This window comes from Peromyscus maniculatus, chromosome 1, assembly GCF_049852395.1.
Source record: "Peromyscus maniculatus bairdii isolate BWxNUB_F1_BW_parent chromosome 1, HU_Pman_BW_mat_3.1, whole genome shotgun sequence".
NCBI classification, from domain to species: Eukaryota; Metazoa; Chordata; class Mammalia; order Rodentia; family Cricetidae; genus Peromyscus; species Peromyscus maniculatus.
Window position 1 is genome coordinate 192,341,257 of NC_134852.1, and position 52,861 is coordinate 192,394,117.

A 52,861-nucleotide genomic window follows, 5' to 3' on the forward strand; every position below is an offset into this window, starting at 1 on the left:
CTGCTTAAGCAAACTTTCCCCCACTGGGCCTCACACAAGCTGGTAGTCTCTGTGTTACCCCAGTGTACCTGGCTTTTCCTTTTAGGGACACCAACCAGCCCCCAAATCATGACACAGAGACTTACTAGTTTTGAATGCTTGGCCTAGCTTAAGTTTTTTCTGCATAGCTCTTTTAACTTAACCTATTTCTCTTTAATCTAATGTAATCTACATTTTACCTCCTCATTCTTTTTACTTTCTTTTCATCTCTATGTCTGGCAGACTAATGGCTGCCTGGCTTCTGGCCCCAGGTGTGTTCCTCATTCTCTCCTCTCTTCTCCTTCTCCTCTTCTCTTCTCAAGCCTACATTCTCCTCCTATTTATTCTCTCTCACTCACAGCCCTGCCTATCCCTCTCCTGACTAGCTATTGACTGTATAGCTTTTTATTAGACCAGTTGGATTACTTTAGCATTCAAAACAAATTCAACACATCTTTACATAATGAAACACATATCCTCACATCATTAAACAAATGAAGCATAAACAAAAGTAAGACACCTTTACACAGTTAAAGTAATATTCTGCAGCATACACAAATGTAACACACCTTTGCCTAGAATATCCTGCAACACCCCAGTGTGTGAATATTGACAGTGTTCCTAGGTGAGAATATTCAATGCCCACAAACCAATCAGACCTTCCCTGTGATAAGAAGCAATAATTAAAAGATGTGATCATTTTCCCCTTTTCTGATCCTTTTCATTTCTCAAACCAAGTACTCACATACTATGTACTTGAGACTATCTTGATCAGCTGTCTACAGGGACACAACATCAGGTACAGAAGCTACAATTGCTGCAACTTCTTGAGGCAGCTTTCAGGAGTTCACTGTCATTTTCCAGGACCTGTCATGTTTTCATGTGGATCAAAATAATGAATTAAATGAAGACGTTGACTGGGAGTAGAGATTAGTGGTAGAGCACTTGCCTAACAAGCACAAATTCCTGTGCTTGACCCAAACACTGCAAAATAAATAAACACATAATTAAAGAATATTAACTCCAGACCCTTGAAGTTTCTAAGAGTGACAATAATTATGCCATTTCAATCCCACCCCCTTCCCTGAGATGCAAGGCTCTATTAACTTATGTATTTGTTTGAGAGCTGTGGTCCTTAAGGGTTTTGAAAAACATTGCCTTATTTGAGGGACTGAGCTTTGGAGGGAGGTAATTTATTATGCATGGGAAGATGAGAAGTTTCAAACTTCCGTGCTAACAATCATGGTACTTGTCTCATTGGTCAAGGAACTAGGTAGATTCTGTGTCAGTCAACAAGTTTGCTAATGCCAATTATATTCAGAGGTCAGAAAAATAACCACTAGCCCCTGTATTCCCTCAATCTAACACAGAGATCATGTCGATGTTTTGCATCATGAGTATCGACAGATCTCAACCTGTATCCAACCAACAGTCTTCAGAAATATCTTTCTGCTTCCCCCTGCCTCCACTATGCTGTTATCTGAGAAAATAGCTAAGAATCCTATGCCATCTAGTTCTATTCTTGTCAACATGACACAAGCCATAATTATACAAAAGAGGGAACCACAATTGAGACTATGCCTCCATAAAACTGGCCTGATGGCAAATCTTTACTGCATTTTCTTAATTAATTGTTGATTAATGTAGGACTCAGCCTGTATGGGTGGAGCCAACCCTGACTACCAGTCCTGGTAACTATAAGAAAGCAGGCTGAGCCAGCCACATCAAGCAAGCCTGTAAGCAGCACTCCTCCATGACCTCTATATCAGCTCCTGCCTCCAGGTCCCTGCCTTGGTGAAGTTCCTGCCCTGACTGCCTTCCAGGATGAACTGTGATGTGGAAGTAAAATAAACTCTTTCTTCTCCAAGCTGCTTCTTGGCCATGGTTTTAGCACAGCAATAGAACCCCTAGTTAAGACACATCTCTTTGGAGAAAGGCAAGGGACTCATTAATTTAAACACTTACCTTGGGCCTGTAGAGATGGCTCGCCACTTAAAAGCACTTGCTGTTCTTACAGAGGACCTGGGTTCAGTTCTCAGAATCCACTTGGTAATTCACAACATTCTGCAACTGCAGTTCAAGGAGATCTGATGCCCTCTTCTAACCTCTACAGTCATTGCATGGACCTTGGTGCACATACATGCAGGTGAAACACTCACACACACATGGTAAAGGAAACAAAACAAAACCACTTACTCTGATATTGGAGCAAAATGGTAAAAATAGCAAATAAATAAATAATCTGGGCTGTCCTTCAGTGCTAGATTTCAGTTCTAATAACTGAGATATGGAAACTGGACAATGGACAGAGAACAATTTTTTTTGTTGGGAGAGGCCTTGCTTCCCTAATGATTCCATCTTGATTTCATTGGCTATTCATTTTGCACGGTACCCTTATTGGTTTCACCCATCTGCTGTTAGCTTTGCTTGTCTTATTTGCCATCTACATAATCTCACCACCATAGGTGCTTCCAGCACTCAATCTAACCTTGACATCCCTTCTGTCTACTGAACCAACCTTCTGGTGCTCAAAGCATCCCCAGCTCATTTTTATTCCAAGCATCAACATCCCCAATGCCATTACACAGCCTACTTCTGTATTTGCCACATAAAACATCAGCCCAAGCTGCAGAGGAAGGTCAACCCTGAACAGATTGCTCATCTTTCTTGCCAACATGCAGTAAGCCATATTCCTCATTGGCCAAGGAACTATGTAGATGCTGTGTCAATGACCAATAATGCTTATGCCAATTGTATTCAGAGGTCAGGAAAACAAGCAAAACAAAACCAATAAAAACACTTGCCCTGATATTGCACAGAGTGTGACACTTTGGGAATGATTCTTCATTCCCTCCCACAGAGCAGTCATTGGGAAGTATCTCTTACCTAGCAGATCCATTTCAGCACAGCTAATCTGCCAAACATGTAATCCCTGCTTCTACCTCTGCCATGTAAAATATGGCTTCTGTCTGTTTTATATGGTCTGGGCCATTTCCCTTTCCACCATCCTAAGATCCATGCTGTATCTCTTGGGGACACAACATTTTTGTTTTGTTCTCTTTAATTCAGCACTTTGGATTTAGACCCATGTTTCCCTGGTTACCAGTGTATGTTGCTTGGTCCTATAATGACTTATGGGTATAAGCTGTTTCTCTGATCAAGTCTAATGTGTCCCTGGCTGGATTATTATATTAATTTATCCTTACATATTGTCCCAATAGTCAGGATAGATGGCCAACCCAAGAGGACATGCATTATCTTCAAGTAAAAGGTCTCAGGGTTGTCAAGAGGCAACAATATCCCTAAAGGAGTAGGGCCCTTGAACAGACTCTAATTACTCAGGGAAAAAGGAATTCAAGATTTTGTGGTACTCAACCAACATGATTCCACACTAAGCCCTGCTTTAGGCATGGTAGAACTGTCAAGGTTGAAAGTTTAATGACCTCCCTCTTCTAATAATTAACCCAAGTGACATGTTCCCATGTTTGTTAATGAACCAAATTCAGTATTACTTATGTTGATTTCCAAGAAGTGCAACATTTAAATCAATTTGCCTTTTACAAACTTTAAAGCAGATCAGATATAAAGGTTTAAACATCTGTGGTAGAAATCCATCTAAATACTATTAGAGTAAGCACTGAATTAGCCCAATTTTTGGATTTATCATCATAATTCCGTGGCCTAAAGCCTGGCTCTCTGCCTTTTTTAATCTTCTACAAAGATGGCTCTCTGACTTTCTGCTTGATTCTTTTAATTGATGATTGACCTTTAGTAGGATTTTCTCTAAAGTCACTGAAAAGAAAAGCCCTGTTTGTAAGATTGGCTTCTGAGGAAAAGCACCTGTCAAGCATGCCCATGAGCAATGTGGGGAACCTCTGAGTTGAATCAGGACACCCCAAGACCAAGTTCTCAGCACAAAGGAGATTTATTTGCCCCAGAGGAGGAGAGGCCAGGGATAAGGGACAAAGACAGAAGATGAATGAAGAGGGTCAAGGGTAAGAAAACAAGGGAGTGGGGATAGAAACAGAAAGGGAGAAGAGGAGGGGTATTTGTCCTGGGATGATGACAAAAGACTGCCTCTGGATAGAGAGGACACAGACATGGCTCATAGGTCAATGGTGGTTTATAAAGGTAAAGGGGGAAACCCTGTGTTAGGATGAGGTGTTTAATTTCTATTGGGCATGTTAATTAGGTGATCCAAAGGGGGCTTTTGATTGATGGACTTCAATACTTTGATAGCTGTACTTTGGTAGTCAGCCTCAGGAGGAAGAATTGGCCAAATAAGGAAATGGACCTTGCAGGCTAGCTTCAGGAATGTAATCCAACAGTTTTTGGCAGTCAGAGAAAATGGGAAGAAGGACAGGCCTACCAGAGCCATATTTACTAGAGTCCCTTTTAGAAACAGATACCTATTAATATGGCCCAACAAAATATCATAAACTTACTTAAAACATTGTGAGGTGTTTGTTTGTATGTTTTTGTTATAATGGGACTGCATTATTCTCCAGCCAGAAGCAACGTAGTATCACAATATCAAATGGCTGGATACACAAGCTTGTAGCCAAACAAGATAAACGGTGATTGGCACACTGAGGAGAAAACCTGAAGAACAGTCTAATCACCTGTTCCTCATCTCTAGGCTCTCTGCTGCTAGTGGTCACTTGATTTATTGCACCTTCACACAGGTTGGAAATGGATTATTGAGGCATACTTTAAGACCAACTGGTGAAGCTAGCCACCTGCTATTTGGGAAGTGTGGTGATTTGGATGAGATTGGCCCCATAGGCTCCTATGTTTGACTATGTGATTCCCAGATGGTGGTACTGTTTGAGGAAGGATTAGGAGATGTGGTCTTGTTGGAAGAAGTGTGTCACTGGGGTCAGGCCTAGAGTTCCAAAGGCCTCACACCATCATTGGTGTGTCAGTCTTTCTTCCTCATGCATGTGGACTAAGATGTGAGCTCTGGCTTGTTCCTTTGCTCTGCCATCGTGGACTCTAACCCCCTGACACTGTAAACTAAATTAAATGATTTCTTCTATAAGTTGCCTTGGCTGTGGAGTTTTATCACAGCAATAGAAGAGAGTTACTAAGACAGAAAGTTCTATTCCCTCAAACTCTAGGACAACATCACTAAGACAGAACTGAACACTTATATTAGTGGGTTTGTTTGAATGAGAATGAATAGGAACGGAATACTTGGTCTCCAGTTGGTAGTGCTGTCTGGGGAGATTTAGGAAGAATGGCATTGGAGAAAGTGCATCACTGGAGGTGGGCTTTGAGAGTTTAGTGACTCCACACCAATTCTAGTTCACTCTCTGCTTGTAGTTAAGGATATGTGCTCTCAGCTTTCTGTTCCAGCTGCCTTGCCACTTAGTGCCATGCCTCCCTACCAATGTCATAACCCAAATAAAATTGCTCCTCTAAAAGTTACCTTCATCATGCTTTACCACAACAACAGAAAAGTAATGAATATAATTGGGATTAATCCATAAAACTTAGAGCAAGCCTCAAAGATGTAATGAACATGGCATATTCATGGTAGTCTTCTCATGTACATGGACAAGGCCTGCAGATCTCACAACTAAGAAACCAACAAGGCAAGGCTGTCCGCTATCCCCATACTTATTCAATATAGTACTTGAAGTTCTAGCCAGAGCAATACCACAACATAAGGAGATCAAGGGGATACAGATTGGAAAGGAAGACGTCAAGTTTTCACTATTTGCAGATGGCATGATACTGTACATGAGTGACCCCAAAAATTTGACCAAGGAACTCATACAGCTTATAAACACCTTCAGCAATGTAGCAGGATACAAGATTAACTTAAAAAAATCAGTAGCCCTCCTATATACAGTTGACATACAGGCTGAGATGACAATCAGAGATACATTACCTTTTATAATAGTCACAAATGGCTATTACCTTGGGATAAAATACCTTGGGGTAACTCTAACTAAGCAAGTGAAAGACCTATATGATAAGAACTTTAAGTCCCTGAATAAAGAAATTGAAGAAGATGTCAGAAAATGGAAAGATCTCCCATGCTTATGGATAGGCAGGATTGACATAGTAAAAAATGGCAATCTTACCAAAAGCAATCTACAGGTTCAATGCAATCCCAATCAAAATACCAACACAATTATTCACAGACCTTGAAAGAACAATACTCAACTTCATATGGAAAAGCAAAAAACCCAGGATAGCCAAAAGAATTCTATACAATAAAACAACCTCTGGAGGCATCACGATCCCTGACCTCAAGCTCTACTATAGAGCTACAGTAATAAAAACAGCTTGGTACTGGCATAAAAACAGACATGTGGACCAATGGAAACAAATTAAAGACCCTGACATCAATCTGTACACCTATGAACATATGATTTTTGACAAAGAAGCCAAAACTATACAATGGAAAAAAGAAAGCATATTCAACAAATGGTGCTGGCATGACTGGATGTCAACATGTAGAAGGCTGCAAATAGATCCATATCTGTCACCGTGCACAAAACTTAAGTCCAAGTGGATCAAAGACCTCAACATAAATCAGTTACTCTGAACCTGATAGAAGAGAAAGTAGGAAGTAGTCTTGAATACATTGGTACAGGAGATCATTTCCTAAATATAACACCAGTAGCACAGACACTGAGAGAAACAATCAATCAATGGGACCTCTTGAAACTGAGAAGCTTTTGTAGAGCAAAGGATATGGTCAACAAGGCAAGGCGACAGCCTACAGAATGGGAAAAGATCTTCACCAACCCCACATCTGACAGAGGGTTGATATACAAAATATATAAAGAACTTAAGAAATTAGACATCAAAATTCCCAACAGTCCAATTAAGAAATGGGCTATAGAGCTAAACAGAGAATTTTCAACAGCAGAAGCTCAAATGGCTGAAAGACATTTAAGGAATTGCTCAACATCCCTAATCATCAGGGAAATGCAAGTCAAAACAACTCTGAGATACTATGTTACACCTGTCAGAATGGCTAAGATCAAAAACACTGAAGATAGCTTGTGCTGGAAAGGATATGGAGCTAGGGGAACTCTCCTCCACCTTTGGTGGGAATGTAAGCTTGTACAGCCCACTTTGGAAATCAATATGGCGCTTTCTAGAAAATTGGGAATCAATCTTCCCCCAAGACCCAGCTATACCACTCTTGGGCATAAACCCAAGGAATGCTCAATCATACCACAAGGACACATGCTCAGCTATGTTCATAGCAGCATTATCTGTAATAGCCAGAACCTGGAAACAACCTAGATGCCCTTCAGCTGAAGAATGGATAAAGAATATGTGGTACATATACACAATGGAGTACTACTCAGAAGAGAAAAGCAATGACATCATGAGGTTTGCAGGCAAATGAATGGATCTAGAAAAAAAACATCCTGAGTGAGGTAACCCAGACTCAGAAAGACAAACATGGTATGTACTCACTCACAGGTGGATACTAGATGTAAAACAAAGGATGACTAGACTGCTGCTACTCACTGCTCTAGGGAGGCTACGTAGAAAACAGGACCCTAAGAAAGACACAGGGATAGTCCAACAACAGAGAAATGGATGAGTTCTATATGAGCTAACTAGATGTGAGGGGGCTGGCGGGGGGCTGGTGATGAAGGGCAAGGGACAGGGGAAAGAGAGCTTAGGGGAGCAGGAGATCCAAGCTGGATCAAGAACAGAGAGGGAGAACAAGGAAAAAGAGACCATGATGAATGAAGACTCCATGGGAATAGGAAGAAGCAAAGTGCTAGAAATCCACAAAGATACCTCCACAATAGATTACTGGCAATGGTTGAGAGAAAGCCTGAACAGACCTACTCTGGTGATCGGATAGCCAAACACCCCAACTGTTGTGATAGAACTCTCATCCAATGACTGATGGAAGCAGATACAGAGATCCATAGCCAGGCCCCAGGTGGAGCTCAAGAAGTCCAATTGGCGAGAAAGAGGAGGGATTGTATGAGTGAGAATTTTTGAGATCATGATTGGAAAAAGCACAAGGACAAATAGCCAAATGAATGGAAACACATGAACTATGAACCAATAGCTGAGGAGCCCCCAACTGGATCAGGCCCTCTGGATAAGTGAGACAGTTGATTAGTATGAACTGTTTGGGAGGCCCCCAGGCAATGGGACCAGGACCTGTCCTTAGTGCATGAACTGGCTGTTTGGAGCCTGGGGCCTATGCAGGGACACTTTGCTCAGCCTTGGTGAAGGGAGGAGGGGACTGGACCTGCCTCAACTGAGTCAACCAGGCTGAGCTGAATCCCCAGGGGAGTCCTTGCCCTGGAGAAGATGGGAATTCAGGGTGGGCTGGGGGGAGTTCGGGGAGGGGGGCGTGAGGAAGGAGGACAGGGGAATCCGTGACTGATATGTAAAATTAAATTAAATTATAAAATAAAAAAAATGTGAGGAGTCAGGCAAGAGAGGAGCTAAGAAAGAGAACTGACTTAGAAGAATAAAGTGAATGGACTGAAGAAATAAAAAAACAAAAAGAAACCAAAACCAGAGGGAGACTCAGGATTTCATGAGGCAGCATACAGACTACAGGCAGGGTCAACTAAGAAGCCACACAGTGCTTTAGAGTCTAAATTTATTAAGTAAAACAAAACCAGTGTGAGAGATACTAACTACATTTGGCTTCGTTCCATTGTGGCCAATGTCCTTTTGCAGCACAGAAGACCCCAAGTGAAGAAGGTGCATGGTGGTGTTGGTGAGGGGACAGGGACAAAACCATTCCCAGTAATGAAAAGGCAGGCATCACACAGCTCGTGGGAGTCAGCACAGGTGAGCTCCATGTTCACTGAGCAGGACTAACACTAGCAGAGCACAGGACTGTCGGGGAGGAGAGGCCAGAACATTCAGAGAACCAGGGACAGCAGGCTGGCTGGGCGGCAGCGGACAGGGCAGGTCCTGGTGATCACTTGGGGAACATGGTGACCACATCATAGCCCTCAGGTGGTGTGACCCGCTCCCGGGCATGCTTTTCACAGTAAATCTGATCCTCCACGAAGAAATGGCCCTTCTGTTTCAAGTTGGTGCCACAGTCAGTGCACACGTAACATTCAGGGTGGCGGTGATGGTCCCTCAGCTTCGCAAACACTCCTCTGCAGGAGGGAGGGAAAACAGGGATGCATTAGTGACAGGAGAGTCCTATGTCATCCTTCCTGAGCTGAGGCCTGGGGCTTCTCCAGAAGCCCCACAACAACCCTCTGGTTGTGAATGGGAAGGGCTTGTCATTCTTGAAGCCTCTCTCATGTCAACACAAGAGTTCTGCATGTTCTGGTTCATCTGTTGACTTTACCACCAAGCTATGAAATGCCCATAATCTCCTACATTTGCATGGTTTGTCCAACCTCTAAGACCAGGGGAAGTCAATACTCACACAATGCCACTTCCACATTTGTCACACATAGGCAGCTTCTGAGCATTCCCAACTGACACAGCCACTTAGGTGACTGGAGGTTTAACACCTCTGAATCATGAAGGATTGTTGGGATCCCCTGAAGGGAGGAAAATACCCACATGGGCCAGCAAGTGAAAACTCAGTATCACTGAGCTCTCTCAGAATCTCTATGTTTAAGCAAAGCCACATCCTCTGGGATCAGTCAGTGACTCTGTGCATTACTGGGCAAGTTGCTTAACCTTTTGTGGTCTCTCAGTTTCCATTTTGTAAAAATAAGAGATCATTTCCCCCTTCCTTGTTATAAAGAAATCATATTTTGAAAAACCCAATACAGAAAGCCCTCCTACATTGCCTAGTGTATGATCAGCCCTTACAAACAGAAGTCACATAACACTCAACTCACACTTGTGCAAACACTAACATGGGCCAGGAATGTCACCAACTCCAGGGCTGGGAAGACCTCAGCCAATGGACATGAGCAAATGTGAGCCAGAAATCTATGTGTGTGTCTTGGTCATGTCCCCACAGAGTTCCATGCCATGCCATGAGAAGAGCAAGCCCCATTGGGTGTCTCTACCTTGTCCAAGCACCTTGAATGAGAAGATTCAAGGTGCCACACCAAGCTGAGCCAGCACTGACCAATTGCCCCCTACAGCATGAGTTACCTCATGCTCACACAATGGAGGGCGAGTTTAGAGTTTAGGGTGCTTTGCTGGTTTGTGGAGAACAAGAGTATATTGTCTTTTACTAAAAGTATTTTAAAGCATTCTGTGCTTTCAGCAGTCCTTCATGGCTACACATGGCCTGTTGTTCAAATCTTAAATGGTCTTTTAATAAAAAACCCAGAGCCAGATATTAGGGTGAAAGCTGAAAAATCAGAGAAGCAGAACAGCCATCCACTAGTTCTTTACCTCTATGAAATCCTCAGCCTAAAGAGAGTGAGCTCCTGTTTCCTCACGCCTTATATACCTTTCTCTGCCCTGCTATATTACTTCCTGGGATTACTTCCTTGGGAAGCATGTGTGCTTCCCAAGCAAAGGCATGAGATCCCAAGTGATAGGATTAAAGATGTGTGCCACCACTGCCTGACGTCTATGTCTAATCTGGTGGCTGGCTCGGTTCTCTGATCCTCAGGCAAGTTTATTAGGGTCCACAATATATCACCGCAGTCTCCCGGATTTCTCCTCATTCTCTCACATTGGAACAAGATAGCCATCTGACAACCCGTGAGATGAAACAATGTTTAGAGATCATCTGTAGATGAGCTCAGGGAAGGCTCAGCATGTCCTCACATCCATGGTCCCATATCCCAAAGCACAAAGGACATTATTCCTTTCCTTTGGAAGAAGTCTACATTCCAAACTTCTGTAATTACATTTATATTTGTTTGCTTGCCAGAGGCCATGGGAGTATAAAGCAGGTGACAAATAGTATCCAACAGGCCAACCTACCAGATGAATAACTCTCTGATGGGAAGCCCCACTTCATGAAGACCATGGGGTCACTGACTGTAAATAACCGGTTGCTTCTGTCTGTAATTTCTCTCATGTGCCACTATATTTCTTCCCTAAAAATTGATATGGGTGTTTTCCCTCAGCTTATGTGTTTATCTCATGTATATATTCCACCTACTGGGCATACTTATAGCTGTGGATGGTCAGGAAGATGATCTCTGTTAAGCTGTGTACTGATGAATAGAAATAATACTAGGATATTTTTCATAACTAATGTAAGAAAGTAACAGTATTCTCAGTCACAAAAATGGCTAATTTTAGACTTCAGAAAAAAATTCAAAACAGACTAGCTGCCCCTGCAGAGAATACACAAGGACAAGTTCCCAGGTGTTTATTGCTGACTCGAGATCAGGCATGAAGCAACTCTGATAGACATAACCCCCTGCAGCAACTGACTTTCTGCGTGTACTTCTAACCTCAATTCTATGTAATAAAATTCAAGATTCAGCCAATTGACTGTTTATGAAGGATAGAAGAATATATCTTAATATATGGGATGCTTTCTAAGTCACTGTCTCTTGCTATGTGTCTTTCTGCAAGCTTTGCAGGGAACCTGGATGAGAGCCAAGCGTTACCAATGGTTACAGTCAGTGTGACTTTTTCAAGCCTGAGAGAAACACTGTGTGATTTCTTATGTGTTATTAGAATAGCTCTGTCTCCATTGTTTATTCAAGAAATGTAATATGACCTTCAGTATGCACCTCATATATTGGCTAGAGTTTTTATGTTGAAGGAAGAATTTTTAAAGATGCAGTAATAAACAAAGTTACCTTCAGAACATGTGAGTTTTTTCCTAAAGATCTTTAGATAGATAATTTTTTTCTAAGCCCTGCTACTCTGCTGGCATTTAATCTTGCTACCCTGGAGCAGTTCTAGGAGTTGTCTCTTGGGTTGTATTATTTTATTATATGTGAAAATGTTAAATTAAAATGTTTTTATGCTTAAAAATTTTGTTCATGGTTCAATGTCGAGAGCACTGATTGCTCTTCCAAATGACCCAAGTTTAATTCCTAGCATCCTGTCTGTGACTCCAATTCTAAGGGATCTGATGCCTTCTAGTCTCCTTGGGCCCTGGGCACACATATAGCCATAGAAATAATTTATTTTAATTTTAAAAGTTACATGTATTTAGTGTGTATGTGTGTATACCCACATATGTACAGGTATGTGCATGCCATGCTATGTTAAAGGAAGGTAGTTCAAAGAACAACTTGTAGGATGTGGTTTTCTTCTTCCACCATGTGGGTTGTGGGGTTCAATCTCAGGTTTGGCAGCAAGCTCCTTTGCCTGATGAGCCATCTCACCAGCCCTAAAATGTCTGGAATTGAACTCAAGACCTCATGCATGCTAGGAAAGTGCTCCACAGCTGAGCTAATTCCCAGCCCATAGCTGAGTGTTTCAATGATCCCTATAGTTTGGTTTTGGATTGGTTTTGGTTTGAGGTTGTTTGATTGATTGATTGATTGACTGACTGACTGACTGACTGACTGATTGATTATTGAGAGAAGCTCTCTCTTTGTAGCCCTGATTGTCCTTGAATTCACTATGTAGAATGCACTCCACCTGCCTCTGCCTCCAAAGTGCTGGGATTAAAGGTGTGCATCACCACACTGGCCCCTTTGGCTTTCATTCAAAGGCAAACTCTTTACCTCACTCAACCTCAGCCCTACATGAAGGCATCTCAGAGGGGCCAGAGCAAGCAGCTGCTCCAGGCATCCTGCGTCCAGCACAGTAAACAGGCTCCCGAGCTCTCTGACTGAAGGGCTTGGCTGCCTGTCCTGTCTGACAGGTAGGAAAGAACAGCACCTCTGCACACTCAGACAGTGTAGAGAGGCTGACTGACTACAGAAGGACCAACTCAGCAAGGGCTGGGGTCTCCGATATAAGCCATCCTCTTCCCATAGCTCACTCAGTCAGCAGGAAAAGCACCCGGAAACAAGAGAAACTGCAGATTTGTAGAAGGAGACAAGTTAGGGAGAGATGTGAAATCCCTACTTGGTAGGAAAATCCACATCCATTTCTGGAACTAAGAGACTAGATTTGGGAGCAATGGAGGAGCTGTGTGCTGAAGCTGTTCTCATTCTCAGCCCTACAGCGCCACCTGCTGGCTCCAAGTTGTTTTTCTCTCACTTAAAAAGTCAACTCTGAAAATTATAATTCTTTCCTTTGCAACTAGCTTACTACTGGATTCCCTACAACTACAAATATTCCCAAGTGTCTTTTCTTCCAGGAAACCCTTCATCCAAGTTTTGTTTGTTTGTTTGTTTGTTTGTTTGTTTGTTTGTTTGTTTGTTTGTTTGTTTGTTTGTTTGTTTAGAGGAAGAGAAATCAGCTAAATAAAGTACAGCTGGTTCTCTACCCATTTCACTGCTCCATTATCTTCCATGGTTCCACCGTGACTACAGAATAAAGCCCATGATCCCGACAATGGCAATTCTCTAGAACCTGACTCCAGGTCATCTGAGGGCCCCGGAAGCCCTGACAGCAGCTGGCTCCATCTCCAGCTTCTTCATCTGAGGGAGCCCCTAGTCACCACTGTTTCCTTCATGTATGTTGTCTCATTCCACACCTCCACTCCTTCAAGATCTCCTTCTCCTGACAGATGAGTGAACAAGCAAAATGAGGAATATACAGGCGATGGGATATGATTCTACTGTAAAAGGACCGGAAGGGGCCGACATGATGGTCCAGAGGGTAAGCCTGAGGAGAACGGTCTCCAGGACCCACAAGGTCAAAGGGGAGAACCAACTCCCAGAAGTTGTCCATATGCCCACTGTTGCACATGGGCACACCACACACACACACACACACACACACACACACACACACACACACACACACTAAATAAATGTGTAAAAAAAACAAATAAATGTGATAAAAGGTTTTAAGGAAATGAATTCTTATGTGTGTTGCAACATGGATAGATGTGCAAGTAAGTCCATCATAAAAACGAAAAACTATTCTTTCTTTGTAGTGTGTTTGTAGTGTTTTGATTATTATATGATGGGGAAAATTACTTTTCTGGTCCAATCAATATGCTATTCTTTATGCTTCTTGTACCTTTATAGGCATCACCTCCTTTAGGTTAGGAAACTTTTCTTCTATGATCATGCTGAGAATATTTTCTGGGCAGGAGAGGTGGAAGACAGAGAGATATCAGCCATAGGCCTGGCCCGATGTTGGACACCAGTATGATGAGCAAGTATGTGGTGGAGAGACGAGAGAGAGAGAGAGAGAGAGAGAGAGAGAGAGAGAGAGAGAGAGAGAGAGAGAGAGCAGTGGAGCCGTTCAGGTGCTGTGGGAGGTGGCAGAACTGGAGACATGAAGGCAGTGAAGAACAGGCTGATGTGAGTAGCCTGTGCTGCCAGGTCCATGGCCTGACCACAGCCGGGGTGTGTTGATGTCCATAGCCTGTGTTGCCACTGAAGGCCATGTGGAAGCACCTGGTTTGGACTGTCACTGAGGCCATGTGATGTCTAGGCCTTTGTTGCTGCCAAGGGCCATGTCTAGGTCTGTGGCTCTACTGCAGCTGGGGTTTGTGTTGATGTCCACAACCTGTGTTAACAGTTAAGGCCATAAGGATGTCCATGATCTGGGCCACCAACCTGGACCATGTTGATGTCCAAGGGCCATGCTGCCACCAGGCCCATACTAATATGAGTGGTCTGTGCTATCATCTGATGCCATGGTGACATCTGGGCTCATACTGCAGCAAAGGGCCATGTCTGAGTCCATAGTCCTACCACAGCTGGGGTTGTGGTGATATCTGTGACCAGCATTACCACCAAAGGCCATCTGGATACCTATGGTCTGGACTGTGCCACCTGAAGCATGTGATGTCCTGGCCTGAGCTGCCACTGAGGACCATACCTTGCTGTGGAATAATCCTCTACTACACTGTAAAGAATCATCACTCAAATTGGTATAATAAAATGCTGATTGCCAGGTAGCTGGGCAGGAAGTTAAGTGGGAAAGTCAAACTAAGAATGATGGAAAGAAAGAGGACAGAATCAGAGGGTCACCAGCCACACATACTAGAAGCAAGATAAAAATGCTATACTGGAAAAAGGTACCAAGCCATGTGGCTAAACATGGATAAGAATTATGGGTTAATTTAAGTGTAAGAGCTAATTAGTAATAAGCCTGAGCTACTGGCTGAGCATTTATAAGTAATATTAATTCTCTGAGTGGTTATTCAGGAACTGTCAGGTGGGAGAGAACTATTTGGTTACATATGGTACCCAATGTGGGGCCCATACATCCATATAAACCCTGAGAAAGCTTTTTTTAAAAAAAGGTTCTTGAACACATAAACAGAGCCAAAAACAGCTTCCTAGCTTTACTGTGTATCTTTAACTTGTATCTTTTTATCTTTGTCTGTGTAAGCAAAAGCTAAATCTGCCACACAGCATACCGCATGGCTTGGAGAGACCTCTGTGTACTGTGGCAAGAATCTGCCATGCTGTAGCTCAAGCTCACACACCAAGGCAGTATCTCTGTACCATGGCTTGCATGAAAGGCACAGCAGCCACTAAGTTGTAACTATAACTGCTAGTCTTCAATCCCATCAAAGACCTGAAAAGGAATGTAATGGTACCTGAGAAATGGAAGATGGATGTGCAACTTTCAGGAATCTTGCAAGAGTAGACCAAGACAGCTGGCAGCCTGGACAGTCACCTAACGTTTCTCAGCATTGTTGGTGCAATCAAAGTGGCTACAGGCCTAGAGTATATGACAGACCATTTTCAGAAGCAGGAATTCTGAAAGACCATTTTACCCTGTCTTGGCAGAGGACAGTGGTTGCTTTCCTTGTGTCCTGTTTGTCCAGAAAGGACAGCATTGAATTCGTACTGTCAGCAGTCAAGGCAAGGGCAGTTCTTTGCCCAGTAGGCCATTTTGTGCCAAGAAGACAAACTTCTAAATGGAAATGTCTTAGAAGCCCAACATTCTCTCAGGATCAAATTGGTGCAGCCAGGAGCGATTGTGTCTCACGTCAACAGAATTCTAAGTTATTTAAATGCCATGTTCTCTAGGTCTATGAAGTGTTTGAAGATTACCTGTCCATCTGACCTATGTATCTGCAAATCTGGATAACCTAACTAATGTGACTATAGAGATGACAAGCTTAGGTGGCTATAAAGGTGTTCCCTGGTTATATGGAAATTTGCAGGCGGGTTTAGGTACCTGCCAGCTGGGGAGGAGGCTGAGGGTGGGAGCCACCCAGGCCTTTGGAATTTGCCCCACGTGAGCACCAGATATTGGTGAAATTATTAAGGCCACTCCACGTAGTTAAAAGGAAGATTTGTTTAGTGGGTAACTTACAAATGAAGGGATAGGTAGGTGGCGGGGTCTGGGGAAGGGGTGTCGCAGTCCAGCGGTGTTCTCTGGAGCTCTGCTCGGTCAACCTCCACCGTTCAGGGTCCCGGAACAGAGAGAGCGCTGGCCCATCCAGACGCCAGGGTCTCCAGGCGTCTCCCTTAGCCCCACCTTGTAGGCATGACAGTTGCTGAAGCCTCAATAGGGGTTGGAATTTCCAGATCAAAGCTGGAATGGCTACCCACTACAGTCCCTTTCACAATCCAATGTCTCTAACAGCTGCCATTCACTCATCGGCATTAAAAACAATTCAAAGTCAACACAACACCATACAGAATTCAGATTCCTTATGTATTTCCCATCTTTACATGGCTTTTTTCTTTTGTATTACTTTAATCTCTCTTTAAAGACATTTTTAAATTATTTTTTCCTTTGACTGTCTACACCCATTTTCTTTTCTTTCTTAAGCACCTATGCACATTTTTAAACACACTGTAACCTGTTTGGGGTGGTTTTTTAGGGTTTGGGGGGTCTGGACCTGCTTCACTGTGCACCTGTAGCATTCTCTGATCAAGTGAGTGAAGCCTTAAACTTGACATGTGGCTTTGCACTGGCAGCTTGTGGACTTGCTGAGAGCTGTGTTTAACTGTGAACTGCACTTAATCAGGAGCTGCATTTACCTGCCCCAGCTCTAAGGAGTTGGTTCCCACACTGTGGCAGGTATTTTTACTTAGTTTGTTGTTTCTAGTTAACATGCCAGCTGCTCAAGTGCTCACTGTATGGGAGAGCTGCATGCTTCAAGCACTGTGCTACCGGAAAGCCCTGTCAGTATTTTTTTCCTGCTTTCTCAGGCCCTATGTAGAAATATGTACCCCATGTTGGGTGCCAAATGTAGCAGGTTTTCCTGGACCACCAGCCCCCAAATCATGACAGAAACTTATTATTCATTATGAATGCTTGGCCTTGTCTTATGCTTCTCCCACTAGGTCTTATAACTTAATTTAACCTATTTCTCTTCATCTACATTTTGCCTCAGTTCCTCTGTGTCTACCTGGCTGGCCCCTGGCTGGCTGGCCCCTGGCTCCTCGCTAGCATCTCTCTCTCTTTCTCCCCTTCTCTTTTCTCTCTGCATGCCAGCCTCACCTATCTCTCCTCTGCCTAGCTATTGGCTGTTCATCTTTTTATTAGACCAATCAGGTACCTTAGGCAGGCACAGCAACACATTTTTACATAGTTAAACAAATGCAGCATAAACAGAAGTAACACATCCTTATATGGTTAAATAAATATTCTATTGCACACCACACATTCTTCTCCAAAATATCACAGGAATGATTTCTAAGCAAACTGAAATTCTTTCCTCTATGACCTCCTGAACAAGCCTCCCACAGTTCATCAAATCACACTCAACACAACTGCCTTCCCTGCTCCTACTTCATGCCCCATTAATTAATCATCACTTAAAGTGCTCAACTGCTTTTCTAATCCACAGTCCCAAGAGCCATAGTCCTTCAAACAAAAGCATTGTCAGGCCTATTACAGCAATAACAGTCCCTGGTACCAACTTCTGTCTTAGAGTTTCTACTGCTGTGAAGAAACACCATGACCAAGGCAACTCTTATCATTGTTACAGTTTCAGACATCCAATCCATTATTATCATGATGGGGGGAGCGTGGCAGCATGCAGGTAGACATGGTGCGAGAATGGTAGCTGAGATTCTTACATCTTGCAGGTAACAGGATGTCGACTGACACTAGGTGGTGTCCTGAACATAAGAAACCTCAAAGCCCACCCCCACAGTAACATACTCCCTCCAATAAAGCTATAACCACACCAACAAAGCCAGACCTCCTAACAGTGCCACTCCTTGTGAGATTATGGGGGCCAATTACATTCAAATTACCACACTGACAAACATTATTTCTGTCTTAACACTCCAAAATGCCATTTCACAATCAGCTTTTCCACTTCTCAGCTCCTGATCTCTAATTACCAGTAATAGTACCATAAAGGTAATATTTCAAAACTAATCTAAATATCATTAAATAGGGGTATATTTAAATATGAAATAAGTTGGAAAGTCATGGAATAGTCAAACAGTAAGATATTGTGAATTGTGTTTATGATATGTTGTTATATAAACAGCACTTCCAAATTATAGTTAACTTTAAACCCACATATGCAGATATTTGTTTGTGCATATGAGGTTATATGGAATCATACGTGGAGTGTGTAGAGATTGCTCAAGAAGATAAGGAAAGGGTATCTTGAAAACTGGGAAATTCAAGTTTTGTCCTCTTGGTAGGCATGATCTTCTCTTATTATCTCCCTGTGTACATACACAGACATCTGCCAGTGTGCTTACATACAGAACCATGCACATCACTTAGGAAGATTTGTACATATAATCATACCTTAAAAATTCATGGAGAAAAGACAAAATGTATATGTGCCAAGAGATTATTCTCCTAGATAATGACACAGGAATGAATGATGAATTAGCTTTCTTAAAAATCACAGAATAAGTTGTTTGCTAACTCTTACTAAAATAAGACATGAGATTGATAATGCATGCAAATGATTTTAGTAGTTAATGATCTGACACACACTACAACAAAAACTTTATTGGTGCTGAATCAGTGAAGGTTTTTTCATATGTGGAAATTGAAACTGGTTCATAAAGAATTGAGAAAAATTTGGGAAAGTTCAGAGGTAGCAGCTCTACCACGAAGAAAAACTGCAGGATGCAGGTACATAGGACACAAAACACCTGTTTGCTCACAAATAGAAGCAGGGTCTCAGACATCCATGAGAAAGACTACCCAACTTCAGACTGGAATGAAACAGAGCTCATAGGGTGGAGGCAAAGACAACAGGCCAGTTAGAACTGGGGTGGTATCAATGTCCTCTGGATTGACCAGAGGTTTTAAAGTAAAATGCTGTAAAATGTTGGTCAGGATTAAAAACAGCTCCATGCGGGCCAGACCTTCTCCAAGGCAAGATCTTTTTCCTAAAAAGGACAGAGCAACTGATAAGTCATTTCATTATGATTCTGAGTTAACACACTTAGAATAGACATTCATGAATGACTAATTAACCCAGACTAATTATCTGCCAACTGTCTGTATTTTTGCATTGTCTTGATTTCTTTCCTGTCCTTCCATTCTTCAGGACAAATTTCTTTTTTTTTTTCATTTCAACCATTTGGGGGGGTAGATATTTTACATTTTTTATATTTCATAAATTAGTAATATACTTACATCATTTTAACCCTCCCTCTCCCAAATCCAAGTTTTGCTGTGTCCCACATCACCCACTCTCAAATCCATGACTATTTTAATTATTCTTTTTTGTCAGAGAAAGTGTTTCTCTATGTAATAGCCCTCTCTCTCCTGGAACATAAATTTCTAGTGGAGGAAATTCTGCCTCAGCAAGAGAAGTTCCTGGTCCATTGGAGACTTCTTGCCTGTCTTGAGGAATTTCCCATACTCTGCCCATTCCTCTGTTCCCATGGGAATAGTCTCTTCCTTTTTAATCATTTCAGTCATCACTTTAACCTTTTAATCATCCCTTAGAGTAGATCAATTTTTCTTTTCTGAGACCCTTTCAAATTGAAAGAAGACACTTAAATGATACTTCTTGCAAGCAATTTCTCTTGCAATCTGCCCATTCAGCCTGGTGTCCTTCAGAAATACCAACTCTGCAAACTACTGTCTCTGGGATCCCCCAGAGGACTTGAGAATAGCACATTTTCACAAGAAAGTGTGTTTTCCTACTCATCCTCTTTGTTTCTTTCACACACTGTATCCCTGGATCTGAGCATTGTGTTGCTACATGTAAGATGTTCCCTGGGGCCACAGGAACCTGGCTCTTCTGGGTGGAGAGAAACACCTCAGAAGAAAAGAATTTCTTTTAAAAGGAGTTGTTGAGAAGATCAGCTCTGGGTCAGGAAGCAGAATCAATGAGTGAAGCCTCTAATCCAATGAGAAGCAGCCTTCACCTTGGGGTTGCTGCCTCTGCCTCATGGAGATGGCTATTTATACCACCCTTGGGAGCCTCCATGCACAGCTCTTCTTACCTCACCTGGGCCCTAACACACGTGGAAACAAAGTTTGCTTGCCTGCTGAGAAAGCCATGAAGTAGTCACTCTTCTTGAAATTGCCTTTCTCATCCAGAAAGTGACCAGGGTCAAACTTCTCTGGGTGGGGAAATTCTTTCTCATCATGTAGGGCAGATGTCAGACATGCCATTACACTTGTGCCCTAAAAGAAAAAGAAAAAAAAACATTTATGAAGATGATCATGGAATCTGAAAAAAAAATTAGATGTCTCTCATTTGATCTCTTTGTTCTGTGGATGAGCAGATTGAGGTTAAGAGAGAGAGAGAGAGAGAGAGAGAGAGAGAGAGAGAGAGAGAGAGAGAGAGAGAGAGAGAGGAGAAGTCATCTGTTCCATCTCAAAGAACATATAAATACCAGGCCTAACAGGTTTTATATCCTAGAATTCTCATTCAGGGTCTCTGTGCATTGACCTCACAGCCACCATCACCGCTTCATAGTCTGATGCCAGGAGCTTACAGAATTGAAGAAGCTCCCTGGAGTGCATCAGTCTTGATACACATTCAGCAGTGCCATCCCACAAGGCAAGGCCATTGAAAATTCTTCTCAGTTTGGTGGAAAAGGGCATAGAAAGATTGTAAGAGCCGGTGGAGATGGAGGACACCAAGGAAACAAGGCTTTTTAGGACTGGCATGCTATATGAATCACAGAGACTGTGGCAGCATGACCAGTACCTTCACAGATCTAAGCCAGATGAGTTCTCAGCAATGAGAGGAAAAGTAGACAAATGCCCCAATACCTAACCCAGAAGCTATCTCAAATTAACAACCACTCACTTAAGAAAAATTAGTTTTCTCCAACAGTCTCACTGGGGAAGCCAACCACACTTCGGGCAGGACTGATGTCAAGCAGTAGATGGCCAGTGTCGAAAGAACTGTGGTATTTGAGGAAGGGTTTTTTGTTTGTTTGTTGTTTGTTTGCTTGTTTGTTTCTTAATGTTTTCTCTGAGTATTTTTTTTTTAAACTTTCAAGTCTTTGGTCTATACACTACGGTTTCTGGTTTTATTTTTATGTGATTTCTGTGTATGTGAATTTGTGAGTTTCTGCATCTGTATATCTTTCATGTGATTTTTCTTTGGCACTTTTCCTCTGTTTTGTTCTAGTCTTGTTTGTTTGTGTTTTTTTCTGTTTTGTTTTGCTTTTGCTTTTACCTAATGAGTTTGTTATCTAATGAGAGAGAGAAAGGAGGGGTATAAGATTTGAGTGGATAGAGAGGTAGAGAGATCTGTGAGGAGTTGGAGGAGGAGAAACCATAATTAAAATATATTATATGAAAAATCTATTTTAATTTAAGAAAAGAGAATTCATTTCATTGACTTTAGAATGAAATGAGCGTCATTTTTCGAAACCTCATTGCCATTTCCTTCAACAACCTTCAATCTTACATAAGTCAAGCAACTGTTAAGGACCCCCCCCCCCCCCGTTGGCCGGGCCGTGGTGGTGCATGCCTTTAATCAGGAGGCAGAGCCAGGCAGATCTGTGATTTCGAGGCCAGCCTGGTCTACAGAGCAATATCCAGGAAAGTCACCAAAGCTACAGAGAAACGCTGTCTCAAAAAACCAAAAAAAAAAAAAAAAACAAACTCCCATTAGCCATTAGCAGGCATGGAAAAGGAGAAATGCAAGGCACAACAAATGAAAAACTATCAGTCGGTATGATTGTCTAAATTTAGAGGGATCACACAAAACTTCAAAATATAACTATTGTGAATTAGCCACAATTCTTCATCCCCACCTCCCTCCATACTTTCTGTTTGACTTAACTTAGAAGAAATCCAGTCTAACAATGTCTTGCCTCTTCCTTGGTTTGATGGAACTCATCTATGTAGCTCAGTAAGTTGGCATCATACCAAACAAATTGGTATTGTTTTTATATACATATCAGTACACATAATTTATTTTGAGACTTGGTGCACTTAGAGATATGTAAATGAGGAGTCAGGTGAGACACTCCACATGGTAGTTTACAGTCTAAACACACACACACACACACACACACACACACACACACACACATACTTAGAGTGGAACTGGAAAAACTGTGGATATTCGGGAACATGAAAGGTTCTTGAAAAATGAAAATGGTACAGAGTGGGGTTTCCATTATCTTGGTATTATCCCAAGGGCAGATTCCAGGGGAAAGGATTAAGTGACTATACTTTAGCTATCTACCTTGTGCCCCTTGCTTAAACAACCAGTGTCAAGCTTGCCATAAAAGCCCACAAAAAGCCAAAAAGAAAAGGGCTATATTCTAGAAACAGGCCATATTAGGAGAGCCCTAAATTTTCAGGGTGAGATCAACGACACATCTGGAGACTTCACAAATTAAGCATATTTGGGCCAAATGTTAAAATGTGTAATGAATTGTTCAAAACATTCACTGATACCCCTAGCACAAAAACAATTTCAGATAGAGAGAAATTATGTCTTTATCTCCAACAAACTTGGGACTCAACTAACATTAATCAATAATATTAAAAACATAAGAGGCCGGGGATATGGCTCAGTGGAGAAAGTGCTTACCAAGCAAGTGGGAGGATTGGGCATGTGTTTGAGTGGATTCCTTAAACTAGCTATGTGGTATTTTAATTTGTGAGTTAATTGGAATAAAATCAGTTTATTTATTGATAAACAAAATACTAAGTGTTGGTTAAAACTAAGTAGAAAATAATGGCTTGAGCCTGTAAACTCCAGTGCTCAGGAGGTCGGAGCTGGGATATTATTTTTAAGTCCAGAATAAGACCAAGTCTCAAAATAAATTATGTGTACTGATATGTATATAAAAACAATACCAATTTGTTTGGTATGATGCCAACTTACTGAGCTACATAGATGAGTTCCATCAAACCAAGGAAGAGGCAAGACTTTGTTAGACTGTACTTCTTCTAAGTTAGTCAAACAGAAAGTATGGAGGGAGGTGGGGATGCAGAACTGTGGCTAATTGGCAAGAGTAGTAAAACCCACTGGAAAGCAAGGATGTGGACAGCAGATTACATTAACAGATAGGAAAGTATGGACAAACCAAAGGGCTGAAAAGTTTGTGAGAACCCAATCGTGTTAGAAAACCATATCAACAAATGACAGACAAAGGAGCAGGGTGTGACGGGGCTGAGATGACTGGCATATGGTTCTGGCACCTTTGTGGAAGGTCAGGCCATATGTAATCACATTACTTAATTGTTGATGAGCAAAGATGCCTGGTGAGGAGCACAGATGAAAGAGATCTCACCTTGGGAATGTGGTATCCTCTGAATTCCACATCCTGTGTTGTTTTACGAGGCAAGGGAATGGGAACAAAGTCAATGTATCTCTGGATCTCATGCAGCACAGCATCTGTGTAGGGCATGTGGTTCCTGTCCTGCATGCAGGGGCTCCGATGTCTGCCAATCACACGTGTAATCTCTTCTTGAATTTTAGCTTTAAGGCAGAAATCATGGATTTTATAAAGTGGAAAAAGAATTATCTTTTATTTGAGTCTTGATCATTTTCAAGTTGTAGCAGGAAATAGAGAGTTAAGGAAAACAAATTCCATCATTTCTACAAGAGTACAAAACCTAATACACAGATGACAAGATTCTAAGTATGAGACTCTAGTGGATCTACTATAAAATGCTTAAAGACAATAAATACTTTCAGCAAAGTGTCAGGATATAAAGTTAACATATGAAATCAGTACTTGTCCATATACCAATAACAAGCATATTGAGAAATAAATTAGTAAAATAAACACATTCACAGTAGCCTCATACACTCACACACACACACACACACACACACACACACACACACACACACACAAAGACATGCAGTGTGGAAAAATTAGACAGACTATCCAATAAATGGTGTTGGCTAAACTGGAGATCTATGTGCAGAAGAATGAAATTATATTCATGTTTCACTCTATGCAAAACTCAATTCAAAGTAGATCAAAGACTTTAATTGAAGCTTGAAATGTTGAGGCGTCTAGGGAAGACATCAGAAATGAACTTAAGGAAATAGGTATGGGAAAGAACTCTCTGAACAGAGTTCTGAGAGCAGGGCACTGGCCTCAGGAATCAACAGATGGAACAAAGTTAAATCAAAAGATTCCACATAGGAAAAAAAACTTAACAGGAGAGTAAACAGTAAACAGAGAATTCCCAGAATGGGATAAACTCTTAGATTCTTATCCAGCTATATTTCCGACTAATATTCAGAAATTCAGAAATCACAAAAAAAAACTGTAAATATTAAACACGCACAAAAAAAAATCTGCCAATCAGCAAGTGGACAAATGAAAAGTTCTCATAAGAGAAAACACAACTTGAGATAACATCTCACCCCAGTTATAATGGCTATCATTAAGGAATCTGACAACAAATGTTGCTCTGGATGTGGGGAAAGGGACCCTTTCCACTGCTGATGGGAGTGCAGGTTAGTAAAGCCATTATGGAAATCATTATGGCTGTTCCTCAACAAGTTAAAGTGAGATCTACCACATGGCTACTCCTGGAGATATACCCAGGAACCCCATATGCTACCACAGACATATTTATACATTCTTGTTTATTGATAGCAAAGAAATGGAGCCACCCTAGATGTCCATCTGCTGATGAATAGATGATGAAAATGTAGTACAAATACAGAATGGAAGAGTTTTCAGTTGTTAAAGAAAAAGACAACATAAAATTGTTCAGTAAAAGGATGGATAAGAAGAATATAATATTGAGGTGAACCAAACTCAGAAATGAGAAACTGTATGTTCTCCCTCCTAGGGGACCCTAACCTATTGTAACTATTTGTATGTCTATGTGTATGTGTAAACAGTTGTGAAGTGTGAAGACAAAGCAGGGGTATAATTAGGTGATGAAGAAAAATGGAATATATGTAAAAAGAACACCTGGGCATGAAGGAGGAAAAGAGACTTCAGTAAGGCCCAGGAGGGAACAGAGGACTTAATAAATAGGACTCCAGTCGCTCATGAAATAATGCCAGTAATTGATAGGATCATCATGGAATTAAAAGCCTCTTTACAGCAAAAAGAAATGGTCAATCAAATGAAGAGGTAGTCAATAGGACAAGAGAAAATCATTTTCAGCTACACATCTGATGCATGATTGCTATCTAGAATATACAATGAACCCAAAACTCTAAACACAAAACTGAATATAAGATAAAAAGGTCAATTTTTTTTTTTTTTTTTTTTTTGGTTTTTCGAGACAGGGTTTCTCTGCGTAGCTTTGCGCCTTTCCTGGAGCTCACTTGGTAGCCCAGGCTGGCCTCGAACTCACAGAGATCCGCCTGGCTCTGCCTCCCGAGTGCTGGGATTAAAGGCGTGCGCCACCACCGCCCGGCCAAAAGGTCAATTTTTTAATCTACTTTTAAAAAGGAACTACTTGTTTTAAATAAGATAAGTAATGAAATTTTTTGTCTGAGTTTATCAAATGTTACTGGACTGGACATTGTTAATATATATATATATATATATATATATATATATATATATATATATTAGAGTTTTTTCTGAATCTGTCAAATGTTAATGGATTAGGCATTGTTAATGTAATTCTTGACTGTATATATTGTGTATACTTACTGGATAGTTTTTCTTGTATTCGCTATAAGCTTTTTTTTTATTTTTAGACAAAAAAAGGGGGGGAATGTGGTGGTATTGTGTTCCCAAAACATTGTGCACCCTAATAAACTTACCTGGGGTCAGAGACAGAACAGCCACAATATTAAACATAGAGGATAGGCAGTGGTAGCACACGCATTTAATCCTAGCATTCCAGAGGCAGAAATCCCTCTGGATCTCTGTCAGTTCAAGGCCACATTGGAAACAGTCAGGCATGGTGACACACACCTTTAATCCCAAGAAGTGAGCCTTTAATCCCAGGGAGTGATGGCAGATAGCAGAAAGGTATATAAGGCGTGAAGACCAGAAACTAGAAGTTTTGGCTGGTTAAGCATTTGACTAGTTAAACTTTTAGGCTTCTAGCAGCACAGTTCAGCTGAGATTTATTTTGGATAAGGACTCAGAGGCTTCCAGTCTGAGGAAACAGAATCAGCTGAGGAACTGGTGAGGTGAGTTGGCTGTGACTTGTTCTGCTTCTCTGATCTTCCAGCCTTCACCCCAATAACTGGCTCCAGGTTTGTTCTTATTAATAAGACTCTTTAAGATTCATGCTATACAAAACAAATAATCGAATCAAACATAGTTATAGTTCTGAACAGAGTTCTTAAAAAATGAAGCACAAGTGGCTTGTAAACATTCTTTAAAGTCTAGAGTGGTGGTTTGAATGAAAGTGGCCCCAGAGACTCATAGGGAGTGCCATTTTTGGAGGTGTGACCTTGTTGAAGTAAGTGTGGTCTTGTCAAAGGAAGCTTGCCACAGGGGGTGGGCTTTTAGGATTCAGAAGCTCAAACCAGGCTCAGTGGATCACTCTTGTCTTCCTGTTGCCTGATGGTCCACATATAGAACTCAAAGCTACCTCCCCAGCAGCATGTCTGACTGTGCGCCACCATGATGACAATGGACTAAACCTCTAAACTGTAAGCCAGCCGCAATTAAATGCTTTCCTTTTTAAGAGTTGCAGCGGTCATTGTGTCTTTTCACGGCAATAGAAACCCTATGACACATGAACATTTAACTCTTGAACTGTCAGCAGCTATGACCACCCACAAAACATCTGAACAAGAATGAACCCATCAACCTTCCCTCATTGAGAGGTGAGGGATTCACAAGACCCAAAATCTTCCTGAGGACCTATGGGGAGTTAATATTTCCTGGGATGTAAAGAAAGAGTCTCTTGAATAATGTGGTCACTGGTCAATTGTTGATAATACAGCAAATAACATCGTACCAATGATCAGGTAAATAAACTTAATTAAACTATTGGTTTATTGAAAAAAAGAAAAACACAGACATGAAAGTAAAAAAGGGATGAGTTGGAAAGAGGAAGGGAGTTACTGGAAGACAGGTGGAGAAAGAGCAATGGGTATAATCAAAATAATCATCTGTTTCTAAAAATGTTGTAATGAAATTGACTATAATTAATCATTGACTATAATTAATATATGCTAAGAAAAGTTTAAATGATATATACTTTCTGGGAAATAAATAGATATCTATTACGACGTAGGAAAAATGTGAGGAAGAAAACTATTACGTATTTGTCCCAACCCAAATCAAGGATTCTGAATCATAGCAGGGAGATTAGTGGCCACTTCCCTTCCATTTCCTGCTGTGGCTTAAAGATTTTATTTTATTTTTCTTTACTGTGAACTTTTGAATTAAAGTCATCCAGTAGGAGGTAAGTATATTAATTATGCAAGTGTTGCTAGTACAGTGTATGTTCTAGAAAAGAGTGAGACAGTTTCTAGTTCTGTCTGCCCATTTCTACCTGGACATTCATCTGCCCATCTATGATCATACCTGTGACCTCTGGATGCTTCAGCAGGAGCAAAATCCCATATTTTATTGTGGAACTTGTTGTCTCTGTTCCCGCACCAAAAAGGTCTGATATGGTGATGACCAGGTTTTCCATGGTAAATTCTGAGTTTTTATTGTGTTTTTCCTAACAATTATAGGTTATAGAAATTAGTTTGCTCATTTGTATGTTTATTTATTTTAAAGACTTTCAAGAAATAAAATAATTCAATATGAAAAAAGCATTTTGTAGGTAAGCAAGACATTAGAAAGTATTCAACATGAAGATAAAGGAATCCAGTGACCCTTAGGATTCCTTCACATAGTTAAAACACAATTGAAGGTACAAAATTCCAAGTTTTTTCTTGTTCCTCTCTTCTCACCCACTGGAGAAAATCAGTTCCTCTGTGATTTTGTTTTTCAAATATAGTGTTTATCAAGTCAGTTACTGATACCATCAGTTCTAGCCCTGTGAAACTTTATTACATTTAAAGTCTCAGGGACTACACATATACAAACTCCATTGCTATTTTTAATCTCTTCAGTCCTTACACCCACCACTATACTTGAAATCAATGTCACTTTCTCAAAGATAGCTCAGTTGAAGACTACAATTACCATCCTGTAGCTTATGCTCCTGTTCACCTAAACAGGAGTTTCTTCAAAGCCAAGCTCAACTGCAAAGATTTCCTAGAGTCTCTTTAAAGAAAAGTCCTGTGTTCCCTAAGTCATTATACCTGCTGTTCCTGAAGGTTTGTTTACATATATGACATGTTCTCATCACTCTTAAATTGGTATGTATGTGTTTTCATTTGCCTCAAAGTAAAGAACTAAACCTAGAACATAGTAAAGATAAACTTTCTAATTCTAAATAACTGAGAATCTTAATGATCCCAATATGTTCTAAATGATTTGCCTTAAGAAACTGGTTCAACAAGCAATGAATGTATCATTAGAAGAAACATTATTTTGAACATCCCACTTTTACCAAGATAAAGAAAATTGAGCCAGAACTCCCACGAATGTGAAGTAGCAAGTCAGGATCCCTTGTACCTTTTCCATTTTAATCAGGAAATAGTCTATAAAGTCCTGAGGGTTACTGAGGTTCAGAGATTCTTGATGCCTTTTTATTTCCTTCAAAATAAACTCTCTCTGTTCAATTGCATGCTTAAAGAATTTGTTATGGCTTCCTGGGAGATAGTATAACACAGGGTAGGCACTGCACAGCTGGAAGAGAAACAAAGTTGCGTTAGTGCAAACAGCGCCCCCTCCAGGCCTTGGTTAGCTGTCTAGCACTTCCTAAGGGTGAGTTTCACATGCCTCCTGGGCTCCATATGCCTGCCATTTGAAAGAGCAGGCGCAGCATGATCAAATGATCAGAGCTGCCAGGTGCACAGCTTGCAGAGCAACTTCAGATCACATTCAATTCATGACAAAAGATGGCCAAAGGATTGTGTGGGATAATGCCACTGTCACCTCAGTCCTACTGAGAACACTGACATGCAGAATGACTAGTCCGACTCTTAGACCACAAATCAGTGAGAGCAGGGATAGAAGAAGGCTTTATCCCAGTTTATCTTGCACATAAGTCTCCAGTCACCTAAAAACTGCAACTCCAGTAGACATGAAAATGCAGAAGGGGGAAATCTCTTGAGTTTCCACCCCTAGACAATTAAAGGCTGCTGGGAGAGGGAGAATTAGTCTTCTCTGGGGATGTCTCCTAATTGGTTACCTAACACCAAGTGGTCAGCCTGAAATTGTATCCACACAAGCAACACATAATGAATCAGGAGGCTATACGTGTGTGTGTGTGTGTGTGTGTGTGTGTGTGTGTGTGTGTGTGTGTGTGTATTCTTAAAGAAAAAAAGACCTTGAATTTGAATGAAAGCAAGGGGACCAGATACATGGGAGGAGCTGGAGAAGAGAAACAGAAGGGAGAAATGATGTGATAATAATCTCAAATTAGTTATTCATTAATAGTAGGATGTTCTCTTCTCTTTATCATCTAATTAATGCTTAAGTGAATGCCTAATTTTCAAATTATGTATATATAATTATATATAATTTTATGTATGCATATATAATTGTATATAATTTCATGTATATATATAATTACATATATATAATTTTAAAGTATAGCCTGTGGCTAGCTGTTTAAAAATCTGTTAACATTTTTTTATTTTGGGAAAATGTATGAAGTAGGGCCATTAAATGCTCAACTACCATGTTATTATAAATGAGAGTTATAGTGAAAAATTCAACACATCCATTGTATCTGGCATAAATTCCAGAGTGATGCAACCTAGGCTTTGAAGTAGCCTTTTGTAAATAGTCAGTGATGATCTAAATTGCTCTTCCTGAAGAAATTTTAGAGACTTCCAATAACTTAGTCTCCAGACATACCTGGCAAACCAAGAAGTCTCACATGACTGATAATTTCTTAGGTACTGGTTCGTTCCTTCAGACAACTCCTAGACCAGACAAGAGGTTTTGGTATGAGGAAATTGACTTGTTGCCTAGTGTGCCTTTTGTGCAACAATAAAGAGGCTTCTGTGAAGCTGCTAGGCATTCAGTTCATCAGAAGCTGATCCCCCTGCTGCTAGCAAAAGCTGAAATACATTCTGGAGTGACTTTCTTTCTTTGACCTACTCAAGTCGTACAGAACACCTATATATGGCACCCATGTCATGGGTCTGGGGAGAAAGAGGAACCTGGACAATCCAGTACTGCAGGTATCCTGTGCCTAGGTAAGCAAGATTCCAGGACTGGAGGTAACGATTGCTCGGGTAAGGGGGACTCCAGGATTTGGCAGGGACATGGGGAATCCCCCATCTCAGGGGTGGTAATATGCACAGTTATTAAAAGGAGAAGCATTAACTTCACATTTGCAAATATTACAAATACAAATGGAATGGCTCCTGAGACAAAGAATAAATCAAGGAAAAGACCCTTCCAGGTGGAAAAGGGGGAACTGTTTAATCAAGAAAAAGGATTTTCCCAATAGAGAAAGGGGAAATGTTTAATCAAGGCCTGCAAATAGAAAGGCTCAAGAAACAAAAAAAAAAAAAATAGGGGAAGGAAAGGGCTCTTCCTGATAGAAAAGAGTGATAGTTGTTAGCTGGAATCCTACAGAGATGACAGCTAGAGCAGTTGAACAAAATAGTGGTGGCACGTGGGATACATCTACCCTGTGTAAGGCAGGTTTTAAATAACTGGGCTACTCAAAATAGAATTACTCTAAACGATTGGAAGGAATTAAAATCAGCTGGAACTCAGAGCTCTCTGGCTGCATGCTACCTGTCAGCTCTTCCGGCCAAAAGCTCGCCAGTGCAGAGCAGTGACACCTGAATTCCAAAGAATGACAGTCTGGGCCCCACCGCTGCAGCTGGAGCCAACACAGCCAGCCCAGAACTTAGGGTTTTCTTCTTTATTTACTTGATTTTTGTTTAAATGTTCATTGGTTTTCCCTTATAGGGGAATAAATCAATATTAAAAGTCCCTTCATAGGAAATGTTTCTGGTTTTTCCCTAATACCAAGAATAACTCAATATCTATGGTCCCTTCATTGGAGAAAAAATTAAGACAAGCCCAATCTCTAGTACAAAAACAACTGGAATCAGGGCATAAAGTCTAAGCCAATGCTGTTTAAGTTTCCAGCAGCAGTAGTCCTTTATTATATGGAGGATGTTCTCTTCTCTTGATCATCTAATTAATGCTTAAGTGAATATCTAATTATCATAGTAAATAAAATGAAAGAGCAAAATTCATAATTTTGAACTATATCATTAGGTATGCTCTTATCTGTTTATCACTACCTAGGACTTGGCTCTGTTTTTTAAGTTACTTTCTGGAAACTCTCAGTTAAATTCTATAAAAATGTAATACCTGAAACAGAACAGGTTATTAACTTATTAAATATTCTAAGGTGGTAGCTCTTAGAAATAATCTCTTACTGATAAAGAGCCTAAAAAAATTATTTTTCCACTAAATAAAATGCAGGTAAGTTGTTTGTTCCACATCATTAATAGTTGGCAGTTGGCATTAACATCTTACTAGGGATCGATAAGACATAAAAAGGATTCTCTTTTAAAAAAAAAAACTCTCCATGGGTATTACCCAAAGTTACCTCCTAAAATCCTGTAGAGGTTTGTTTTAATGCTTTTATAGATGACTTTTGAAAAAGACAAAGAGCATATTTACATGCAAATCTCACATGCTCCACAAAAAGATGGCATGGTGTTGGCATATCAAGTCCCCTCTTGCAATTTGGCAATTCAGTTCAAACTAATTTGTAGAAATTAGCAAGTGCCTCCTGCTCTCTTAAAGCATGGAAAGGAAGGTTGAACATAAATGATGGTAAGTATACTTTATCTTTTAGCTTAAAGCAGAGTCACCCTTTTGTAGCATGTGTTCCATTACCTTATTTGTTACTAAAAAGGCCTGTTCAATGGCACCCTAATAACTATAGTATCATTTGTGAACACTATACTCCTCATACCTGTGCTAATTCTATTATGTATTTAAATGTCACCTCTGAAAGGTTGTACATTCTTAGAGCAAGGCCAGCAGTCTGGATGCTGATGAAACTGTTGAGGCTATGGCAAGACTCACATGTGATATTTCTAGGTCAGAAACAGAAGCTCACTGAAGGAGTACTAGTAAGAACTCATAGGATGACTGGACTGATCATTGCTGTACTTATGAGAATTATTGTATCAACTGCTACTGCCACTACAGATAAACTGGTGTATCATAAAGAAATTCAAACTACTGAGTTCATTAAACAGGCACACATCTGTCGTTTCATCACCTCAGGAGGCAGAATCAGAAAGATTATGAGTTTAAGGCTAGCCTGGGCTATACAATGGAAAGAAAGAAAGGGGGAGGGAAGGAGGGAGGAAGGAGAGTGGGAAGGACTCAAAGAGGAGAAGAAAAGATTCTCCAAGACATGGGGACAGTTAGAAGATGGAATGCACAAATCAGGGCACAGCCTTCTTATTGTACTCTACACCCTGTAAAAGTCCTTTTATTTTCCCAAATACACACAAATGGTCTCTTTTTGAAGTTAAAAACTACCCACATCTTCTCAGAATGCCAGCTCTCCAATAAACCTGATATCAGACAACCAAAGTTCATAGCCTGAGTATTAGCTTTTGGATGGTGACAGTACAGACTTGGATCACATAACGTTTTCACATATGAATAACTGGATCTCACCTGAGCCCAAAATGATGCTAAAGTTTTAATATTTCTATAAAAATTCTTCACAAACTCTTGGAATATCTCATCATTGTAGTCAAAACGACGCTGGAAAATGACAGCAGAGATCACATTGCAGGGAACACAGGCCAGAAGGAAGCTAGGGTCACAGGGCGACCCTAGAACAAAGGAAGTTATAAGTTAATGTACAATCCCCATACATATCTTAAACTTTCAAATTAAAACAGTTGGGAGTGTGAGATACCTAGAGAAGAATCATCACTATGACCTCAACAAGCCTGAGAGACACTTTATTCTCTGTCTCCCAAATAAATTATCTGATGAGCTCCATCTAATTTGTAGTCTACAAATATTCTCTTCTTTTCACTAGGCTCCTAAATCCCTCATTTTCAAGACGAAAAAACAGGAACTTGGAACATTTAAAAATATTTATAAAATGGGTGCAATTTAAATCTAGGTGTGAGCAGTTACTCATGATGTACATACAAATCTTAGTAACAATTTTAAATCAATTTATTTTCTTCTAAAATCATTTATAATATGTTTTATTAAATCCCAAACATTCAAAACAGCCAACATGTGTGAAATATTTTAAACTTGTGAATGAGATCTTCACAATCTCGGCCAACCCATGCTACTTCTTACATTTGCAGCTCATCTACATTCACAGTGCTCCAGGCAGTTCCATGAGAATGAGGGCTTCTCAGTTTCCTAAGAAAGATTGGAGTGCACCAAGTGGAGGCTGACATGAAACAGAATTCGGGGCACAAAGGCAGAGATCTGCTTTGCAAAAAGAAATACAGCCCCTTCTATGTGTGGGAAAGCTGAGATAGCAAGTCAGAGCCTTCTGGTACTAGAGGAAGTGAAAATATCAATTTATAATTATCTTCTAAATACAAATCTCAGTTTTTTTAAACTTAATTTCTAAATATATCATGAATGTTTATCCTTATAATTCACAGAAGTTTGTTTTTCAACAGATGGAGACTATTACAGATATATTCAATGGTCAAAATGCAGAGAATAAGTGACTGTGGGATATACACCCCTAACTGATACATCTGCAATACAGCCTCTACTTCTAAGGCTCAGGGAAAATCATGAAAAAGGAAGAAGAGAGAACAGTAAGAGTCAGAGGACAAGGACATCAGCTGCTAGAGAGTTTCCCCAAACATGATATGGAAAATGCTCCCATGAATTCTCAACAATTGCCTGAATAAGAACAGCATGGCACCAAATGACATGGCAACCAGGATGGGAAATTCCACATATTCCTATCTCTAAATAAATTTGAATTTCCATATTGATTAAGAGGTTGGTCTAAGCTGAGGAGTCCCTGTGTTGGCCCAATCAACACAATCAAAGCAATCTATGGCTGCTGAGAGATGAAGAATCATTCCTCCAAGGAAAAATTCCCACAGAGGTTATCCAATCCCAAGTATTGAACTCTGGACACATATACCTATAAGCAATGCTAAATGGACTTAGTAGGTTGTATGCACATTTGTGACTATATGTGTGTATATATATGTATAAATGTATATTAATATATATATATATATTACACAATAATTATAAAAGAAGAGATCAAGAATTGGAGATGGCTGTGGAAGTTAAATAGACTAGGACTCGTGTATCAAGTTCTCAAAAAAGAATACACAGTAGAAATACAACTCGCATCTGTTCCCAGCAAGTACACTCATGTATTTCCAGATTACAAAGCCCACATAATCCAACATGAAAAAAAGACAGTAATTTGGGGTACGGTGGGAGGGGAAATCAATAGACAGAGGAAACATGCACCTATATTTAAGAAAATACACTTAAGATAATTCAAATGGGCTTTTCTTGTGTAAGGTTGACAGAAAGTAAAAGTATAGTCATGTGTTTGAAAGTATACATAGTAGTTTAGAAAATATACTAAAAAATGTAATGCATATGTTACCAGATCTTAGGTTTATCCCTTACTCATACTCTTGCACCCACATGTGGACACATGGACTAAAAGGCCCAGTGTGCCTTCCTTTAACACAGGCAAGAAGTTCAACCCATGCTAGCCTTGTCTGACACAGGGACTCCTCATCCTAAACCCACCTCTTAATCAGTATGGAAATTCAAAGCACCAACCCTTCCCTGATCTTTTCACCATTTACAGACCAACTAGGGCATCACTCTGGTCTCCAGAAAGTATGATTATGTGACTAATAAACCATTTATGTGCTGTCAAGTGTGTTGGCCATACTACAACCTCAGAAGGAAGCAAGCAACTGAATATAAAGATAAAAGTTACGAAGACAACAGGTCTATGCAACCTGTAAAGAGACTTCCAGTGTTTTGAGTTATGCAGTGAAGAAATAACATTGCTAAGAGTGTGAGCTCCAATGGAGAGGTGGGATGAAGCCAAGTATGAATGAACTTGGGTCAGGAGATATGGAAAGTCATAATCTCTCTGCTCTTTCACACCATTTTCAGACAAGGCTTGCACTGTATTTCATTATATTACATTTATACTATACTATATATAGTATATTACATTTTTTATTTTTTGTTTTTCGAGACAGGGTTTCTCTGTGTAGTTTTGCGCCTTTCCTGGAACTCACTCTGTAGGCCAGGCTGGCCTCAAACTCACAGAGATCCACCTGGCTCTGCCTCCCAAGTGCTGGGATTAAAATGTGCCACCACTGCCCGACTAATTTTATTAGATTAGATATGCAAAGTCACATATCATATATGTATAACCCCAATACATTTTTTTACTTACTCAAATTTCAAAATTTTACTTTTTTATGGTGGAAGAATTATTGTAGATAAAGGGGGAGCATAGCCAGAGACAAGGACATCTGGGAGAGTCAGAGGGAACATGACCCTGAGCCAGGCCATGTAAGAGGAGAGGGGAGGGGAGAGCCAGGAGAGTAAAGGGGACCAAAAAGGGACAAGGTAACCAAAATGGCTGGATTACATGGGGAAGGACAGGTGGAGGAAGGGCAGCCCAGCTCCTGGGCTTGAAAAGTTTGTGGTAGGGGCCAGGGTATGCCAGCTTTACCCTATACCAGGTAGGGCTGATGGATACTGAGAGAACCTAGTGGCCAGGTCTGCTTTGATATGTCAAATAGGCCCCTCAGCCATTGTCCCAGATTTGAGACTTAACATCCCAGCCTTTTTGTTGATAATAAATGATAAGGGATGAAGCAATCTTTTCTATGACTTCTTTCTACTGACATTGGGGTTTCTTTGTTGGGGACTCAAGGAAGCTGGAATGCTGGCCAAGGCTGGGAAGAAAAAGAGGGCAGTGGAGGCTGCTTCACTTGGTGTCCGGGCTCTATGGCACCATCTGAGGCTAGAGAGATTCGGACTGCTTTGGCAGCTCCTGAAGCAGGACTACCTGCGGCTAACCACTTTGGAGTGCTCTAGAATCAGATTCGGAGAGAATACCTGGGGCTGGCAAATTGCTGGAGCAGTCTACAATAGTAGTCTACAGCAGTCTATCTGTTGGGACAGATAGACGAGGGGACAGAGGGTAAAGTTAAGGAGTTTAGGGGAAATGTTTTAGCCAGGGTGTGTATTTGAAACTTTCAGGCCACACTCCTAGTAGTTGCAGGAGGGAAATCCCAAGACCAGGGAAAGGGAGAGAGGCCCCACCCTCATGGATAGACAGGTGGGGAAACTTATGAGTACTTATCCAGAGTCCATTTGTCCTGTGAGAGGTGTGTCCAAGTTGACTCCCTGAAGCATTCAAAAATTTTTTAAGTTTACAAAAAGAGATAAAAAGTTTTAGATATGTTAGCATTACCATTGTTTGTAATCTGTACTAAAATCCACTGTTAATCCCACTCGTTGAGAATAAGATCATTACCACAGTTTAAAGCCAAATTTGAAGCAAGCTTTAATTAAATACTGGCCAGGTGGATGGGCTCTGGCCAGGTCCATATCCAAGCCCCAAATCAAGTTTTGCAGGAGCTTAAGAAGGCAAAACCCATAAATCACCACATTTCCCACAAGGTCCAATCAGAGGCAAGTATACATCCTGACCTGCTTACTGCCTTCATACCTCCTGCCCACATCCAATCAGGGGTAAGGGTACATTCTCACATATTTCCTGCCCACATACTTCCCACCCATGTGTGATCAAGCACATCCAGTGCAAATGGGTCAAACAAATTTGTTTAGGGGAATGAAATCATGAGCCTTGTTGTCTCCCATAAACAATAGCCTCTAGCATTTCAGGAACTGTTTTTCCTTATGTAAGGGACTTGCAGATCAAAGGCATTTTTATTACATAGATCTCTTAGGTGGAGTAATTAAAACTTAAAATGTAACTTTGGCTCTCACACCACATTGTAGAAAAGGCAGTAGACTCATGCCTTTGAGTCATAGTAAAAGCTTGGTGGCCCAAAAATAATTCTGGGCTAAAAGAATTCACATTCTTTCCAAAATGCTGAATATATAGATTGGACAGAGATGTTTTTAGCACCATGAGAAGTATTTTCAAGTCTACACTTAGACAACAACCAAAGGAAGTTTAAAATATTGAGGTTCTGACTGAAAATAGAACTCAGTTCCTTACTAGCTTAGAACTCCGTTGACTGGTACTGAAATTTTGAACTTTAGAACTTTTACTATAATAGCATAGAGAAAATTTGAAATATATCTTGTATATTTAAGTTTTCATATCCTCAAACCTTTACATACCTTAAGTTACTTTCTTAGATCTTTACAGCTTGCATTATATGTATACCTTAGAACACTTTCAAGATCCTCAAAACTCACATGAACTTTAAATTTTCTGTATCTAATCATTTACCATGAGACGTGGGTGGTTGATTACTGAGAGCAGTTAATGTAAAGCAAGTTTCTCTAAAGAAACAAATAGTAAACAGAGACCTGTTGAGTTTATCTCTTTTCAGAGTCTAGTAGCAAGGTTAAACTGTGTATCTTTCTCAGCTGGAGACTCAGTAGCTCCAAGAAAGTGAGCCCTAAAGCCCGATTTTTGTGTGTGAAGAGAAAGCATCTGTATCCTTGCAGGAGAAGCTGCTACAGCTTGCTGCTATTACGACTACAGTTAGTCAGTCAATATCATTAGAGATCTGAGAAAGATAAAAACATAGCATGAGGCATCATATGCATATGTATCAATTAAAATGGCAGAGACCTACCCACTACCCAGATGGCCACCCCAGGGTCCTGATGGCCTTGTTGGGGGCAGAGGTTGTAGCTGCCATACAGAGCAGCAGCATCCTTTGGCAGCCAAACCCAGGTCTGAGAGATTTTCTTTCCGAGAAGGAATCTTGGGAAATGACCCAACCTTGACCAGGCAGAGTAGGACAATCAACCCAAAAGTGTCCACGGCTTCTGCAGAGCCCTGGCAGCAGGCAAGGTATGAGGCAGCTTTGCCCAGTGACCAGTGTCACCACAATTCAAGTGAAGTCCTCATGCCACATCTATCTTCCCTGGACACCCAAGAGTTCCCAGTAGGAGCCGGCATGCCTTTCTATCATGGGAAGCTTTTTCACTATACATTTTAAATGTCGTATTCAGCAGATCTCCAAAGAACTCAAGGACCGCGTATCTATTAAGTATACCTGATTAGTTACTTGCTTTAGGCTCAACCTTGAAAACAATTAACTTGTATACCTTAATTATCTTAAACAGTTTATAATAATCTAGTAGATTATATAAGATTAAGATTTTACAACTTTGTCCCTGTTAAGTTTGAGCCTTAAAAATTTGAGTTGAAGATGTAATTGAAGATCCTTTAGCATCAAAATAGAACTAAACCATAAATACAGTAAACTTTAATCTATAAATGCAGTCCATAAAGAGACTGGGAACTTTCCTGATCTTTTTTTATAGTGTACCATTATAGAATATTACAGGTTTTTTATATGACTTAGTTTATCCAAAAAGCTAAAGCTTAACAAAGTGAGCAAAGACAAAGAGGCTATACAAATATTACTGTGAACCTGAGTAGGTCATAGAAATTTATAAATCTTATTATCAAATGTAACTAGAAGCTTGGTGTTGAGTATATAGCAAAGACATAAGAAGTTAGACATATACCTCTAAGGTAGGTTCTGTTAACCTGAGTATACCTTTTTAACTTAAGGAATTTTTTATTATACAAAAATCCATCCTAATATAAATATTTTGGAGACTTGCTGTTGCTTCCTTAGTCTACAAAGAGATACAATGTTAAACTAAGAGCTCAGTGGGCCTGAGAAGCTTTATGAGTGTTGCTTTACTTGGTTTACACAATGTGGTCATCTAAATCAAAATGGTAGTAAAGTCACATGGCATGTACCCTTCAACCTTAGTAAAGATAGCTGCCAGCCATATGGCTGTTAGTTAAAATACCTATTTTTAAGATCTATTTTTAAACAATAGTTGAATCCAAACTACATATACAGTATTTTAAACAAGAGTTGACTAACATAAATAGTAAGTTGTAGCAAATATTACCACTGTACAGATTTTTAATAGTAGACCTTTGTTATAAGTTTTAAGCCAAATTTGGTTACAGATCTTATAGATTTTTTTTTAACCATACCCAATGAATGTACAAATCCTGAGATAGGCCAGCACTGGGGAGGCAGAAGCAGAAGGATTTCTGTGAGTCCAAAGTAAACTTGATTTATAGAGTGAAATTCGAGGCACCTTAGGCTACACAAACAAACCTTGTATCAAAAAAAAACTGAGATAGAATTTACCACATTGTTTTAAGGGATTTTTTTAAAAAGTAGAATGCAGAGAAATTGTAGAGATAAAAGATTTTTAAGAGTGGAAAGTAGAAGAACCTGAGAGATAAGAGACTTTGGGAGTGTAGAGCAAGACAAGTCTAGATGTAAGAGATTTGGGGTCATTTGTTTGTGCAGTGGCAGCAATTATTACCATACAAGAGAAATTAAAAATTGAGCATGCTAATCTTTGGCCATTAATCTGTACTGAGGCCAAGCTGTGTGTAGTCCCAGAAGGAAAGAGAGAAGATTTTTAAAAAAATGAAATTTCACTGGAGGGAATTTCTTCTAGCGTAGAAGAACTGAGGCTTAGAGAAGCTGTAGGAGTAGATCTTCCCAAGGGAGGAGAGGCCTGGGAGGGCTTAAGGAAGAGACAGGGAGGCAGCGGGAGAGGAAACTTCAGGAGAGAGCTGAAAGCAGAAGCTGTGGGACTTCAGGTGGGAGCCCAGAGGTAGCACAGTGGGACTGAAGATGCCTAGGGGAAGGTGAGATAAAATAGCTGAGGTGAATAAGGTGTCTGTCCTTGTGACAGGAATTTCCATTGGGGCATCCCCAAGCAGAATGGAAAATTTGTCAGAGAGGAAAATGTCCCGAATCACAGAGGAGAGGCCCAAGTAGGGTGAGAGCAGCTTCCTAGCACACTGGTGTGGCTTTTGTAGTGATAGTAGACAAAGCAGGCGGTTCAGCATGACACTTACTTATATGATAGAGAGAAATGAAAGAGCACAGCAAAAGGGAGACAGTAAGTGTCCTTAGCAGAGATACCCAGAAAGATGTAGCAGTCCAGAGACAAGAGATGCAAGATGAGTTCCCAGGCAGGTGCCTTGGGAGGTGTAGAAGGCTCTAGGAGCTGGAGAGATGTGTGTGGCATAGACAAGAAGAGGAATGGTTAGAGCTCTAGGAAGGGAGAGGTAACTGAGAAGGTGGACTCTAGAACTGGGGGTCAGATTTGATTGATAGCAGGAGCCAGCAGAAACAAGATCTGTACATACCTTAGGAGAGTCAGATCAGCAGCTTGGTTCAGAGAGGCTGAGTTCCTTGAAAGGGAATGACAGTTCTAGGAATTCAACACCAGACAAATGAAAAAAGGAAGAAGAAGAAGAAAAAAAAGAAGAAGAAGAAGAAGAAGAAGAAGAAGAAGAAGAAGAAGAAGAAGAAGAAGGAGAAGGAGAAGGAGAAGGAGAAGGAGAAGGAGAAGGAGAAGGAGAAGGAGAAGGAGAAGGAGAAGGAGAAGGAGAAGGAGAAGGAGAAGGAGAAGGAGAAGGAGAAGGAGAAGGAGAAGGAGAAGGAGAAGGAGAAGGAGAAGGAGAAGGAGAAGGAGAAGGAGAAGGAGAAGAAGAAGAAGAAGAAGAAGACTGTTCCTAGCTATAGTGGAGTAGAAGGTTTATTGTAGATAAGAGGGAGTGCATAAGCGCATAGCAAGAAGCAGAAGTCCAGACTGGACATGAGCCTGAGATAGACCATGTGAGGAGAGGGAGGACAGGAAAGGGGAGAGACAGGAGAGTAAAGGATAGACAAAAAAGGGACCAGGTGATCAACATGGCTGAGTTATATAGGGAGGATCACTAGAGTTAGGGCAGCCCAGCCCCTGGGCTAGAAAAATTTAGGGTAGGGGGCAGAATATGCCAGCCATCGCATGCAATAGGTAGGGACTAAAGGATGCTGGGAGAACTTGGCAGCCAGGTCTGCTTTGATATATTAAATAGGCACCTCAGTCAGCAAATATATATATATATTCCTAAGAAGTTGAGAGAGACCTCAAAGATCTGCAATGACTTTCAGGCACTGAAAATTTTTACATTACTAACATCAAAGGCTGAGATAAATCCATCAGTCAGAAGTAGAGTGATTGAATGAACTACACTGCATCTAAATCAGCACAATACCATATTACGCTAACATTCCGGAATCCATCAAGTGATAAACACATGAGGATACTCAACACATTACATTTGAAAATGAACTCAAAATAATAACATACATGATACATGCAGTATGCTCTTGTCCGTTTCTGCACATGTCTGGTGCATAACATGGTACTACATATCATCCAGATAACCTTCATTGACATACTCACTTCATTTCCACAAATTTATCCCCAGATAAACCAGGTTTAAAAATGCTGTCTGTAATAATTGCATTTTATGCACTATCAAAAACTGCTAAATATGCATTTTAAAATTGTAGAATATTGTTTTAAAACACAATTCACCACAAAAAATAAAGTAACATTATGTTAATGTTTTTTTTGAGACAAGGTTTCTCTGTGTAGCCCTGGCTGTGCTAGAACTCATTTTGTAGACCACACTAACCTCAAACTCACAGAGATCTGCCTGCCTTTGCCTCCACAGTGCTGGGATTAAAGGCCTGCACTGCCACCTCCGAGCATTAATGGTGCTCTTAAAAACATTTAGATACTGAAGATCTAAAGCTGTGTTTATCTTGTGACCCCGACCTCATCCCCTCCTACCTGCTCTCCTGCCCACTTGTTCTCCTCCCCTATGCCCTATACCTACATTTGCACATAGTCATGCACTGAGATTCGTCCTGAGACAGCTCTGTCATTTCATACTTTCCCATGTGAATGATTGTACCTGACACATTAGACAATTTGGCCGCCTGTAATGTTTCTCAAAAAGTTACTGAACAACTTTCTTATTTATTTTCCTTCCAGTGAGCATAGCTAGTCACTTTTTCACCCTTCTTGTCCAGGTAAGTGCGGTCCTGTTGTCAGATAGAACCTACCGATGTAAGGTGAATTTCTGTGCTACTTTCATGTCTAATTTTAAAAGCATTTCCTGTTTCCTCTAACTTTCTCTCCTTCCATAATCACATGAAAACAAAAAACATGGGTAATACTGAAGTTAATTGTGCAAAAGCTGCTCAGCCTGGGTCCTGGGAAGGTTGGCATCATAACTACATCATTTCTTACTGTTTCTCTGTGATCAGAGTAACCTTCAATTATACTTCTGTCTGCATGACTTTTATTTAAAAAAAACCTATTTATAATAACAGTTCATCTTGCTTGTCTATTAATTATAGAAACAGATATACACCATTGGTTTTTCTCAGTGCTTCCAATAGATAAAGGACTTCCTCCTGAATTCGGTCTTCGATGGTTTTCTTTCCCAACCCCATAGACCGTAAGACCATTAGGGAGAAACGCCTTGTTTGCTTCCATATTTCTCCATTGCTGAAAATGATGCCTGTTGGGACAAGAAAAAAATGATCATAAATTCTAGTTGAGAGTATTCATCACCGGTAATAATAGTGACTCTCTTGTGCTTGCTTAAACTCTTGCAAGTATTGTGTGATCTGTACATCTAGAAAGTTCAACATAAATTCTCTAAACATGATCAAAGCAAAAGATAAACCCATAAAAAAATCGACTTGTCAAGGAATCTTTAGACAACAACACAGAGGAGCACAAGACCCCTTGTCACTCTCGCCAGCACTCAGTGCTCCATCAGAAGACTGGAAATCAAACACTAATACACAGTTGGTTTCCAACGATCAGTGTTTCAACTTCTGGCTTCTCTGCTATGAATTAGTAGAAAATAGCTACATGATCAAACCACAATATGGATATTGAATGTTCCTCTTTTCTTAGGTTATTGACATGTACTATAAAATGCCCTCCTAATCTTGGGCAGCAAGCCAGACCTCCTAATCAGCCATGCAACCATGGAAGACAATAACCCATACTCTACAATGTGCCATATGAGGCCATGGTGTCTGTTAAGTTAACTACGGTAAGTACATTTTCAACTTAGACTGGTCTTAGCTTAGACAGATAACAAGGATGTAATCTCATTGTGACCTGAGGAACTTCTGAACTTTTTCTGAAGTTTTAAAATCAATTCCAATTGGTGGAAATAGTATTCTGGGGAAAATTATTTCTTCCACTCTCAACATCCCTCAAATGCCTATAGTTCTGTGTGTGGTGTTGAGGCCTTTCAGACTTTTCCCCATCCACTTTGGCATGTCTATTGGTGCCATCCTTTTTCACCTCATGTTTGGGAAGTCATGTTGGTGAGACTTATGGATACAGAGCTTCTAGCACTATTAGGAGACACGGTCTCACAGCAAACTCCCTGATCCTGTATCTCTTTCCACCTCCTATCCACAATGTTTCCTAAGCCTTAGGTGTAGGAATGTTTTGTAGATGTTTCCATTGGGACTGGGCTCCACAACTCTGACTGGTATTTGGTTATTCAATACCAAATGGTTAGCCCTGAAAATACAAGTAACGATATACAAACTTAGCAGGTTTTATATATCCTCATACAATAACAATTACCAAAAAAAGAGGCCGTGAATTTGAAAAACAGGATGGAGGGGTATATGGGAAGGTTTATAGGGAGTAATGATGTAATTATATTATTATGATCTTCAAAACAATTTAAAATAAAAAAGAGTTGGCAATATCAGTGGAGTATACAAACACTGAGGGGCTCCTGTAGAGATAGCATGACTGTGCTTTTTTCCATCCCACTATATACAAATATTCCTTACAATTTTAAAGATAAAAGACTGGATACAAGTCTGGAAATATTTGAATCTGTACTGGTCCCCACACTATACACACTTGTAAAGTCATCTAGATCCATCCTCAGGCCATGAGACAGAATATTTGGTGACTGTTTTGTCACTTTCTTTGTCTCAGTATCTTTATCATTATGTTTCTGGCTATAATAGAAAATGAGAATGCTGTAGTCCCAAGTTCAAACTTAATGCTTCATGGGGACATTGTGTGTAAAGTTAATCAGTTTGAAAATGGGTTAATGATTTCTTATAAACAACACATTTCATTAATGAACACTTGAAGTCAGAAGAGGGCAGGGAAAGTTGAGAAAAAAAGAGCCAAATTCTTCAGCAAGCATTGTATCTGTTTACTGAAATGTTACACCAAATGCCACTAAAATCTACTGATGCGTGTTAATCAAAATTTACCCAAACATATAGAAAATGGAATCACATTTACAGGGTGTACTGGGTGGTTTTGTGTGTCAACTTGACACAAACTAGAGTCATCAGAGAAAAAGGAGCCTCAGTTGAGGAAATGCCTCCATGAGGTCCATCTGTAAGGCATTTTCTCAATTAGTCATCAGTGGGGGAGGACCCAGCCCAGGGTAGGTGGTACCAATCCTGGGCTGGTAGTTCTGGGTTCTATAAGAAGGTGGGCTGAGCAAGTCATAAGAAACAAGTCAGTAAGCAGCGTCTCCCTATGGCTTCTGCATCAGCTCCTGCCTTCCTCTAGGATTCTGCTCCGTTTGAGTTCCTATCCTGACTTCCTTCAATAATAAATAGCAAAATGGAAGGGTAAGCCAAATAAACCCTTTCCTCCCGAACTTGCTTTGGGTCATGGTGCAGCAATAGAAACCAATTACTAAGACACAAGGAAATGGAAGAAACTATAATTTTTTTTGTTTTAAGGAAAGGAACCCAGACTCTTAAAAACAAATACAGCAATTTTCTGTTATAGAGAACCCAGAGGATGTGTGTGTGTGTGTGTGTGTGTGTGTTGAAAGAAGAAAGACCATGAGAAAGGAAGAAGAGATCTATGAGTAGGGAATAAAAAGAGAGGAAAATATGTGAAAGCAGAGATGGATCTATTGGGGAGAAGAAGGGAATCAGTAACACAGACTGGAGTGGGAGAGTGCAGTGGACAGATGACAAATAGGAACAAAGGTTACACAAATATGGCATAAGGAAATGCTTTTCATATAATATATTTCAATTGTTTTTAATTTTCATAAAATAATTCATAAACTTATAAATACTTCTATTTTCTCAGTTTCCTTGCCTATATAACTTCATTCCCACTTGTATAGACCTGGATGTGCCCCAACAGAGAGCCATACCTAACCCTTGGCTGACTTTACTGAGTAATGATGATTGCATTTTGCCAGAAAACTCATCTCCCCGGTCAACCAGAGCTTCCTTCAATGCTTGGTATCCATGCAGCACCACCGTGGGCTTCATGCCCAGATACACAGTGAACACGGGGCCATATTCTTTTGCTAGCTGGAAATAGAGCAGGGATGATTGGTAAGGAAAATATTTTCATTCATACTGAAGAGACATTTTAATATTCACACATGCATTGATTTTAGACTGAGTAATTTAATAAGAAATGACAGTTAAATAGCCATTATCATTATGCTCTTGACAACATTGCTGTTACTACTCTTCCTCTATGCAATGGAGACTGTGATACATATTTGCTCAAATTTTACTTTTACATTTTCCTGTCAAATCTACATTTGCATTAGATTTCTCTTCTAGCCTGCTCTTACAATAAACAATGTGTTTCTCTTCCTGAGTAAAGTCACCCCTCTTGTACACTTATAATCATCTCCTGTCATCCATTCTCCATGTCATCCTTTATGCTGAGGTCTCTGAATTTCAACAGTACTGGGGACACAACAGTTCTCCAAAATGTACCTTCTATGAGGCTTATACATGCCAATCACCCTTAAAATCAGTTGCATGCACAGAGCATAGTGTCTGAAGCCAATTAACTATTCATCGCTGTTGAATGTAAACACAGTCAACTAATCTGTGTGGAAATATTACATATTAAAGAAACAGAAATTAAATCTCAAGGAGATTTTAATACTTGCCCCAAGTTATGAGTTAACTCAGATCCCCCTGCCCAGGATGAAGAAGCTGTGGGGGCAGCAAGCACTCTGGTGCCTGGCTGTCTCAGGGAAAAGATAGATTTCTAGTCATTCCTTCAGATGTCAGGGAATAGCTGCCATGTGGATCAGTAGTAGAGCAGCCTTTGATTCATTATCCAGAAAATGTGGTAAGAACTCCCAAATTCCTGAATCCTTAGTTATGTCCTTCATTTCAAATCAATGTATACTATAGGAAAATATAGATTTTAGAACTTATACAATAAGTTTTTGTAACTGAACACAGTTCCATCTGTCTTGCAATTCATCAGAGAATAATTGCTTTACTAAAATAGGTCCCAAGACAGGACATGAACACTGTTCTGCTCCTTCATAGTGTCACAAATCATCTCCTGGGTCCCATTTCCTTCTAGCTCTCAACAGAGCACAGACTTAGGAGCTGGCTTGGGTTTCCATTAAAAATTTTGTTTTCATTCTTTGGCTGGGGAGGTAGTTCCATTTATAACACTTGCTATGTTCACATAAAGCCGGGCACAGTCACACACATGCAATCCAATCACTCCCACAACAAGAAAGGAGACAGACAGGAGAATCCTCGGAAGCTCACAGTCACAGCAGTGACTGACAAAGGCACTGTCTCAAATATAGTGGCAAGATTGTCCTCTGACTGTCTGTCCCATGATCACTGTGGTACATGTGTGCCCACACTCAAACACGCATATGCACACACATACACATGCATACACATCTTACACACATTTACTCTTCACTTGGTCCTTCAGGTGCCTAGTGAGTAACTAAAACTGAAATAAATCTGATAAATCTCTGCCTTCAGTTCATACCTGTCTCCTTAACCTTAAACTGTGGTGGTTCAGTTCCTGTTGGACTTGGCCTGTAGGCTAGGTAAGCACTCCAGTGTTTATACGAAGTGTTTAATCCTCCTGCTTCAGTGTTAAAGGCACTGACATGATCAAAGTCTTTTCAAGCTCACAGGTTCTGTTGCAGAGACTCTACAGTGCCCTAGAAGCCATCCATCATGATTCTAAAGCACCAGGAACAGCAGAGCTCTACAGGCAGCTAGCTCACTCTGTGAAGGAGATACCCCAGGAAAGGGCGGTAATACCACGGGAACCACAATACCCCATCCAGAATCCCAGGAGGTGGTCTCTGACCAGTTTAACAGCTTCCTGAATACAAAAGGAAATTAGTTTCCTTGGTACCAAATGAACATTGTCCTCCACCCTCAAGAACTGGAAATTTCCTCAACACTGATAAATAAGACTGTGCTGTGCAAACTCCTCAAGCCTTGCCTTTGCTTTTTCACCTGTCAAAAGCCTCAAGACTGTCAACACAAAGAAATCTTCTGGATCTCTCTCTCTGTCAGAGTGGCCACAGTGGTATTTAAATACCTTTTCTTGCTGTACTACTAACTTCTATACCTACACTTCTGTTAAGATAAGTGGTCAAAACTAGTCAGTTGGGACCCCAAGTGTCGGGGTTTTCTTCTTGGTCCCTGGTAACATCTACATGGAGTCTAGGACCACATTTTCTTTGTACTGAGGACGCATAATTCACTCATTGAAAACCACTGAAAGGAAGCTAATCACACTTACCATGCTCAGAGATTTGCTGATATTTTTAATATCCACTTGCAAAATATTTCCAACAATTGGAAGAGGAGAGGGTCCAGGTGGGAGCTTCCCTTTGCCATAGTGCTGATTCCATAGGAAAAGAAAAATCAAACCAGACAGGCAAATCCCCAGGATGACAAAGAGAGCCATTGACTCGCTATGAACAAATGCACTGGAAAGCATACACGCCAAAGGTCTATGAATTCAGCTCCAAAAAAGTACACAGTGTATGGACTGTGGGAGGGATTTCTATATTTAGTACACTTTGACCTGTATAAACAAAACTGCCCATTTCCTAACACTTTTTGTTGTATTTACCATTTCAACACAACTCTCCCTTCTTTAAAGTGTAGTACAGATGGCTTTTTTTCTTTTTTCTTTTTATTCATTTGTCTCTCATACAATAAATTCCAACCCTGGCCTCCCCTCCCTCCACTCCTCCTAGTCCCCACAACCACCTCCCCTCTCCCCTAGATTCATTGCCCCTCTGTTTCCCTTCAGAAAAGAGCAGGACTTCCAGGGATGGCATAACAAGATGCAATAAGACTAGGCACAACCCCTCATATTAAAGCTGGACAGGGCAACCCAGTAGGAGGAAAGGGGTCTCAAGAGCAGGCAAAAGAATCATACTTCAGTCTCTATAAGCCCGTAAGAGCCCTGCTTAGTTGGTTCTGTAGGTCTTGTTCTCCTGGTGTCTTCGACTCCTCTTCTCATACAATACTTCCTCCCCATCTTCCTCTGGTTTCCCCAAGCTCCGCCTAATGTTTGGCTGTGGGTCTATGTATCTGCTCCCATCAGGAGCTGGAAGAAGCCTCTCTGATGATGACTAACCTAGGCACCAATCTATGAGTACCATCAAAAATCATTTTGCTGCCTTTTTTTTTGCCAGTTGTGTTTGGTTCTTCCCTAGGTCTGGGTCTCAAGTTAGACTAGTCATTGGTTGGCCACTCCCACAAACTCTGAGCCACCATAACCCCAGGACATCTTACAGACAGGACAGTTTGTAGGTCTAAGGGTGAGACTGGGATGATCTTCCAGTTCCATCACTGGAAGCCTTGCCACATTACAGAAGATGGTCAGTTCAGGCTCCATATCCTGTATTACTAGGGGTCCTTGCTATGGTCACCTCATAGGTTCCAGGAAGTTTCTACTCACTAGGTTTCCACATCACTCCGCTAAAAGCCCCTCAATTCCAGTTATCTCTTCCCACACACTCAATCTCTCTCTCTCTCTCTCTCTCTCTCTCTCTCTCTCTCTCTCTCTCCATCCTTCCCTCCCCCACCTAATCCCACAGATGGCTGTATTTTAACAATAAAGTTAATTACTATCTATAACTTTCCTAGTAAGAGTGAAGATATCTAAACAGAAATGCATGTGGCCCTCCCTTTGGCCATCAGACTATTAAAACCATGATCTCCAAAGTACTGAGATATCACAAGGAACCTCAACCTAGGGAAGGGAATAGATGAAGCTATGGTGCCAACTTTGTCTTCCAAGAGCTTGTCTTTGGGAATAAAAATTCTTAGAAAGATTACTGAACCACAAAAGCTGATCAACTGATTATAATTTCAATGGTGTGGGGAGATTAGGATGTTGCATGTCAGAGACAAATTACCTTGCAATACCTTTAACCCCTTCAATAGACAATTATTTCCTTCCTGTATATGAGAACTACCAATTTTGTGACTACTAGGTAAATCCTTTGAGTGTGTAAACATATACCCTAACTTCTAGGAATCAGCAGGCCAAGAATGTCATTAGACAGCATCTTAGGCCTATGTAGGCTAAGATTTCCCCATTTTTTCTGAAGCCCATCCATCTGATCGTACTCACCAATGCACTTGAAAAATGTCTTCAATTATGATTTTCTCTGTTCTGTTAGTGTAAAAATTTCATGGAACTGGAACCACATTGGGACTTGCTATTTTGACAAACTTGAATCTTTTCCTGGGCCACTATCACTCATATTTGGCTCTAGAATAATCTGTCTCTTTTTCCTTTGAGAGTTAAGAATAAAGAACTGTGTCTTTCCTGATGACCAATGTCAGGCCTCAAAAGAATGGCCCACTGTTCACCAAAGGACTCAATTGCGTTGGCACCAGACACCATTACAAGGACTCCCATGCTGCTGGCTTTCTAGCCTTGCCTCCTTGTTTAGAAGTTTGTGAGTTCTTTCTTTAGATTTGGTCACTAGTCCAATGTTGTATTTTGAGCTCTGATTTTTGCAGAATCCTGTTCATTTGGATGCTTACTTTGTTTTCAAAGTGGTTGTTTAAAGCTTCTGTGTGCGTCAGAAGCATTTTGGTTTCTAAGTTTTCTGTTTTCAGTTTCATTGGTTCTTGGAACTTTGAAGACATTCAGGTTTCTGTTTGGTTTGTCTTGGTTTTGTGTGTTCAGAGTGTTTGATTTGCTCATTGCCCTTTGTCTCCTGACACTCTTTAACTATCTATTTCTGCATTCCTGGCCCATGGCTTCTTCTTCTTGCCACCAGGCTCATTTTGGCTTAGGAATTTTCTAAAGCATCTGATGAGAAACATCCCCAAAATAAGAGGCACCAATCCAACAGGGTGGTAGCAGCAGAGAGGACTTGTGATGTCAAAATCCTCACAATGGACCCAACAAAACACACCCTGCTCTCAGTCTGGAAAGAACTTCACCATCTTGTCCCAGAACACAGAAGAGTCTGGTCATGCTCATGTCCCTGTAAAACATGTAGGATACCAATGACACTACAGGAGGAAATGGTCTTGAGATGACAGCTGAGCGAGTCAATCCCAAAAGCAAATCCCATAAGCCTGATCCACAATAAACATTCCCTAGCTGGCATAGAAAAGCTCACAGTTTTCTAGGAAGAAATGGGAGACACATATTTGAAGAAGGAAGGAGTGTTTACATACCCACCATCAGGAACTCCATTCTGCAGTATATATGGTGATTGTGGATTTTCATCTTACAAGTATATAAAAAATTGAGAGCTGTAACCAAAGATAATAGTCTTACACGTTCCTCAATGGGGAATATTTGATGTTCCAAAATTGATATTTTTGTGTGCAAGCCTAGAATTCCTCAGAATAAAACAAACAGTAATGAGTGGGCAGCCTACTTTAACTGGAATTTAGAAGCATCTAAGAGAAGAAATGAAAAAAAATCCTAACTCAAAAGAAGTAAGTCAGTTTTGAATAAGTGTCAGAATTAAAGAAAGATATTTAAGGATAGATTAGTATAAAATCTTCGCAATTGTGTGAAAACTAAAATAAATCTGTAGAATTTGACCTTTCTCAACCTCTCTGTCCATTTATCTCTCTCTGTCCCTTTGGCCAACAACTCAACTAGATGGAACCCAATCCCAGCACTGTAAGCTTTGTTTGGTGACAAGAGATAGCCAGTCTTCCCCATTATTTGGTTAATTAATTAAGTCGCCATTGATTCTGCATATATTTCAAAAAGTTTCTCCTATATTAGGTTTCCATACTGCCTCTCAAATGCCCTTAAATTTTAGCTGTTTGTCCCCGTATCTTCTCCCTCAACCCTGTCCTCCTCTCTACTGTTACAGCCCTCCTGTTACAGCCCCCAACATACCTCCATAATTATCTATTCTATTTCCCTTCCCTAGCAAGATTTATCAGTACCCTCTAGTCCCTCACTCTGTACCTACCTTCTATGGTTCTAGGGCTTATAGCTTTGTTATCATAGACTTAAGAGCTAATCTTCACATATAAGCAAATATATACCATATTTGTTTTTCTGAGACTGCACTCAGGATGATTTTTTTTTGAACCACATCATTTCCTGAAAATTTCATGGTGTCGTTGTTTTAATGGCTGAGTGATTTTCCATTGTGTAAATGCACCACATTTTCTTTATCCATTCCTCCGTTGAGGGACATCTAAGTTGTTTCCTATTTCAGAATGTTATAAATAGAGCAGTGATGAATATGGTGGAACAAAGTCACTTTGTGGTGGATGAATGATCCTTTGGGTATATGCCCAAGAGTGGTACAGCTGAATCTTGAGGTAGATCAGTTCCCATTTTTTAAGGAAATGCCACACTGATTTCCATAGTGGCTATACAAGTTCACACTCCCACCAGCAATGAAAAAGTGTTCTTCTTGCTCCACGTTCTCTCCACAGCATGAGCTGTCACTGTGTTTTTTATCTTAGCCATTCTGACAGATGTAAGATGGAATTTCAAAGTAGTTTTGGTTTCCATTTCTCTGATTGCTAATGATGTTGAACATTTCTTTAAGTGTTTCTCAGCCATTTGAGTTTTCTTTATTGAGAATTCTTTGTTTAGATCTGTGCCTCATTTTTAATTGGATTGTTACTTTGATATCTACTTTATTGAGTTCTTTTTAAATTTGCATTTTAGCTCTCTGAAACTGAAGTTTTCAGCACTGTATTGTGGCTAATCTGTTCTTCAAAACTCAGTGTCCTATCTCTTTCAAACAGCTTTTGATCCACCTGCAAATTCTAGTTGGGGATATGTGGACTTTTAGAATTTCAACATTTGAGATTTAAACCTTCCAACATTGTGATTTTCATGATTTTGCACTCCAAGAACTTTTCTTTACCAGCATTTCAACACTGCAGATTACTCGTCATTATAGATAAGGTTGGTACTGAGTTCATTTGCTCAATCTGGTCATTCATTGCCTGTGTCCACTTATTGCCTTACAAATGAGTGTTGCCACTGTCTACTCACATTCCTCTACCCCACATTCTTTTTATTACTTTGAACTTTTTAGACATTTAATAGATTTTAGACATTTAATCATTTACAAGTGCCTACAAGTACAGGAACAATTAAACAAGCTGTTCTTCCCACACAAGGTAGAGCATTCACATTAG

At 40.4% G+C, this 52,861-nt stretch overlaps 1 protein-coding gene across 1 annotated transcript; it reads right to left on the reverse strand.

Annotated features, from left to right (window-relative positions):
• Window positions 1-18,871: 18,871 nt before the first annotated feature.
• On the reverse strand, window positions 18,872-48,243 carry LOC102913528 (cytochrome P450 2C70). Its single transcript, XM_006986071.4, has 9 exons — window positions 47,997-48,243; window positions 45,607-45,769; window positions 42,799-42,948; window positions 33,009-33,169; window positions 28,845-29,018; window positions 27,798-27,939; window positions 23,613-23,800; window positions 20,388-20,529; window positions 18,872-19,277 (listed from the first exon to the last, which is right to left on the reverse strand). The coding sequence occupies exons 1-9, from the start codon at window positions 48,195-48,197 to the stop codon at window positions 19,096-19,098; spliced, it is 1,503 nt and encodes a 500-aa protein (XP_006986133.3). The 5' UTR covers window positions 48,198-48,243; the 3' UTR covers window positions 18,872-19,095.
• Between the last annotated feature and the right edge of the window lie 4,618 nt (window positions 48,244-52,861).

Bases quoted from the DNA above. Each gene is read 5' to 3' on its own strand.
- LOC102913528 (XM_006986071.4), bottom strand. From the start codon at position 48,197: ATGCTTTCCAGTGCATTTGTTCATAGCGAGTCAATGGCTCTCTTTGTC. The intron at 23,801-27,797 runs GTATGATCATAG...TCTGCCTTAAAG, and splicing joins GAAGCATCCAGAGGTCACAG to CTAAAATTCAAGAAGAGATT. The intron at 20,530-23,612 runs GTGAGATCTCTT...TTTTTCTTTTAG, and splicing joins GAGGATACCACATTCCCAAG to GGCACAAGTGTAATGGCATG.